Raw genomic sequence first — 72,089 nt, 5'->3', positions numbered from 1 at the left:
ATCTATCAGCCGCACTTGTGACACTGTCACTCGCACGTTTCATCCTATTCAACACTTTTATGATGCGTTGATGCAAATGCTATGATGATGTATGCTGATTGATTTATATATCTAACTGTTCTGTAAATGTTTTAGTTTCTGTTTAGATATCATCAGATGGCAGAACAACAAGTAAACGTTCTAGTTGATAACATTGAAGGATAGGGGGAGCAATAAGTTAATCCACAAGCGAATCCTCAAGTGAATCCAGTCATCCCACCTGCTCAGCAAGAGATTCCTCTAGAGATAGGTGAACTGAACAATCAAGTCGCTCTCTATGACACTACTTTAGAGAGAGGTTCTCACTTTAAGGAGATTATCGAATTTCTTAAGAGATCAAGGATACACACTGCTATTTCTACTGAATGCACTGCATACTACAATCATCAGAGAGAGTTCTGGAGAAATGCTGTGTTGGATGTTGATGAAGATAAGCTTGTTAGTAAGATTCAAGGTCATGATATTATTGTTTCTAAGAATGTGATTAGAAGGATTTTGGGTTTCAATGACGAGAACTGCTCCCATATGACTATCAGTAGAGAACGAATCCATGGTTGTTTCAGAAGATGTGCTTATTCTGGTTACCTTGTTGGCAAATCTGAGCTAGTGAAGACATGTTTGCCACCGCAATTTAGATATCTTGCTCATGTAATCATGCATTGTTTGAGTGGACGCAAATCTGGTTTTAACAAGCTGAACGAAAAAGTGCAGAGTATGTTTGTAGCACTTGTTCTTAAGGCTCCATATGATTTTTCGGGTTTTGTTTTCTACTATTTTAAGGCAAATCACTTCAGTTCTTCCCAGAGATACCTGCTCTATGCCCGTTTTCTTCAATTAATCATTAATGATGCTGCACCTGATTTACCTAAGCTTGAAGAGGATATTATCCACCTGAAGCCGATGAATCCGATTACTTTCCGCAGAATGGAAGAGACAAGGATTGCTGAGTTAAAGCCTGACTTTAATAGAAAGCTCATTTGTCATCTTATCAAGGAGAACTATCGATGTCCAGCAGGTAATGCTTGGAGGAATGAGGATTCAGACTCTAACTATGAAGTTACATATGAGGAAGGTGAGGGTGATAATCAGAAAGCTGCTGGTAATGTTCAAGGAGGAGGTAATGTTGATGATGAGATTATCGAGGGTGATGATGAAGCGATAGAGGAGGATGCCAGCTTAATTCAGAGAAAAAGGAAAGGAAAGGATCCTATGACCGCAGAGCAACTAAAAAAGAAGGAGAAAAGAACAAAGTACTCTTATGAGTCACCTCAGAGATCATCACAGGGAGGTTCAAGGAAACAAGCTCAGAGAAAGCCATCCGGTTTCATGAAGGATGCAAGGGCTGCTGTTACCTCACCAAAACCTGCCACAACAACACCTCAAGTCACGTCAGATGAATATAAGACTCAGCAAAATCTGTTGATGTCTTTGGTCACGAAAATAACCTATTTGGAGAATCAAGCTACTGAGGAGAAGAAGATCAGTAATGCTAAGATTGAATCATTGGTTGAAGAGAACAAGAGGTTATCTGAAAGGTTGGACCGTCAGAAAGAAAGAACAGATAAGTTGAAGAAGAAGTTTTTGGCGATTAAAAGTGCGAACAGGGAGAAGATGAAGAAGTTAAATGAAAAGATTGAACAGCTTACCTCTGGTAAAACCAAGTTGATTAAGGAGAGAGAAGAAGAGTATTCTTCTGATTTGGGAGAAGGTGATGAAAAAGATGATGAAGAAGATGCTGGAACTAGAGGACCCTCTTTTGATATACCGTTAGTGATACCTATTCGAAGCTTTAATGAATATGGTGAGGTCTTTACTACTGAATATTATATGAATTATTCAAATGTTTTTAATGATGCAGAAAAGGGGGATGTTCCACTAAGTGAATTTCCGATGGAACAGCTTGCTGCTCTAGCATATGACAGCGAAAATGATACGGAGAATGCAGAGACAGCTGAAGCTGAAAACAAGGCTCCACAAGAAGAGTCATTGTCAAGTATCCCTCCCGAATCAATCCAAAATATCAACTTAAGTGATTTTGATCTGTTCGAGGATGAGAAGAGTGAAGATTCTATTGGTAAATAGAGTTTGAAAGAGGATGTGATTATTGAGTCCGAAGACGAATTTGTAACAGAATCTGATGAAGAAGAAGAAGAAGAAGAAGAAGAAGAAGAAGAAGAAGAAGAAGAAGAAGAAGAAGAAGAAGAAGAAGAAGAAGAAGAAGAAGAAGAAGAAGAAGAAGAAGAAGAAGAAGAAGAAGAAGAAGAAGAAGAAGAAGAAGAAGAAGAAGAAGAAGAAGAAGAAGAAGAAGAAGAAGAAGAAGAAGAAGAAGAAGAAGAAGAAGAAGAAGAAGAAGAAGAAGAAGAAGAAGAAGAAGAAGAAGAAGAAGAAGAAGAAGAAGAAGTTGAGATTGTTATGCCTTCGCTTGAGCCATATTCGCATTCGTCACTCAACACCTTAAGTGACTTCTTCAATCTGAGTTGTGAGGAGAAAAGGAAGAACTTAATTGAGCTAGAAAAGGCGAGGAAGGTATACAAACAACAAGTGAAAGAAGTGGATGTTATGCTAGAAAGGAACAAGAAGATCCGACATGAGAAACTGCTCGTTGAGAAAGAAATAAAAGAAACTGAATTGAAGGATAAGAAACTCCGAGCCGAACAAGCTAAAGCCGAGACATGGAATGAGATTAATGAATGGTTCAAACGTGATAGGGTTAAAGTGAATAGAAACGTTAAGGAAGATGAAGATCGTCAAAGTTAGTGGAGACAGAACATTGTTAACCCTGATCAAGTAGATAAGCCAGTGCTCGAGCCGAAGTTTGTCAGTTTCTATGAGAAAGGTAAAAGAACCAAGAAGTACTCCAAGGGTAAAATTTTAAGTTGGGGCTATTTCAAGGAGATCAATTGTTTTGCGATCAAGAGGGAAGGATGAGTTGTTTATATGGCACGTCCAAGTCACTTCAAAACTCTACCGTACTTCGAGATCATGCAGCTTGCGAAGCTGAAGATGTTGAACGCTGAAGATTGTGACCTTTCTAGATTGTTTCATAGAAAACTCAGATATGAGTACAACATAGGGAAATGGGACATCTTTAAGTCAACGGCCGCTAGGTTTTCAATACACCCGATAAAGAAAAATTCTAAGGGAGGACCTATCCGTGTTGTTAAGTTCCGTCCATCTAAGTATATGAAACAATCTCCCTTTATGCCATTACCCAAGGATATCTGTAAGAACTTCAGATGGTGGTTCTATGATGAGTTATCGGAAGAAGCAGTGATCTTGACTGCAATTGAGAAGGATGATGGAAGCATACATTTCGACAATGTGAGGATTCTAGATCCTATGTGGCTGAGGAACTTGTCGAGATTTGATGTGGAGACTCTTCACTGCCATTACATTACATTCAGATACGATCGAAAGGAGGAAGCTATGAGATATCAACGTGTGATTGATGTCCTCTATGCATACCTCAACAGAGAAAGTTATGCTCAAAGCTCGAACCAAGTTCAATCCAGCTGATGTGTGTCGGATACTGTGATGCTAGTTTGTAATTTTTGTTTGTTTTTGTTTTTGATGATGTTGTATTTTGGAGAGAGAGAGAATCTGGAAATGTAATTAGACTGATGCTACTTTTGGACTTATATGTATTTCATGGACGTTTACTTTATTGTAATCTATGGTCTAGGTCCTAGGGGGAGTTGTTGATGCATTTTATGTAAAGTCCCTAGACATCTAACCTACGTCCATTGCAGGTACTTCAGTTTATGGGATACCAAGATCGCTCATTATTATCCTATCTGTGTTTGTATGTGGTTACAGGTACTGCAGGAACGCGATATGGATGTTTGACTTTGATAGACTTAGTCAGACGTACGAGTGAAGTATCACTCGTACGGCTGACAGGCTCATACGCACGGTTGATGCTGAGCTAAGTCATAATTATAACCTGAATGAGAAGACACGAGTGAGTGATCACCCGTACAGCTGATGAAGCCAACTCGTACGTGTGATGTATGACTCGTACGGGTGAGTCAACAGCAGGGGTATATAAAGTCTTATGTTCTTCATTTTAGGTTAAGCCTCTCTCACACACAATCACTCAGATCTGGTTCACCTGATCCGATTCTCTCTCAACCCAAATCACTCATGGTAGTGAATAATAGCTCTAGTCATTAATCTAATCACAATCCTTGTTGTGGTTTGACTAATTTAATCCCAAAAAGCTACCCATATTCACTTTGATTGGTTTGATTCACTAATTCCGCCTTTGTGTGAATTAAACCTGTTGATCTCGAAGTTCCTAGTCATGTTTCATCACGCCTCAACATCTCATTATGTACCTCGAGCATAATCATCGTTCTACGAATCGTTCTACATCATTTATCTTCGTTCGACATGACGATTATGTAATCTTCAATGTTTTAGAGATTATATATATTCTTGTTCTAACGGTAAAGCAAATGAGATTAATATCATATTAACTCATTAAATCCATGATTACATCTGAAGAAAATATATATGTATATATGTTTTCATAAAGATTGTAATTAAAAATTCTTTTGTACAAACTGTTAATGGTGAAAATATTTTAACGGGTAGGTAATACCCGAGGAATATTTAGATTTCACATTAATAAGTTACACTGTACATTCTTTCAATCTGATTCAACATTCATTTACTATCCTACTTACATCTACAGAGATACGAATCCGTTCACCGCAGAATAACTATTTTCATTCAATTTCATATTTGGATTTTGACCTATCAGAATTCAACAAGTGGCAAAATGAAGAAAACATGGGACAAAATAAAATTTATTAGAAACAAACAAATCAACTATGAAAAATTTTGTTAAGAATCCACGCTAACTGTTTCCAGCTAACTGTTCCTAGCTAACTGATTACATTTATTTATCGCAATTTATTTATCGCAATTTATTTATCGCAATTTAATTATCGCAATTTTAATTCTCGCAATTTTATTTATCGTCATTTAATTTCTGTAATTATTTTACGCACTTTAAATATCGGGACACGTATACAAGGTTTTGACATATCATATCGACACACCTATATATATTTTTTGGAATCACCATAGACACTCTATATGCAGTAATGGTCGAGTTCTCTATACAGGGTTGAGGTTGATTCTCAAATAATATATATACTTTGAGTTGTGATCGAGTATGAGACATGTACACGGGTCACGACACGTATTAATTAATTCAAATATTATATATTGCTAACTGTGGACTATCAACTGAGGACTACCAACATTGGACAATTAAAATGAATTAAAATATTGATTATAACATATGAAACTAAACAATTCTTCAAGTTTGTCACTTGATTTCATCCTAAATTTCATTTGTATCTCGAGGATTACAATCTACGTTCAAACTTTTCATGATTCTTGAAAACACCTCAAATGAGAGGATGAACCAATAGCACTTCATCTACGGAAGAAAAGATTGATGCATACAGTTATGCACCTGAAAAACTCTCGAAAACTGAGTAAACGTTTAACACATATCTGTGCTAGCTCCTTTGGCGTTGTTATTACCGAAAATAACTTTGCAATTCCTTTTCAAATTAACCAATTTTGTCACAGCTCCAGTAAGTCAACTTCGACTTTTCGTTCGAAACAACCTTATTATAACCTTGATATATATGCGTGCTCTTTTATTGTTACCGGGGAACCTTTTATATTCCATCGTATTACCAGCAGATGTACCAGCAACCTCGTTGCTCCTTGGCTGAAATCTCTACGACAAATCAATATATTTATCTATTGAAGTCTTATCATGAACTCATCGGTATCTTGTAACGATAATTATCATACCAAGTACCGGAAGGCATCAATCGATAATCTCTAAATTCTCAGCGATTCTACGACAACAATTTATATATATATATATATATATATATATATATATATATATATATATATATATATACTTCTATCTCCTGGATTTACGAATTTCAATTCTGAATTTTTGAAAAGCGCTTTAGCTTATGAATCAGTTTCCTGAGTTTTGAAAAAGCTGATGAAGTAGTGAAAACTGAAGACTGCCTTAACAGTCAAAAGTTTGATAATAAAGAATGGAGTGTTGGAAAAGCTCAAAGATTTTGATACAGAAAAATGAATTGAGCAAATCATGAAAGAGACTCTGAACAAGGACTAAACTTGTACATAAAAGAATCCTGATGATTCTGTTTCTGATGAAATCTTTAACGAATACCTTGCTCCTTAATCGCTCTAAATCATCATGAATGAATTTCTTCACCACAATTTGATTCAGAAATTCCAAGATATCATCGTATCTTTCATTATAAATATCCTCCATATTTCTGAAGATATTTTCATAACTATTCTTATCTGAAATCATTAATCTCTTCGTGCTATCAGTGTTACATCATATAGAAACTGTTAGTTTCTGTATTCTGTAAACTTTCGAGCTTAAAATATGAATGTTATTGAAGTAATGTTGGGAACTGATGCATGAGTTAGTATAATATAATGACACTTGATCAACGTGATTATATTACAGTAAGTCATGCTGAGTTTCTAATGAAATGTGATGATTCACAGACCATAACATCATCATGTGTCATGTTACACGACTGTTGTATTCTATTTAACCTCAAAAATATCAAGAAAATATTTTCTTGATGATTCGGTCTTTTCCGTATATTCTGGTAATTTGACAAATTAAATCGTGCTACTACCTTTCCTTTCTACCTTGTATAATATGATAATTCGAAACTCCATATCTACAAATTCTGGACTATTACTTGCCAAAAGAAAACAAAAGCATGAAGCTCCGAAATAGAAAGGGGGTATAAATCACAGCAAATAAGAGAGAGCATTAACTGTGAATGACAATGATTATAGAAGACGGAAGCAGAGACTTCGAAATATAAGGGAGAATATAAAGCCTGATAAAAACACATAAATTACAAACCGTGTATATCAATGTTTATTGCAACCTAAAGACACGGGAGAATTAAAAACACTATAACCCCAAGGGCGAAGTAGAAGAAAACAGATTCCTCCGGTGGAAGTTGGAAGAGGAAAATGATTATTGCGATAGTAAGGATAAGGACAAGGATCAGAACTAGATTAAGCATTTTCACAATCTTTTGGATGTATAAACTAAGAAAGAAAGTATAAGAATGGTGTGAATAATGGAACGGAAGAGTTTACTTTATAATGGAAATATCACACAGAGTAATCGAGGCAGATCACCGTATTTAATTATAGAAATCTTAATTTCCTTACTCGCAAACAAATCAAATCTTATAGATTTCAAAGATTTTCTTTAAATCCCTTGAATTTCAAAATTCAATCAAAACAACATCAAAAGCTAAGACGCACCTTATTTTCTAATTCAACAGTGACTACATCAAAAGTTAAGACAAATCTTTAATTTTCTCATTTCACTATTTTGTGATAGCTTCATTCGTGCTCTTCGAATAATCGAATTGTTTTATCCATATTACTCAATGATGATAAAACTTTATTTATCAACTCATATTCGTCATGAAAACATTTTTATTATTAGCCATGACCACCTCACTCAAATTTCGGGACGAAATTTCTTTAACGGGTAGGTAATGTGACGACCCGGGAATTTCCGACTAAATTTAAACTTAATCTTTATATGATTTTGACAAGATGAGCAAAGTTTGTAATGTTGAGTAACAAAGTTTGTAAACTATATTCATAATTTCATTTGACCTTCGACTGGTTCCAACGATTCATGAACCATTAGATCATAAATAGAAATCTATATATAAATAACTATACATGTAAACAATTATATACTATAAATTAAATATACTAATGAACTATCATATGATTTAATGATTATGAAAGAAAACTTAAACTTGTTAAACTGTTTATTTAAAAATAGAGAGAAGATTAAACATACATGATTTGTCAATGTTAACAAAATATTTAATGTTATACTCGGAGGTTAGTTATGTCAAAATATATAATTAATACATTTATTTACTTGATATTTAAAACATAATTAAATATGTAGTAGTTGATGTATTTAGATATATATATATATATATATATATATATATATATATATATATATATATATATATATATATATATATATATATATATATATATATATATATACATGATTGAGATACGTAATTATTGATTGTATGTATATTGATATATATATATATAAATATTAAATATTCGATGTATGTTATTACATAATTAATAAATTATAATATTAATATATGTAACTACAAATTAAAATATAGATATCTTCATTATCAATACTGATATAAATATTATTAATATTATGAAATTCAATATATATATATATATATATATATATATATATATATATATGTAAGATTTGATAAGCATAAATTGTTATATCAATACTATTAGTATTACTATCATTATTATCATTAATGTTAATATTAATATATTTATTTGTATTATTAATATTATTATGATATATAATATATATATATATATATATAGTTATAAAAATTAAAACAGGTAACATGTTAGTACTAGTATTATTATAAGGTATTATCATTAAGAATCATTATTATTATTATTATTATTATTATTATTATTATTATTATTATTATTATTATTATTATTATTATTATTATTATTATTATTATTATTATTTTTATTTTTATTATATATAAAAAATGATTTATTAATATTATCACTAATAATATTATTATAAACATTAATATAACTATTAGGATTAGTATTCTAAATATTCTTATAAATAACAGCATTATTATTTTATAATTATTGATAATAATTCTGCATTATTATGTATTTATTATTTAATAGTAATTAATATTATATATAAAACTAAATGAATTCTATATAAAAACCTGCTTCCTTTATCCTTTCACTATCTGTATTATTTATTCGATCCAGTACCATTCAGTTGTACATCTCTATCATCTGTATTAGATTGGTACCTTCCTTCTCCAATTTATTTCACATCTTTATCACTAGTACCAATCATATAACAAGAATATTTGGTTTTTAGTCATTTTATTTATCTGCTTTCTGGTGTCTGATTGAGTAATACTCATATTCTTAAATATAATCGACCAACTCTAGATATATAGCAGGTATCCCAAATTCCTTTTCGTTACCATTATCAATTATAAATGTTTTAGCTTTTAAACTGATGAATTAAAACAGAAATTGGGAAGAACGAACCATATATCCCTGTTCGTGTAATTTTTTTATCAAGAACTCATTTTCGAAAACAATTTTTAAAACTATAAATTCAGTCTTCTTAGGAAACCTTCACTTAAACTATATATAAAATCTTGACTCCCAATTCGTTTTATAGAGTATGAATTTTGAAGTCAAAGATTAAAAGTAAAATGTCAACCTATTGTGTTCTTGAAGAAATTCGAGGTTATGTTTATGTTTCTGATTCAATTAACGTTTGAGGAAGTTTTTATGAGTGAATTGAAACAGATTTTGTGTTATAACCTCTAGCTAAAACGTTCTCTAAATCAAAGTTTAATTTTTGTTTTTTTTTTAAAAAAGTAACAGCGACAGCAGCAAACTTGATTATTGTGACAACCCGTAAATTTCTAACCAAATTTAAACTTTAATCTTTATATGTTTCCGACACGATAAGCAATATTTGTTAAGTTAAATTTCAAGAATTTTAAACTATGTTCATACATCCATTCAACCTCGACCAAGTTCCAACGATTCACGAACCATTAAACGAATATGATTATATATGTATATGTGTATATATATTATAACTTGAAACGTAAACAAAATATTAGATTAAATACTTTATATGATTGTATCTGTTTCAAAATGTTTATCAATGGAATTAGAAGATAAAATCAAATGATTGAATTATTAGATATATTGAATTATGATTACAAGTCTCTGTTGAAAGGCCCACGTTGATTTGAGAAATCTTTCCATTTTAACAATATTCGAAAAATGGTAAAGTGATTTATAAATAAGAATAAATTGTCAATCATTGAGAACTAGACAAAGGATAGTGGAAGATTGAATCTCTTAAAGACTCGATTGATCTATTTAGTTTCAAACGTACAAAAACGTTTTCAGTTTAAAAAAGAACTTTATTATTAAAACGTATATAACTTTTATAAATATCTAGAACCACTTTTGACAACTCATTACTTAACTAGTATGATAAAGATAACGCTATTTATATTTTATTTTATTAAATATATATAACGATTTAAATTAATATTATATATATTTATACGCGTATTATATGTACATAGTTTTATACTTTTACTATACTTAAACTTTACCTTTACTTTATTTCTACTTTACTTTAACTTTAATAATTCACTTTAATAATTCATACATTAATAATTCACTTTAATAATTCATACTTTAATAATTCACTTTAATATTTCATACTTTAATAATTCACTTTAATAATTCATACTTTAATAATTTACTTTAATAATTCAAAAATCTATTATAAATAGAATTCAGTAGGTTTCGTTATTTCATAGAAACTTGAAAATATTTTTCTCTAAACTCTCTCAATCGATTTACATATATATATTTACTCCATATTATTTCAAGATATTATTAGTATACATAAAATATTACGACGGAGTGCTGTCCGAGTGATTTCGAAATTATTTTTCAAGTGGGATAGGATTAAGGAAATTATGGGTTATAGCTATGGAGGTGATTGAGTATGGTTCATGGGTATGCTCGTGAGATCAATATAGTGTTTATCATTTCCGTTGCATCTACGTACCTTTTCTGCAATATTGAATCTCAATATTGATATGTGAGTACTCATAATTTAACTTTTACATACTAATAGTGTATCCCTGACTAGTGCTCGAGTATTTAGGATTATGCATGGTTGTGCTTTTGATATTGCCCTTAGACAGGTTAGGTTGAATCTTGAATTAGTTACACTTGCGGTTGAGATAACGTATAAGATATGCATGTCCTTGGAAAGCTAGCGAAAAATTAAGAACTTTTCCTTTAGATATCGAATGGTTTCGATGAACGGATTAGAAGTTATAATCAATTGAATTTTCGATATTTTTATTAAAAATGATTATTATTGTCGTCATTTTTATCGTCGTTCTAGTTTTATCTTATTATTATCATTATTATTATCTTTATCAATAAAAGGGATTTATCATTAAAAATGTTATTTTTTTTATTATTACTATCGTTATTATCGTTAAAGTTATAATTATTATTATTATTATTACTATCCAATTATTATTATTATTATTATTAATATTATTATTATTATTATTATTATTATTGTTATTGGTATTATTATTATTATTATTATCATTATTAATATATATATCATTATTTAAAAATGGTTATTGTTATTGTTATTATTATTATTACTATATTATCATTAGGATAATTATTAGTATTATCGTTAATAATGTTATAGTAACTATCATTATTAATATTAGTGTAATTAAAACAAATATTTGTAACACCTAATTATTTTGATTACTATTATTATCATTATTACGAACACGATATAAAATACGATTAAAAGCTATTAAACGAAATGATTACGAAAAAATAGGTAAGAGTATCATGATGAAATTAAAATATTATAAGATATTGATTTAGATAAAATTATCGTTCTTATTATTTTTATCATTACTATTATTATTAAAAGTATCGTTAGTATTAAAACTATCATTTTAACAAAAATTATCATTTTAATAGAAATGTCATTGTTACTATAAAATATCATTATTATTATTATTTTAAATAGAATTATTATTTTAAAGATAATATTAAAAATTATCGTAAATATTAAAGTTATCATAATTAGAATTATCGTTTTATCATAATGTCATCTTAGTAATTATAAATATTGATATTTTTATAATAATAATTATTATTACAAAATAATACAACTTTTACTTACTATCATTATAGATATTATTTTATCAAATAAATATGTGATACAAACATATTTTACTACGTGTAATAACTTACTTTAATAATACCTATCATATTATCTTTATGATATTAAATGAACCCTATAAATTTTATTACTTATTATATATATAAGTATATTTTATTATATAAATTTAATATAAAATTTTATTTATTAATAAATAAATTATATTATTTACTCTAATAAATCTTTTAAAAATATTTAAAAATATAAAACGACGATATTTAAACTATATATTAATCATGTATAGATTTTTGGAAATTATTTTGAGTCAAATTTACTTTTGTTGACTTTTACATATTAGTCTCGAGCATTAGGATTGTGGTACACTATGACTTGACCTAATTTGTTAGACAAATATTGACCAACACATAAATATATATAATTAATTTAGGTTCGTGAATCCGAGGACAACCTTGCACTTGTTCAATGACGTTATATGTATTTTTACTACGAAATACAGTATGGTGAGTTTCATTTGCCTTTTTACCCTTTATATTTTTGGGACTGAGAATACATGCGCTTTTATAAATGTTTGACGAAATAGACACAAGTAATTGAAACTACATTCTATGGTTGAATTATCGAAATCGAATATGCCCCTTTTTATTAAAGTCTGGTAATCTAAGAATTAGGGAACAGACACCCTAATTGACGCGAATCCTAAAGATAGATCTATTGGGCCTAACAAACCCCATCCAAAGTACCGGATGCTTTAGTACTTCGAAATTTATATCATGTCCGAAGGAGGATCCCGGAATGATAGGGGATATTCTTATATGTATCTAGTTAATGTTGGTTACCAGGTGTTTGAAAGGGCCCGTTCATATACATTATAAACGATTCACAATAGTTGATTACATCGCGAGGTATTTAACCTCTATATGATACATATTACAAACATTGCATTCGTTTTTAAAACACAAACTTTCTTTACATCGAAAATTGACAGGCATGCATACCATTTCATAATATCCACTATCCAATTATAAATTAACTTAATAGTAATCTTTGATGAACTCAATGACTCGAATGCAACGTTCTTCGATATATGCCATGAAATACTCCAAGTAATATCTTTAAAACAAGCAAATGCACAGCGGAAGATTTCTTTTATACCTGAGAATAAACATGCTTTAAAGTGTCAACCAAAAGGTTGGTGAGTTCATTAGTTTATTATAATCATTCATTTCCATCATTTTAATAGACCACAAGAATTTCATTTCTAGTTCTCATAAATATACGTCCCATGCATAGAGACAAAAATAATCATTCATATGGATTGAACACCTGGTAACCGACATTAACAATATGCATATAAGAATATCCCCGTCATTCCGGGATCCTCCTTCGGACATGATATAAATTTCGAAGTACTAAAGCATCCGGTACTTTGGATGGGGTTTGTTAGGCCCAATAGATCTATCTTTAGGATTCGCGTCAATTAGGGTGTCTGTTCCCTAATTCTTAGATTACCAGACTTAATAAAAAGGGGCATATTCGATTTCGATAATTCAACCATAGAATGTAGTTTCACGTACTTGTGTCTATTTTGTAAATCATTTATAAAAATTGCGCATGTATTCTCAGCCCAAAAATATAAAGGGTAAAAAAGCAAATGAAACTCACCATACTGTATTTCGTAGTAAAAATACATATAACGTCATTGAACAAGTGCAAGGTTGGCCTCGGATTCACGAACCTAAATTAATTATGTATATATATGTGCTGGTCAATATTTGTCTAACAAATTAGGTCAAGTCATAGTATACCACAATCCTAATGCTCGAGACTAATATGCAAAGATCAACAAAAGTTAATTTGACTCAAAATGATTTCCAAAATTTATACATGATTATTATATAGTTTAAATATCGTCGTTTTATATTTTTAAATATTTTTAAAAGATTTAATAGAGTAAATAATATAATTCATTTATTAATAAATAAAATTTTATATAAAAATATACTTTTATATATCTTAAGTAATAAAATTTATAAAGTTAATTTAAAAAAAATATTATGATAGGTTTTATTAAGGTAATTATATTATTTGTATTACATATTTATTTGATAAAATAACATTGATAATAATAATAAGTAAAAGTTGTATTATTTTGCAATAATAATTATTATTATTCTTTTAAAAATATCAATATTTATATTTACTAATAATGATATTATAATAAAACTATAATTCTAATTATGATAACTTTAATATTTATGATACTTTATAATATTAACTTTAAAATAATAATTCTATTTAAAATGATAATAATAATGATATTTTATAATAACAATGACATTTCTATTAAAATGATATTTTTTGTTAAAATGATAGTTTTAATACTAACGATACTTTTAATAATAATAGTAATGATAAAAATAATAAGAATGATAATTTTGTCTAGATCAATATCTTATAATATTTTAATTTCATCATGATACTCATACTCATTATTTCCTAACCGTTTCGTTTAATAGCTTTTAATCGTCTTTTATATTGTGTTTATAATACTAATAATAATAATACTAAAAAGAATTAGGTGTTACTAATATTAGTTTTAATTACAATAATACTAATAATGATAATTACTATGATATTATTAATAATACTAATAACTATTTTAATGATAATAATAATAATAATAACAATAACAATAACCATTTTTAAATAGTGATATATATATTAATAATGATAATAATAATAATAATAATAATAATAATAATAATAATAATAATAATAATAATAATAATAATAATAATAATAATAAGATAATAATAATAATAATAATAATAATAATAATAATAATAATAATAATAATAATAATAATAATAATAATAATAATAATACTAGTTATAACTTTAACGATGATAACAATAGTAATAATAATAAAAATAACAATTTTTAATGATAATTCCTTTTATTAATAATGATAATAATAAGATAAAACTAGAATGACGATAATAACGACGATAATAATAATCATTTTTATAAAAATTTAATTGACTATAACTTCTAATCCGTTCATCGAACCCATTCAATATCTAAATGAAAAGTTCTCAATTTTTCGCTAGCCTTCCAAGGACATGCATATCTTATACCTTATCTCAACCGCAAGTGTAACTAATTCAGGATTCAACATAACCTATCTAAGGGCAATATCAAAAGTACAAGCATGCATAATCCTATATTCTCGAGCACTAGTCAGGGATACACTATTAATATGTAAAAATAATTTACGAGTACTCACGTATCAATATTGAGATTCAATATTGCAGGAAAGGTACGTAGACGCAACGGAGACGATAAACACTAGATTGACCTCACAAGCATACCCATGAACCATACTCATCACCTCCATAGCTATAACCCATGTTTTCCTTAGCTCTATCCCGCTCGAAAAATCCATTTTGAAATAATACGCTCATGACCTCGTCGTAGTATTTTATGTATACTAATAATATCTTGAAATAATACTGAGTAAATATATATATGTAAGTCGATTGAGAGAGTTTAGAGAAATATATTTCAAGTTTCTATGAAATAATGAAACCTATTGAATTCTATTTATAATAGATTTTTGAATTATTAAAGTGAATTATTAAAGTATGAATTATTAAAGTGAATTATTAAAGTATGAATTATTAAAGTGAATTATTAAAGTATGAATTATTAAAGTGAATTATTAAAGTATGAATTATTAAAGTGAATTATTAAAGTATGAATTATTTAAGTATGAATTATTTAAGTATATTATTAAAGTTAAAGTAAAGTAAAAGTAAAGTAAAGGTAAAGTTAAAGTATAGTAAAAGTATAAAACTATGTACGTATAATACGCGTATAAATATATATAAAATTAATTTAAATCATTATTTATATTTAATAAAATAAAATATAAATATCGTTATCTTTATCATACTGGTTAAGTAATGAGTTGTCAAAAGTGGTTCTAGATATTTATAAAAGTTATATACGTTTTAATAATAAAGTTTTTTTTAAACTAAAAACGTTTTTGTACGTTTGAAAATAAATCAAATAAATATGATAATTTTGTTTTCCAAAACTAAATATATTTAAGAATCATTTTGTTAAAAGGTTAAAATAATGGAAATCGTTATATCATAAAACGTTTTAGAAAAGTAGAATCATATATATTCATAATAGGTTTCAAGTTTTTAAATTACGGTCTGTTGGTGAAGCATGGGATAAAGTCCAAAGGTTAAATAAACGTATGAAAAATGTCGAGTTACTTAACTTGTCGATATCCAACATCTAAGTTATTTACACTCCACGTTCTTACTTATAAATCACTTTACCATTTTCCGAATGTTGTCAAAAAGAATAGATTTCTTAAATCACAGTGGACCTCATAACATAGACCCGTAATCATATCACAATGTATCTGATAAATCAATCATTTGATATTATCTTCTAATTCCATCGATAAACATATTGAAACAAATGCGTTCGTGTAAAGTAATATACGTTTAATACTTTATTAATATTCTCAAGTTATAATATATATATATATATATATATATATATATACACACATATATATACATATCTATTTATATATAACGGTTCATGAATCGTCGGAATTTGGTCGAGGTTATAATGAATGTATGAACACAGTTTAAAATTCTTGAGATTTAACTTAACAAACTTTGATTATCGTGTCGGAATAATATAAAGATAAAGTTTAAATTTGATTGGAAATTTCCGGGTTGTCACAGTACCTACCCGTTAAAGAAATTTCGTCCTGAAATTTGAATGGAATGGTCATGGCTGAAAAAAAGTATGTTTTCATGACGTATACGAGTTGAAAATTAGAGTTTTATTATCATCAAGTAATATAGATAAAGCAATTTGATTTTTGTGAAGGGTACGAGTGAAGTTATCACAAAAGAATGAAATGAGTAAATGCACGTTCTTTTTAACCAATGACATAGTCACGGTTGATTTTCGAAATTCAAGGAATTTAGAGAAAATCTTCGTAATAAGATTTGGTTCTTCGAAAATTAAGGAAGTTAAGATCAGCTTTGATTAAATGCGATAATATGTTTTGATTGCTCTGTCGGATATTTTACTATATATCCACCCCCTTCGTTTCCTTATTTCCACAACTCACACCTTTTATTCACTAATATGCTCCATCCAGTTCTGATTCTTGATATACTCCTAACTTTCATGTCTGTCATTCTTTTCTTTCATCTGCCACCGGAAGAATCTATTTACTTTTACTATACTCTTAGTTTTATAGTGTTTTTAGTTCTCCCATGTCTTTATATTGCTATATGCATCGATATATATGGTTTATAATTTCTGGGTCGTCGTTGGGCTTTATATCCTCCTTTATATTTCGAAGTCCCTGCTTCTGTCTTCTATAATTATTGTCATCCACAGTTAATGCTCCCTTCTATTTGTTGCGATTTATACTCCTATTTCTATTTCGGAGCTTCATTCTTTCGTTTCCTCTTCTTGAGATTAAGCACCGTATGTAATGGTCCAGAATTCGTAGATATGAATTTCTGAATGAACATAGTTAATGTTCTAAGAAGGAAATTGTAATGGCACGATCTTGATTTGTTAAATTACCAGAATACTCTAGAAAAGACCGAATCATCAAGAAATATTTTCTTGATATTTTAGAGATTAAATAGAATATAGGAGTCGTGTAACATGGCACATGATGACGTTATGATCTGTGAATCATCACGTTCCATTTAGAAACTCAGCATGAATTACTGTAATATAATCACGTTGATCAAGTGTCATTATATTATACTAACTCATGCTTCAGCTCCCAACACTACTTCAAAAAAAAATATTCCTATTTTAAACTCGAATGTTTCAGAATTTAGAAACTAAAATAGTTTCTTTTATGATGTAATACAGATAGCGCGAAGAGGTAAATGATTTCGGATAAGAATAATTAAGAAAATATCTTCAGAAATATGGAGGATATTTATAATGAAAGATATGATGATATCTTAGAATTTCTAATATCAGAGGATGATGAAGAATATTGTCCGCAGGGGTTTAGAGTCAAGAGCAAGGTATTCCTTTAATGACTTCAGCAGGTACTGAATCATTTAGATTCTTTGAAGGCACGTTTCGCCCTTGTGATTTGTCCACAGCCTCTTTCATACTTTGCTCAATCCGTTTTCCAGTTCCAAAACTTCTCTTTTTCTGAGCTTTGCCAATACACTATTCTTTATCATCAAACTTTTTACTGTTAAGATCGTTTACAGTTGTTGCTGCTTCGTCAGCATTTCAAGAACTAGTTCACAGTTCAAGGTGTTTTTCAGAAACTTCACATTCAAAGTATGTAAGTCCAGGAGATAGACGTTGTACGTACACATATAACTGTTGGCGTAGACATGCTGCGAGATTTCAAATTAATGATTGCTAATTCCCGATGATTCGTATGGCAATTCTTGTTACAAGATGCGAATGAGTAAATGGTGGGGTTTCAATGAATAACTATAATGACTTTTTGGAGAGGTTAAAGTCAAAGGGTAATGAAGTTGTTGGTACATCTGCTAATAATGTGGTGGGATGTAAAAGGTTCCCTGGTAACGATGGTGTATATCTCAAGGTTATAATAAGGTTAGTCTGACTGAAAAGTCGAAGTTGACTTGCTGGAGCTGTGACAAAATTGGCTACTTTGAAAAGGAATTGCAAAGTTATTTTTGCTAATAAATGCCAAAGAATCTGACACAGATATGTGTGGAATTATGACTTTGGTTTTGAGTGCTTTTTAAGTACCTAACTGTGGGTAATATGTGGTTGGATCATCATCTCGATTGCTCATTATTTGAAGTGTCTTCAGATATTTTCGAAGGGTTTGAACACAGATTGTAATCGTTAATATACATTTGATGTTCTAACACAGTTTTGAAGTCAAAGTATAGCTTTGAAAGATGTAGGAATCTAAAAGTGATGATATCGGTTATATCTCGAATTGAATTCTGAGGTTTCAAAATCAAAATTTGTAATTGGGTTTGAATGAGTATGGTTGTTTTGATCTCTATGAAAGAATGTATATTATTGTGAAAGTAGGAAATATAGTTGATAATTTGCTTGATCAGATTCGAAGAATGTAACATATTAATTGTGAATATATATATCTCTCGGGTATTACCTACCTGTTAAAAAATTTCACAATTAATATTTTGTACATAAGAATTTTATTACAGTCTTTGTGAAAATATATATGTATATATTCTCCTCAGACATAACATAAATTTTAATGAGTTAATACTAAATTAAACTCATTCGATTTACGGTTGAAACTAGAATTGAATAATCCCTTGAAGGCTTTAGAGATTACATAAGTATTTCTTCAATAATATTGAAATTACGAATCAATACTTCGTTATTTGTTGAGGCGTGATGTTGATTTTTGTTAAATTCTTGTGAACTTCACAAAGTACGAGTGATGGTATCTGAGAAGTTTCGGTTACATCGATGATGAAAGTGTAAAATCAAATATATACTTGATTTATTATGAATTGGAATTTGTTGAATTGAGACAGAGATTGTAGTTAACGATGGTTAAGTTGCGGGTGAAGGACGAACATTATTGCATATTTGTAAGATGAATTAACCGAGTAGTTAAGATTCACACACAATAGCTTAGCACGGAAAGATTTATTTTTATTTCAAAATATGTATATATAAAATATACATATAATTTCTTCAGAGGGAATGAGTTAACTCTTCATAACTCCTTGATACAATATACACGTTATTGATTCGTAATGATGTCCACAGTGATTCTTGAACTGACGGAGTATGTGATGTTATAGGTGTTGTTGATTCTGATGTTGACTGTACTGACGATGCTGGTGACGCTGACGGTACTGTTGATGCTGTTGGTAAAACAAGTTTAGCTTGTTAATCACATACCATTTTTGTCAGGGTTTCTACTCTTCCTTCTATCATTTTGGTTCGCTTAACTGATTTATGGTTAGGGCTAGATTAGATAATCTCTAAGACTTTAGAGATTACATAATCTCAGTGGAATGTTTCTCCAATGAAGTTATGAATTAATACATCGTCAGTTATTGTTGCTGGTATTCCTTGATATCTATGGTGCGTATGACGTTGATGCTCGTGGGACAGATTGTGAAGTTGAGGTTTACGACGCGGTTGTGGTTGGAGGTGGTAATGGTACTGTTGGCGTTGATGATGGTGGTACTGGTTATGCTGCTGGTGTTGCTGCTGGTGCTGCTACTGGTGTTTGTAATTTTTGCACCATATTCTCCAAAGCCACTACCCGAGCGCGAAGCTCGTTGACTTCTTCTATTACACCGGGGTGATTGTCGGTTCGGACGAGCGGATAAATAAAATCTAGAATTTGATGGAGTATATAATCGTGACGAGATACTCTGGAAATGAGAGAGAAAATGGTGTTTCGGACAGGTTCGCCGGTAAGTGCTTCAGGTTCTTCGTCAAGAGGGAAATGTGGTGGATGGAAAGGATCGCCTTCTTCTTGTCTCCAATGATTGAGGAGACTACGAACCCATCCCCAATTCATCCAGAATAGATGATGACTGATTGGTTGATCCATTCCGGTCACACTGCTTTCGGAGCTTGAGTGAGATTCCATTTCAGAATCCGAGTGACTTAAACTGATGACAACTTCCATTTCGTACGATTGGATAAAGGATTTTTCGATATAAAATGATATTCCGGCTATCGGGTGGTATTCTATTTACATAGGATATTCATATATGTATATAGATCAAAAGATTTCGTAGATTACGGAGGAATTTACGGAATATGTCAGGCAAAGTTTACAGTAATAGATACGATAAGATATGATTTAGCAGATACGCTAAGATATGAATTTTGTCTATACACTACTCATGCAATTAATGTAGCAAGACGTGTCTAGACTAATAATGATAAGTAGGTAATTTCCTAAGGATGATAAGCAGATGATTTCCGACTAGAAATGATAAGCAAAACTTTTGACATGCAGACACGGTCGAAGTCCAGACTCACTAATGCATCCTAACGACTTATCAGTTAGACACACTAATGCAGACCTGGTTCGCTAAGACCACCGCTCTGATACCAACTGAAAGGACCCGTTCATATACATTATAAACGATTCACAATAGTTGATTACATCGCGAGGTATTTAACCTCTATATGATACATATTACAAACATTGCATTCGTTTTTAAAACACAAACTTTCTTTACATCGAAAATTTACAGGCATGCATACCATTTCATAATATCCACTATCCAATTATAAATTAACTTAATAGTAATCTTTGATGAACTCAATGACTCGAATGCAACGTTCTTCAAAATATGCCATGAAATACTCCAAGTAATATCTTTAAAACAAGCAAATGCACAGCGGAAGATTTCTTTTATACCTGAGAATAAACATGCTTTAAAGTGTCAACCAAAAGGTTGGTGAGTTCATTAGTTTATTATAATCATTCATTTCCATCATTTTAATAGACCACAAGAATTTCATTTCCAGTTCTCATAAATATACGTCCCATGCATAGAGACAAAAATAATCATTCATATGGATTGAACACCTGGTAACCGACATTAACAATATGCATATAAGAATATCCCCGTCATTCCGGGATCCTCCTTCGGACATGATATAAATTTCGAAGTACTAAAGCATCCGGTACTTTGGATGGGGTTTGTTAGGCCCAATAGATCTATCTTTAGGATTCGCGTCAATTAGGGTGTCTGTTCCCTAATTCTTAGATTACCAGACTTAATAAAAAGGGGCATATTCGATTTCGATAATTCAACCATAGAATGTAGTTTCACGTACTTGTGTCTATTTTGTAAATCATTTATAAAAATTGCGCATGTATTCTCAGCCCAAAAATATAAAGGGTAAAAAGGCAAATGAAACTCACCATACTGTATTTCATAGTAAAAATACATATAACGTCATTGAACAAGTGCAAGGTTGGCCTCGGATTCACGAACCTAAATTAATTATGTATATATATGTGCTGGTCAATATTTGTCTAACAAATTAGGTCAAGTCATAGTGTACCACAATCCTAATGCTCGAGACTAATATGCAAAGATCAACAAAAGTTAATTTGACTCAAAATGATTTCCAAAATTTATACATGATTATTATATAGTTTAAATATCGTCGTTTTATATTTTTAAATATTTTTAAAAGATTAATAGAGTAAATAATATAATTCATTTATTAATAAATAAAATTTTATATAAAAATATACTTTTATATATCTTAAGTAATAAAATTTATAAAGTTAATTTAAAAAAAATATTATGATAGGTTTTATTAAGGTAATTATATTATTTGTATTACATATTTATTTGATAAAATTACATTGATAATAATAATAAGTAAAAGTTGTATTATTTTGCAATAATAATTATTATTATTCTTTTAAAAATATCAATATTTATATTTACTAATAATGATATTATAATAAAACGATAATTCTAATTATGATAACTTTAATATTTATGATACTTTTTAATATTAACTTTAAAATAATAATTCTATTTAAAATGATAATAATAATGATATTTTATAATAACAATGACATTTCTATTAAAATGATATTTTTTGTTAAAATGATAGTTTTAATACTAACGATACTTTTAATAATAATAGTAATGATAAAAATAATAAGAATGATAATTTTGTCTAGATCAATATCTTATAATATTTTAATTTCATCATGATACTCATACTCATTATTTCCTAACCGTTTCGTTTAATAGCTTTTAATCGTCTTTTATATTGTGTTTATAATACTAATAATAATAATACTAAAAAGAATTAGGTGTTACTAATATTAGTTTTAATTACAATAATACTAATAATGATAATTACTATGATATTATTAATAATACTAATAACTATTTTAATGATAATAATAATAATAATAACAATAACAATAACCATTTTTAAATAGTGATATATATATTAATAATGATAATAATAATAATAATAATAATAATAATAATAATAATAATAATAATAATAATAATAATAATAATAATAATAATAATAATAATAATAATATGATAATAATAATAATAATAATAATAATAATAATAATAATAATAATAATAATAATAATAATAATAATAATAATAATAATAATAATAATAATACTAGTTATAACTTTAACGATGATAACAATAGTAATAATAATAAAAATAACAATTTTTAATGATAATTCCTTTTATTAATAATGATAATAATAAGATAAAACTAGAATGACGATAATAACGACGATAATAATAATCATTTTTATAAAAATTTAATTGACTATAACTTCTAATCCGTTCATCGAACCCATTCAATATCTAAATGAAAAGTTCTCAATTTTTCGCTAGCCTTCCAAGGACACGCATATCTTATACCTTATCTCAACCGCAAGTGTAACTAATTCAGGATTTAACATAACCTATCTAAGGGCAATATCAAAAGTACAAGCATGCATAATCCTATATTCTCGAGCACTAGTCAGGGATACACTATTAATATGTAAAAATAATTTACGAGTACTCACGTATCAATATTGAGATTCAATATTGCAGGAAAGGTACGTAGACGCAACGGAGACGATAAACACTAGATTGACCTCACAAGCATACCCATGAACCATACTCATCACCTCCATAGCTATAACCCATGTTTTCCTTAGCTCTATCCCGCTCGAAAAATCCATTTTGAAATAATACGCTCATGACCTCGTCGTAGTATTTTATGTATACTAATAATATCTTGAAATAATACTGAGTAAATATATATATGTAAGTCGATTGAGAGAGTTTAGAGAAATATATTTCAAGTTTCTATGAAATAATGAAACCTATTGAATTCTATTTATAATAGATTTTTGAATTATTAAAGTGAATTATTAAAGTATAAATTATTAAAGTGAATTATTAAAGTATGAATTATTAAAGTGAATTATTAAAGTATGAATTATTAAAGTGAATTATTAAAGTATGAATTATTAAAGTGAATTATTAAAGTATGAATTATTTAAGTATGAATTATTTAAGTAAATTATTATAGTTAAAGTAAAGTAAAAGTAAATGTAAAGGTAAAGTTAAAGTATAGTAAAAGTATAAAACTATGTACGTATAATACGCGTATAAATATATATAAAATTAATTTAAATCATTATTTATATTTAATAAAATAAAATATAAATATCGTTATCTTTATCATACTGGTTAAGTAATGAGTTGTCAAAAGTGGTTCTAGATATTTATAAAAGTTATATACGTTTTAATAATAAAGTTCTTTTTAAACTAAAAACGTTTTTGTACGTTTGAAAATAAATCAAATAAATATGATAATTTTGTTTTCCAAAACTAAATATATTTAAGAATCATTTTGTTAAAAGGTTAAAATAATGGAAATCGTTATATCATAAAACGTTTTAGAAAAGTAGAATCATATATATTCATAATAGGTTTCAAGTTTTTAAATTACGGTCTGTTGGTGAAGCATGGGATAAAGTCCAAAGGTTAAATAAACGTATGAAAAATGTCGAGTTACTTAACTTGTCGATATCCAACATCTAAGTTATTTACACTCCACGTTCTTACTTATAAATCACTTTACCATTTTCCGAATGTTGTCAAAAAGAATAGATTTCTTAAATCACAGTGGACCTCATAACATAGACCCGTAATCATATCACAATGTATCTGATAAATCAATCATTTGATATTATCTTCTAATTCCATCGATAAACATATTGAAACAAATGCGTTCGTGTAAAGTAATATACGTTTAATACTTTATTAATATTCTCAAGTTATAATATATATATATATATATATATATATATATATATATATATATATATATATATATATATATATATATATATATATATATATATACATATATATACATATATATACATATCTATTTATATATAACGGTTCATGAATCGTCGGAATTTGGTCGAGGTTATAATGAATGTATGAACACAGTTTAAAATTCTTGAGATTTAACTTAACAAACTTTGATTATCGTGTCGGAATAATATAAAGATAAAGTTTAAATTTGATTGGAAATTTCTGGGTTGTCACAGTGTTCACCATATGAATGATTATTTTTGTCTCTATGCATGGGACGTATATTTATGAGAACTGGAAATGAAATTCTTGTGGTCTATTAAAATGATGTAAATAAATGATTATGATAAACTAATGAACTCACCAACCTTTTGGTTGACACTTTAAAGCATGTTTATTCTCAGGTGTTAAAGAAATCTTCCGCTGTGCATTTGCTCATTTTAAAGATATTACTTGGAGTCTTTCATAGCATATTTCGAAGAACGTTGCATTCGAGTCATTGAGTTCATCAAAGATTATTATTAAATTAATTTATAGTTGGATAGTGGATATTATGAAATGGTATGCATGCCTGTCAATTTTCGATGTAAAGAAAGATTGTCTTTTAAAAACGAATGCAATGTTTGTAAAATGTATCATATAGAGGTCAAATACCTCGCAATGTAATCAACTATTGTGAATCGTTTATAATGAATATGAACGGGTCCTTTCAGTTGGTATCAGAGCGGTGGTCTTAGCGAACCAGGTCTGCATTAGTGTGTCTAACTGATAAGTCGATAGGATGCATTAGTGAGTCTGGACTTCGACCGTGTCTGCATGTCAAAAGTTTTGCTTATCATTTTGTGTCGAAAATTTACTACTTATCATCCTCAGGAAATTACCTGCTTATCATTTTTAGTCTAAGACACGTCTTGCTGCATTGATTGCATGAATAGTGTATAGACAAAAATTCATATCTTAGCATATCTGCTAAATCATATCTTATCGTATCTGTTACTTTAAACTTTGCCTGACATATCCCGCAAAGTCCTCCGTAATCTACGAAATCTTTTGATCTATATATATATATATATATATATATATATATATATATATATATATATATATATATATATATATATATATATATATATATATATATATATATATATATATATATATATATATATATATATATTCTATGTAATTAGAATACCATCCGTTAGCCAAAATCATTTCATATCGAAAAAAAATCCTTTATCCAATCGTACGAAATGGAATTCATCATCAGTTCAAGTCACTCAGATTCTGAAATGGAATCCCATTCAAGCTCCGAAATCAGTGTGACCGGAATAGATCAACCAATCAGTCATCACCTATTCTGGATGAATTGGGGATGGGTTCGTAGCCTCCTCAATCATTGGAGACAAGAAGAAGGTGATCCCTTCCATCCACCACATTGCCCTCTTGACGAAGAACCTGAAGCACTTACCGGCGAACCTGTCCGAAACACCATGTTCTCGCTCATTTCCAGAGTATCTCGTCACGATTATATATTACATCAAATTTTAGATTTTATTTATCCGCTCGTCTGAACCGAAAATCACCCCAGTGTAATAGAAGAAGTCAACGAGCTTCGCGCTCGGGTAGTGGCTTTGGAGAATATGGTGCAGAGATTACAAACACCAGCAGCAGCATCAGCAGCATAACCACTACCACCTCCAACCACAACCGCGTCGTAAACCTCAACTTCACAATCTGTCCCACGAGCATCAACGTCATACGCACCATAGATACCAAGGAGTACCAACAACAATAACTGACGAAGTATTAATTCATAACTTCATTAGAGAAACATTCCGCGGCGATTATGTAATCTCTAAAGTCTTAGAGATTATCTAATCTAGCCCTAACCATAAATCAGTTAAGCAAACCAAAATGATAGAAGGAAGAGTAGAAACCCTGACAAAAATGGTGTGTGATTAACAAGCTAAACTTGCTTTACCAACAGCATCAACAGTACCGTTAGCGTTACCAGCATCATCAGTACAGTCAACATCCGAATCAACAACACCGATAACATCACAAACTCTGTCAGTTCAAGAATCACTGTGGACATCATTACGAATCAATAACGTGTATATTGTATCAACGAGTTATGAAGAATTAACTCAATCCCTCTGAAGAAATTATATGTATATTTTATATATATATATATATATATATATATATATATATATATATATATATATATATATATTGAAATAAATCTTTCCGTGCTAAGCTATTGTGTGTGAATCTTAACTACTCGGTTAATTCATATTACAAATATGCAATAATGTACGTCCTTCGGCCGCAACTTAACCAGCATTAACTACAATCTCTGTCGCAATTCAACAAATTCCAATTCATAATAAATCAAGTATATATTTGATTTTACACTTTCATCATCGATGTACCCGAAACTTTCAGATAACATCATTCGTACTTTGCGAAATCCACAAGAATTTCACGAACCGAACATCATACATCAACAAATAACGAAGTATTGATTCATAATTTCAATGTCATTGAAGAAATACTGCGTAAAAGTTATGTACTTTTTAAAGCCTTTAGGGATTATTCAATTCTAGTTTCAACCGTAAATCAAATGAGTTTAATTTAACATTAACTCATTAAATCTATGTTACTGATAGTGTTCCAAATGAACATATATTTAGTAGCAATATCGTTCCAATATGTAAAGTTTTTAAATGTAATTTCCTTATTTTTAGTTGTAATAGTTAAATAAATAAGTGCGAAGACGAAAGACGCAAATCGCTCGAAAATGAAGATTTAAAGACAAAAACGAAGATTTGAAAGACCAAAACGTCCAAAAAGCTCAAAAGTACAAGATACAGTCAAAAAGGTTCAAATTATTGATGAAGAACGTCTAAAAATGACAAGAGTACAAGTTACAAAACGCAAAGTACAAGATATTAAATTATACGAAAGGACGTTCGAAAATCCGGAACCAGGACATGAACCAACTCTCAACGCTCGACGCAACGGTGTAAAAATTACGAGTCAACTATGCACAAGAATAAAATATAATATTTAAATAAATCATAATAAGAATAATATTAAATAATAAAAAGTTGTTAATTGAGCATAGTTCAGGGGTCGTAAATGAAAATTTGAATTCTAATTTGCCTATAAAAGAACGATACGTTCGATGATGTAAAGGAAGAATTTTTTTATCCGATCTTTTTTTTTCTTCCATCAAAAAAAAAAAAAAAAAAAAAAAGAAAATTCTTTCCGATCTTTTTTTTCTTCTATCAATTATCAATATCAATTATCAATATCTATATTCTATATCTCTATCATAATGTTAATGTAATAAGATATAACAATAATCTTAATTTTAAGTTTAAATTATGATAATAATAAGATTTATGATAGAGATCATTTGAGTGTGTAAGTCGAAATTCTGTCCGTGTAACGCTACGCTATTTTTAATCATTGTAAGTTATGTTCAACCTTTTTACATTAATGTCTCGTAGCTAAGTTATTATTATGCTTATTTGAGCCGAAGTAATCGTGATGTTGGGCTAAAATATTAAGACGGGGTAATTGGGCTTTGTACCATAATTGGGGTTTGAACAAAAGAACGACACTTGTGGAAATTGAACTATGGGCTATTAATAGATGGGGGGTATTGTCTAATTGAGTGACAACTCATTGGAGTCTGTCGAACCTATCTTCAAATTAATTAACCTAATAATTAATAATGATTATGGTTGTCCTATTTAGTGATGTTCATATGGAATCTGTTATAATCATTTAATTAATCAATTGGGTTGGGTAATTGATTATTCATTCTGATCAAGTGGATGAATTAATATTCATAAACTAATTAAAACAGGGGTGGATTACATACAGTGATAACTGGTGTAATTGTTGACAGAAGTGATAACTGCGTCACAGTTTAAATCCTTAATCAGTTGGAATATTTGACTTCGGGTATAAGGGTAATTTGACGAGGATACTCGCACTTTATATTTATGACCGATGGACTATTATGGACAAAAACCAGATAGACGTATCAAATAAACCAGGACAAAGGACAATTAACCCATGGTAATAAATTAAAATCAACACGTCAAACATCATGATTACGGAAGTTTAAATAAGCATAATTCTTTTATTATATTTCTCATCGTATCTTTATTTACTGTCATTTTATTACTCGCAATTTTATTTACTGTCATTTTATTTATTGTCATTATTTTACGCACTTTAATTATCGTCATTTATCTTTACGCTTAAAATATAGAATCGACAAACCGGTCATTAAACGGTAAAACCCCCCTTTTATAATAATATTACTACTTATATAATTATATATATTTTGTATAAATATAGTTAAAAATATAGTAAGTTTCACCAGCTCCCTGTGGAACGAACCGGACTTACTAAAAACTACACTACTTTACGATTAGGTACACTGCCTATAGTGTTGTAGCAAGGTTTAGGTATATCCCATCCGTAAATTAATAAAACTTGTGTCATATTTTGTAGTATTTCCTAGTAAAAATAATACTATTTCGTACCCTCACGCTACATCATCAAGTTTTTGGCGCCGCTGCCGGGGAGCGCTAAAACGCTATATTTTTAATTATAATAATATTGAAATAGAATATAATAATATAATAATATTGAAATAGAATATAATAATATAAAAATATTTAAGAATCTTTACGTAAATTTTTAAAAAAAAAAGTCGTATTTATTAAATACTTCAGGGGTATATTATGTAACTTATAATTAATAATTGCTATCATGTCGCTTTCATGTGAATAGTAAATTAATTAATTAATTTTCATTTACTATTCATGAATAGTAAATGAATTAAAAAAAAAAAAAAGTTTTTAAAAAAAATTATAATTATAAAAAATTATTAATTTGTAAAAAAAAATCGTTTTTTTTAAAAAAAAAAAAAAAAAAAAAAAAAATTCGTTTTAAAAAAAAAAAAAAAAAAAAAAAAAAAAAAAAAAAAAAATTTGTGTAAAAAAAAAAAAAATTCGTTTTTTTTTAAAAGAAAAAAAAATCGTTTTAAAAAAAAAAAAAAATTTGTAAAAAAAAAAAATCGTTTTTTTTTTAAAAATTTTAAAAAAAAAAAAAAAAAAAAAAAAAAAAAAAAAAAATTTGTGTAAAAAAAAAAAAAAAAATCGTTTTTTTTTAAAAAGAAAAAAAAAAATCGTTTTAAAAAAAAAAAAAAAAAAAAAAAATCGTTTTTTAAAAAAAAAAAAAAAAAAAAAAAAAAAAAAAAAAACGTAAAAAAAAAAAAAAAAAACGTAAAAAAAAAAAAAAAAAAAAAAAAAAATTTAAAAAAAAAAAAAAAATATATATATATTTTTAAAATTTTGTCTATAAAAAAAAAAAATGTTTTTTTTTAGTTTTATTACCTTTAGATTTTTAGACTATAGTCGCAACTTTTAGTATTAAGTTTAGTTTTGCCATAGTTATTTTTACTTCTAGAATTTTTAGGCTTTGCCGTAAAATCCCTTAAGTGCTTATTCCTTAGACTAAGTTTTAGGTGCTTTAGAATTTTACGACGCCGTATTTCGCACTACTTTCTTATTTTTATTTTTCGACGCCTATTTTTCGACCTTTTATTTTTCGACATTTTTCGACGCGCAATCTATTTCTTTCTTATTTCTCGCCATTCTAGTTTTTAGGACTTAGAATTTTTTTCTACTTCTTCTCTAAATTTCTTAAAATTACGAAAATTTATTTTAAGTGGTTAAATTGATAGACATCAAAATTTTCTGGTTCGTAGTAATAGTTGGATTTGTACGTGGACCGGGTTATTGGAGCCAAACAGTACTCAATTATATTGAGACCAAACGAATCCTGCCCCTCTGCTGCATCTTTTGGCTATTCGAAACGTGGGCAAAATCAGAAAAGTCTATTAATTGGATAACTTATTATAATTTTTCTTTCCTTTTTAAAAACTAATAGGATATTCAGTGAATGCACCGAGCAAAACGTTCACCACCTTTCATACGTTCACCACATGTAACTCGATCAAGACATCTAGCAAATATTGTCGCCGTTGATTTTTCTTTAGAATCGTCATCTAGTCGAACAAGAACTCCAACTCAAATTTCCGATAATCCATCTTTTGAACCCGACTTCACAATTAAGAACCCGGAGCATATTCAAGGACAATTCCAAGATCCTGAACCACTAATTATTCCTCCTGAACCACAAACCGTTAAATCAGAATCCTCTAGTGATTCGTATTCAACAAATTCAATTATGGAAGTAACGGAACCTCTAAGTATGGAAGATCGAATGAGAGCCACACGCACGGGCCAAGGTCACGCCATTATTAAGCCAGAAGTTAATGCGTCAGATTATGAAATCAAAGGACAAATTCTACACATGGTAACTAACCAATGCCAATTCAGTGGTGCACCGAGTGAAGATCCTAACGAACACCTTCGTACGTTTAAAAGAATTTGTACACTATTCAAAATCCGAGAAGTGGAAGATGAGCAGATCTATCTCATGTTGTTTCCCTGGACTTTAAAGGGAGAAGCCAAAGATTGGTTAGAATCGTTACCTGAAGGGGCGATTGACACATGGGATGTTTTAGTTGAAAAATTTCTTAAACGATTCTTTCCGGCATCCAAAGCCGTGAGACTTCAAGGAGAAATTGTTACGTTCGCGCAAAATCCAAATGAAACATTATATGAGGCGTGGACAAGATTCGGAAGGATGTTGAGAGGATGTCCTCAACACGGATTAGATACTTTTCAAATAGTACAAATCTTCTATAAAGGCGTAGACATCGCCACACGAAAAGACATCGACATAACCGCTGGTGGATCCATTATGAAGAAAACCGCAACTGAAGCTTACAAAATTATTGATAACACAGCCTCCCACTCGCATGAGTGGCACCAAGAAAAAGATATCTTTCGATCATCTAAAGCGGCTAGAGCCGATTCTAGCCCTGACTTTGATTCCGTTTCCGCAAAAATAGATGCTTTCGAAAGACGAATGGAAAAGATGAATAAAGATATTCACGCAATACGAATCAGTTGTGAGCAATGCGGTGGACCACACTTATTGAAAGATTGTCACATTGAACCAACGATGGAACAACGAGACAATGTTTCCTATATGAACCAAAGGCCAGGAAATAATTATCAAAATAATTATCAACCGCCAAGGCTAAACTTAAATCGAAATCAAAACATTCTTTACAATCCAAAAGGACCCGAAAATAACTGGTATAACCAACAAGGTCCGAATAACCAACCAACTCAAAACAACACTTTCAATCAACAAAGACCTAGCTTGTATAAACCACCACAACAACCCGAAGAGAAAAAGCCAAATCTAGAAGAAATGATGGCAAAGCTGATTGAATCTCAAACACAATTCATTACATCTCAAACCCAAACGAACGAGAAGTTTGATCAGTCATTAAGAACTCAACAAGCTTCCATTTTGAATCTTGAAAAACACGTAGGTACTCTTGCTAGCATGATGAGTGAGAGGGAACAAGGAAAGCTACCGAGTAATACTGAAGTAAATCCTCGGAATGAGAATGTTAATATGGTTTCAACGAATTCTGAAAAACCAGCATCAGAAGATGGGAAGGTTTTAGATGAGAGTAACAATGAAGAAGTTACACCACCACCACCCGAGTATGTAAAGCCAGTGGTGGCACCATACAAACCACCCATCCCGTTTCCAAGAAAAGGAGTTGAGTATGAGCAAGTGATAGGTAATAAAGATTGTGATACCTCTGGAAAGAAGAAGAAGAAAAAGAATAAGAAAGTGCAAGAAACAAAAGCCGTAAATATAAACCCGGTGAATACAGTTCCACCAAAACCTCCACCTAGGGTAGGTGATCCGGGTGAATTTATTGTTCCTTGTCTACTTAGTGATTGTGTCATGTATGATGCACTAGCAGATTTAGGTGCAAGTGTGAGTGTTATGTCTCTTTCATTATATAAGAGATTAGGGGTAGGTGAGTTAAGTCCAACGGATATGAGTGTTCGACTCTTTGATCAAACCATTAAGCACCCAGTTGGAATTGCTGACAACCTACCCATTCAAGTAGGTAATTTAACCTTTCTAGTCGAATTCATTGTCATTGACATAGAAGAGGACTCAAACATTCCTCTAATTTTAGGACGACCATTCTTAGCGTCCACCGGGGCGTTATTTGATGTAGGAAATGGAAGAATGACACTTAGTAGTAGTGACAAATCGATCACCTTTATGATTCGAAAGTCTAAATCTCCACCAGCCAAAACCGTTGAACCAGTAAAAACAATTGGTAAGAACCATGTGGTTTTACCAACTCCAACGGTAATACTTAGCAATAATGAAACGCCTAAGTGTGGGGAAAATGAAGTAACACCTAATGATGACATGATAACAAAGAACCCCGTTGTTGATACGAAATTAAATGATCCCGTTATTAATAGTTCAATGAAGAAACTTATTAAACGGATTCGCGATGCTAAAACCAAGGGGAACTTTAAGTTATGTAACCGGTTAGTATCCAATCTATCACCTAAAGAAAAGGAGAAACTAGTTGAAATTGTGGATATTACACAGGAATCCGACCAATGGCTTAAAGAAAAAGTCACGGATATGCAAGTTGATTATGGACCAAGAGAAATTGACGATGAAGTTAATCACAATTTTGACACCACAGCTACCTAAGTGTGGGGAGATTCAAGTGTTCTAAAAAGAAAATGCTATCTAGAGTTAGTTGTTCTGTTCTCATGTAGTTCTGAGAATGGAATCCGAGTGGTCTTTTCCACTAGCAGACACTAAAGAACTAGTTTTCTCCCTCCATTCTGAATTTTTATTTTTTTTAGGTTTTATTTGAAATTAATATGCATTTTAATTTATGTTTTATTGTGATTTAAAAAAAAAAAAACAAAATTTACTTTAATTCATTAAGTTGAAAAAAAATGATTTCTAAAATTCGTCGTGAGTTGAAGACTAGGTCATTAAGCCGAAATTGCTTTACCCGAGGGTGGGACGGCAAATTTTGTTATCATTATTTTTAATTTTATTGATCTAAAGTATGCCAAAAAGATATTAGACTTTATAAATTTTTGAACGTGGGGTAATATACCCAACTTCAAAAATATGTATATATATGTTTGTATTTTATATTATGTACAAAACAGGGTAGAACAAAGCACTTTCAAAGACTAACATTAAGTTCAGCAATAGCTACTGATTTTGACGACAAGAAGCAAAATATCAAATGTGAAATAACAATATGTTTGCAAACTCGGTATTTTTAATCACTTTTCTACACTAATCACCCTCATGAATTTATAATTATAGTCTGATTTCATGCAAATGAGGGCATTGCATGATCTCAAGTGTGGGGAAGGGTTATAAATTCTCTCGGGTTTGCACTTAGTTTATTTGCCAAATTTTGTGAAAATTTGAAAAATTTTCAACTAAATGAATTTAAAATCATGTTTATACATATTTATGAACGGTGAAAACTAGGTGATAATACCGAAATTATCGTTACCTCGGAAAGGACATAAATTGAGAAACACCCTAAAATGCTTGAATTCATTTAAAATGAAATAAAAGAAAATAAAAAGGCAAAGAAAGAAACTAAGTGTGGGAAGAATGTACCAAGTTATTCAATTTAAAACAAATATCACATATTTTTGTACAAGATTATTGCAGGTACTTTTGCTTTGGACGATACTAATCAGTTTTACCCGGTTTACTGTAATACATTTGAAAGAAAGATGGATCTACACGATGAATCAATTCCATCATTTGAAGGAAGTAAAGTCTTCCGAAAAAGACACGCGCTTCTTGATTTAAGTCATGAAGTTGTCGTCCAGACCAGCTGTAGGTTGACGAAAAATCTAGAAAAGTCATCTCTAAAATCAGCAGGAAATCCACGGACCTCAGCATCAAACAGGGTTGCCAAGTGGTCAGATTTATCCTAACCATGAGAAGGATTTATCTCGTATAATGGGGGGGCACCGTGCAAATTAGCTTGATAAGACTAATGAATCAGATCCCCAGAAAGGATAATCTCCTTAAAGATTAAAAATCAGCTTTTAAGACTGATATTACTCAATCCTAGAGATTGACCTTAAAGATTGAGAATTCAAACTCATGGAATTCAATGATATCTAAACTCGAGCTTGAACGAGAAAATATTTTGATCAAAATTGCAAACCGATTTGTTTTCTGAAAATCCATTTTCAATGCGTTCATTACCATTGAACGTAAAATCCTAGGAATTCACCTGGAATTCATTAGGTCACCTGAACCAAATCGGGTGTCAACCGTAAGAACGGTGGTTGCATAGCATGGTCAGAGACAGGACCTTGTGCCAGACCGAAAAATCATAGGATGATCTTTACTATCGCTCCTACCAAGGATAGTTCTAGCATCCGACACGTTAAAAGACCATAATCATCTGCATGTCACGGGACATTGCCTTAACAGTTTCTTGTTCATCGCTTTCCTTTACAACCGGACGGTAGTTTGCCGAAAGGTAATATACGGAACAAGTAAACTGGATGTGTGCTTTCCGATACCGGGATAGCAGTGGATTACACGAACCTAAATGTTTTTAGCCAAAATATTGATCCACAAATATATTTTGCAACACCAATGGTGGATCAAATCAGAAAACTTGTCTAGGGTAAAATCTAGCTTGAATTTTCAAAAGATCAAATGTTTTCATAAAGATCCAATTTCCTTAAAGGATCTAAATTTTTATAGTCATGTGGGACTGTAAACCGCCTTTCAAATGTGCACTTTGCTTTGGAAACCGAAAGTAAATCGGCTATTTGATTGCAAGTGTCGTTGACCTAAACCCGAGGCAACTGTGGATGACACACCCACCTTTAACCATCATTACTGTCATTGTTTATACCGCTATATCAAAATCACTGATGTACAAAATGTGATGAATAAAAAAGTGATTCATGTATGTTTTTATTTCAAGTTCTGTATTGCTTGAGGACAAGCAACGCTCAAGTGTGGGGATATTTGATAGTGTTCCAAATGAACATATATTTAGTAGCAATATCGTTCCAATATGTAAAGTTTTTAAATGTAATTTCCTTATTTTTAGTTGTAATAGTTAAATAAATAAGTGCGAAGACGAAAGACGCAAATCGCTCGAAAATGAAGATTTAAAGACAAAAACGAAGATTTGAAAGACCAAAACGTCCAAAAAGCTCAAAAGTACAAGATACAGTCAAAAAGGTTCAAATTATTGATGAAGAACGTCTAAAAATGACAAGAGTACAAGTTACAAAACGCAAAGTACAAGATATTAAATTATACGAAAGGACGTTCGAAAATCCGGAACCAGGACATGAACCAACTCTCAACGCTCGACGCAACGGTGTAAAAATTACGAGTCAACTATGCACAAGAATAAAATATAATATTTAAATAAATCATAATAAGAATAATATTAAATAATAAAAAGTTGTTAATTGAGCATAGTTCAGGGGTCGTAAATGAAAATTTGAATTCTAATTTGCCTATAAAAGAACGATACGTTCGATGATGTAAAGGAAGAATTTTTTTATCCGATCTTTTTTTTTCTTCCATCAAAAAAAAAAAAAAAAAAAAAAAAGAAAATTCTTTCCGATCTTTTTTTTCTTCTATCAATTATCAATATCAATTATCAATATCTATATTCTATATCTCTATCATAATGTTAATGTAATAAGATATAACAATAATCTTAATTTTAAGTTTAAATTATGATAATAATAAGATTTATGATAGAGATCATTTGAGTGTGTAAGTCGAAATTCTGTCCGTGTAACGCTACGCTATTTTTAATCATTGTAAGTTATGTTCAACCTTTTTACATTAATGTCTCGTAGCTAAGTTATTATTATGCTTATTTGAGCCGAAGTAATCGTGATGTTGGGCTAAAATATTAAGACGGGGTAATTGGGCTTTGTACCATAATTGGGGTTTGAACAAAAGAACGACACTTGTGGAAATTGAACTATGGGCTATTAATAGATGGGGGGTATTGTCTAATTGAGTGACAACTCATTGGAGTCTGTCGAACCTATCTTCAAATTAATTAACCTAATAATTAATAATGATTATGGTTGTCCTATTTAGTGATGTTCATATGGAATCTGTTATAATCATTTAATTAATCAATTGGGTTGGGTAATTGATTATTCATTCTGATCAAGTGGATGAATTAATATTCATAAACTAATTAAAACAGGGGTGGATTACATACAGTGATAACTGGTGTAATTGTTGACAGAAGTGATAACTGCGTCACAGTTTAAATCCTTAATCAGTTGGAATATTTGACTTCGGGTATAAGGGTAATTTGACGAGGATACTCGCACTTTATATTTATGACCGATGGACTATTATGGACAAAAACCAGATAGACGTATCAAATAAACCAGGACAAAGGACAATTAACCCATGGTAATAAATTAAAATCAACACGTCAAACATCATGATTACGGAAGTTTAAATAAGCATAATTCTTTTATTATATTTCTCATCGTATCTTTATTTACTGTCATTTTATTACTCGCAATTTTATTTACTGTCATTTTATTTATTGTCATTATTTTACGCACTTTAATTATCGTCATTTATCTTTACGCTTAAAATATAGAATCGACAAACCGGTCATTAAACGGTAAAACCCCCCTTTTATAATAATATTACTACTTATATAATTATATATATTTTGTATAAATATAGTTAAAAATATAGTAAGTTTCACCAGCTCCCTGTGGAACGAACCGGACTTACTAAAAACTACACTACTTTACGATTAGGTACACTGCCTATAGTGTTGTAGCAAGGTTTAGGTATATCCCATCCGTAAATTAATAAAACTTGTGTCATATTTTGTAGTATTTCCTAGTAAAAATAATACTATTTCGTACCCTCACGCTACATCATCAGTTACATCTGAAGAAAATATACATATATATATTTTCATAAAGACTGTAATAAAATTCTTTTGTACAAAATATTAATTGTGAAATTTTTTTTTAACGGGTAGGTAATACCCGAGAGATATATAAATTCACAAATAATATGTTACATTCTTCGAATCTGATTCAGCAAATCATCCATTATACTCCCTACTTTCACAACAATATACATTCTTTTATAGAAATCAAAACAACCATACTCATTCAAAATTTAATTACATATTTTGATTTTGAAATCTCAAAATTCAACTCGAGATATGACCAAAATCATCACTCTTAGATCCTTACATCTTTCACAAGCTATATTTTGACTTCAAAACTGTGTTAGAACATCAAATGTATGTTAATGATTACAATCTGTGTTCAAACCCTTCGAAAATTTCTGAAGACACTTCGAATGATGAGCAATCGAGATGATGATCCAACCACATGTTACCCACAGTTATGTACCCGAAAAACTCTTGAAACCAAAGCAAAAGTTTAAACAACGTATCCGCGTCAGATTCTTTGGCATTTATTAGCAAAAATAACTTTGCGACTCCTATTCAAAGTAGCCAGTTTTGTCACAGCTCCAGCAAGTCAACTTCGACTTTTCAGTTAGACTAACCTTATTATAACCTTGAGATATACACCATCGTTACCAGGTAACCTTTTACATTCCACCACATTATTAGCAGATGTACCAACAACTTCATTACCCTTTGACTTTAGCCTCTCCAAAAAGTCATTATAATTATTTATTGAAACCCCATCATTTACTCATTCGCATCTTGTAATGAGAATTGCCATACGAATCATTGGGAATTAGCAATCAGTATTTTGAAATCTCGCAGCATGTCTACGCCAACAGTTATATGTGTATATATAACGTCTATCTCCTGGACTTAATTTGAATGTGAAGTTTCTGAAAAAACTCCAAACTACGAATTGGTTCTCCGAAAATGGAAAAAATGCTAATGAAGCAGCAAAAACTATAAACGACTTTAAACGGTAAAAGCTGGATGATAATGATGAAGTGTGCTGGTAAAGCGCAGAAAAAGAGAAGTTTTGTAACTGGAAAACGGATTGAGCAAAGTAGGAAGGAGGCTGTGGACAAATTACAAAGACTGAACCTGACTTCAAAGGATCCAAATGATTCAGTACCTGCTGAAGTCATTAACGAATACCTTGCTCCTGACTCTAAACCCTTGCGGACAATATTCTTCATCATTCTCTGATATTAGAAATTCTAAAATATCATCATATCTTTCATTATAAATATCCTCCATATTTCTGAAGATATTTTCTTAATTTTTCTTATTTGAAATCATTTACCTCTTCGCGCTATCTGTATTACATCATAAAAGAAACTATTTTAGTTTCTAAATTCTGAAACATTCAAGTTTCAAATAGGAATATTTTGAGAACTGAAGCATGAATTAGTATAATATAATGACACTTGATCAACGTGATTATATTACAGTAAGTCATGCTTAGTTTCTAAATGGAACGTGATGATTCACAGATCATAACATCATCATGTGCCATGTTATACGACTCTTGTATTATATTTAACCTCTAAAATATCAAGAAAATATTTCTTGATGATTCGGCCTTTTCCAAGGTATTCTAGTAATTTGACAAGTCAAGATCGTGCCATCACAATTTCCTTCCTAGAACATTAACAATGTTCATTCCGAAATTCATATCTGTGAATTCTGGACCATTACAAGCGGTGCTTAATCGCAAGAAGAAGAAACAAAAGGACAAAACTCCGAAATAGAAATTGGGGTATAAATTGCAGCAAATAAAAGAGAGCATTAACTGTGAATGATAATGATTATAGAAGACAGAAGCAGAGACTTTGAAATATAAGGGAACATATAAAGCCCAACGATAAACCAGAAATTATAAACCATATATATCGATGCATATAGCAATATAAAGACACGGGAGAACTAGAAACACTATAAACCCAAGAGTATAGTAGAAGTAAATAGATTCTTCTGGCGGTAGATGAAAAAGAAGAATGACCGATATGAAAGTTAGAAGTATATCGAGAATCAGAACTGGATGGAGCATATTGATGAATACTTTAAAATATGAGTTTAGGGGGGAAAATAGAAGGTGATGAAACATGACTAGGAACTTAGAAATCAACAGATTTAACTCACACAATGGCGTAATAAGTGAATCAAACCCTCTAGTGAATAGGTTAAGTTTTTTTTTATTAATTTAGTCAAACCACAATTAAATCAAGTGTGATTAGATCAACACCTAGAGCTATTATTCACCACCTGGGTGATTTGGACTGAGAGAGAATCGAAGGAGCTCACTAGATCTGAGTGTGTGTAACAAATGAGAGGCTTAACCTAAAATGAAGAACATAAGACTTTATATACCCCTGCTGTTGACTCACCCATACGATTCATTCATCACACGTACGAGTTGGCTTCATCAGCCGTACGGGTGATCACTCACTCGTGTCTTCTCATTTAGGTTGTAATTGTGACTTAGCTCAACATCAACCGTGCGTATAAGCCTATCAGCCGTACTAGTGAGGATTCACTCATACGTCTGACTAAGTCTAACATAGTCAAACATCTAAATCTCGTTCCTGCAGTTCCTGTAACCACATACAAACACGGATAGGATAATAACGAGCAATCATGGTGGCCTGTAAACTGTTTTACCTGCAATGGATATGGGTAGATGTCTAGGAACTTGCATAAAATGCATCAACAGAAGGTGTGAGTTGTAAGGAAACGAAGGAGGTGAATTTATAAGAAAATCTCCGACAGAACAATTAAAATGGACGATCGCATTTAAAGCGGATCCTAATTCCCTTGATTACTGGAGAGGCAAATCTTATTAAGAAGATTTTCTTCAAATCCCTTAAAATATGGGAATCAATCATATATGCGTCAAATGATAAGATGAATCTACACTTACTCATTTCACTCTTCTATGTTAGCTTCATTCGTACTCTTCATATAAATTGATTGTTTATCCAAATTATTCGCTGATGATAAAACTCTAATTTTCAGCCCGTATGCATCATGAAAACATACTTATTATCATTCATGACCTTTCCACTCAAATTTCGGGACGAAGTTTCTTTAACGGGTAGGTACTGTGACAACCCGGAAATTTCCAACCAAATTTAAACTTTAATCTTTATATGTTTCTGACACGATAAGCAATATTTGTTAAGTTAAATTTCAAGAATTTTAAACTATGTTCATACATCCATTCAACCTCGACCAAGTTCCAACGATTCACGAACCATTAAACGAATATGATTATATATGTATATGTGTATATATATTATAACTTGAAACGTAAACAAAATATTAGATTAAATACTTTATATGATTGTATCTGTTTCAAAATGTTTATCAATGGAATTAGAAGATAAAATCAAATGATTGAATTATCAGATATATTAAATTATGATTACAAGTCTCTGTTGAAAGGCCCACGTTGATTTGAGAAATCTTTCCATTTTAACAATATTCGAAAAATGGTAAAGTGATTTATAAATAAGAACAAATTGTCAATCATTGAGAACTAGACAAAGGATAGTGGAAGATTGAATCTCTTAAAGACTCGATTGATCTATTTAGTTTTAAACGTACAAAAACGTTTTCAGTTTAAAAAAGAACTTTATTATTAAAACGTATATAACTTTTATAAATATCTAGAACCACTTTTGACAACTCATTACTTAACTAGTATGATAAAGATAACGCTATTTATATTTTATTTTATTAAATATATATAACGATTTAAATTAATATTATATATATTTATACGCGTATTATACGTACATAGTTTTATACTTTTACTATACTTAAACTTTACCTTTACTTTATTTCTACTTTACTTTAACTTTAATAATTCACTTTAATAATTCATACTTTAATAATTCACTTTAATAATTCATACTTTAATAATTCACTTTAATAATTCATACTTTAATAATTCACTTTAATAATTCATACTTTAATAATTTACTTTAATAATTCAAAAATCTATTATAAATAGAATTCAATAGGTTTCATTATTTCATAGAAACTTGAAAATATTTTTCTCTAAACTCTCTCAATCGATTTACATATATATATTTACTCCATATTATTTCAAGATATTATTAGTATACATAAAATATTACGACGGAGTGCTGTCCGAGTGATTTCGAAATTGTTTTTCAAGTGGGATAGGATTAAAGAAATTATGGGTTATAGCTATGGAGGTGATTGAGTATGGTTCATGGGTATGCTCGTGAGGTCAATATAGTGTTTATCATTTCCGTTGCATCTACGTACCTTTCCTGCAATATTGAATCTCAATATTGATACGTGAGTACTCATAATTTAACTTTTACATACTAATAGTGTATCCCTGACTAGTGCTCGAGTATTTAGGATTATGCATGGTTGTACTTTTGATATTGCCCTTAGACAGGTCAGGTTGAATCTTGAATTAGTTACACTTGCGGTTGAGATAAGGTATAAGATATGCATGTCCTTGGAAAGCTAGCAAAAAATTAAGAACTTTTCCTTTAGATATCGAATGGTTTCGATGAACGGATTAGAAGTTATAATCAATTAAATTTTTGATATTTTTATTAAAAATGATTATTATTGTCGTCATTTTTATCGTCGTTCTAGTTTTATCTTATTATTATCATTATTATTATCTTTATCAATAAAAGGGATTTATCATTAAAAATGTTATTTTTTTATTATTACTATCGTTATTATCATTAAAGTTATAATTATTATTATTATTATTATTATTATTATTATTATTATCCAATAATTATTATTATTATTATTATTATTATTATTATTATTATTATTATTGGTATTATTATTATAATTATTATCATTATTAATATATATATCATTATTTAAAAATGGTTATTGTTATTGTTATTATTATTATTACTATATTATCATTAGGATAATTATTAGTATTATCGTTAATAATGTTATAGTAACTATCATTATTAATATTAGTGTAATTAAAACAAATATTTGTAACACCTAATTATTTTGATTACTATTATTATCATTATTACGAACACGATATAAAAGACGATTAAAAGCTATTAAACGAAACGATTAGGAAATAATGGGTAAGAGTATCATGATGAAATTAAAATATTATAAGATATTGATTTAGATAAAATTATCGTTCTTATTATTTTTATCATTACTATTATTATTAAAAGTATCGTTAGTATTAAAACTATCATTTTAACAAAAATTATCATTTTAATAGAAATGTCATTGTTACTATAAAATATCATTATTATTATTATTTTAAATAGAATTATTATTTTAAAGATAATATTAAAAATTATCGTAAATATTAAAGTTATCATAATTAAAATTATCGTTTTATCATAATGTCATCTTAGTAATTATAAATATTGATATTTTTATAATAATAATTATTATTACAAAATAATACAACTTTTACTTACTATCATTATAGATATTATTTTATCAAATAAATATGTGATACAAACATATTTTACTACGTGTAATAACTTACTTTAATAATACCTATCATATTATCTTTATGATATTAAATGAACCCTATAAATTTTATTACTTAATATATATATAAGTATATTTTATTATATAAATTTAATATAAAATTTTATTTATTAATAAATAAATTATATTATTTACTCTAATAAATCTTTTAAAAATATTTAAAAATATAAAACGACGATATTTAAACTATATATTAATCATGTATAGATTTTTGGAAATTATTTTGAGTCAAATTTACTTTTGTTGACTTTTGCATATTAGTCTCGAGCATTAGGATTGTGGTACACTATGACTTGACCTAATTTGTTAGACAAATATTGACCAACACATAAATATATATAATTAATTTAGGTTCGTGAATCCGAGGACAACCTTGCACTTGTTCAATGACGTTATATGTATTTTTACTACCAAATACAGTATGGTGAGTTTCATTTGCCTTTTTACCCTTTATATTTTTGGGACTGATAATACATGCGCTTTTATAAATGTTTGACGAAATAGACACAAGTAATTGAAACTACATTCTATGGTTGAATTATCGAAATCGAATATGCCCCTTTTTATTAAAGTCTGGTAATCTAAGAATTAGTGAACAGACACCCTAATTGACGCGAATCCTAAAGATAGATCTATTGGGCCTAACAAACCCCATCCAAAGTACCGGATGCTTTAGTAATTCGAAATTTATATCATGTCCGAAGGAAGATCCCGGAATGATAGGGGATATTCTTATATGTATCTAGTTAATGTCGGTTACCAGGTGTTCACCATATGAATGATTATTTTTGTCTCTATGAATGGGACGTATATTTATGAGAACTGGAAATGAAATTCTTGTGGTCTATTAAAATGATGGAAATAAATGATTATGATAAACTAATGAACTCACCAACCTTTTGGTTGACACTTTAAAGCATGTTTATTCTCAGGTGTTAAAGAAATCTTCCGCTGTGCATTTGCTCATTTTAAAGATATTACTTGGAGTCTTTCATAGCATATTTCGAAGAACGTTGCATTCGAGTCATTGAGTTCATCAAAGATTATTATTAAATTAATTTATAGTTGGATAGTGGATATTATGAAATGGTATGCATGCCTGTCAATTTTCGATGTAAAGAAAGATTGTCTTTTAAAAACGAATGCAATGTTTGTAAAATGTATCATATAGAGGTCAAATACCTCGCAATGTAATCAACTATTGTGAATCGTTTATAATGAATATGAACGGGTCCTTTCAATTATTTTTTTTCTTTATATTTTTTTTTTTTTTTTGCTTTTCATATACAAACAACCATAATTGGTTACTGATTTCAAATTACGAATTAAATTAAACCAGGAATTAGATAATATGATTGTTAATTGATATTTGGGTCGACTAGTTCAGCATAGAAGAAGAAGGGATATAAACAGAAAAAGGAAACGGGTTAAGTTTATAAGGTGTGATACAATTTCAGAAAAACAGGAGTGGATGAATGGTAGAGGGTCTTGGGATTAACCGAAAGTTCTCGGGTTCGAGACCTAACTGAGACATTTCTTTTTATTCCAAAATTTTGGAGGTAGTTTTCAATTTTTAAATTGATTATTATTACTATTATTATTATTATTATTATTATTATTATTATTATTATTATTATTATTATTATTATTATTATTATTATTATTATTATTATTATTATTATTATTATTATTATATTATTTGTATTTTTATTATGATTATTATTCTTATTGTTATTATTACACTTATCATTATGGATATTATTATTATTATCATTAAGTATTAGAATCATTATTATTATTAAGTATTATGAAAAATTAATCATTAATATTATAATTACTAATATAAGTATGATGATACAAATTTTCATTTATTAAGATTATAAATACAAGTACGAATATTATTATTATTATCACTAATAGTCGTATTATTATTATTATTATGATTAGGATTATTATTATTATTATTATTATTATTATTATTATTATTATTATTATTATTATTATTATTATTATTATTATTATTATTATTATTATTATGAAAATAATACGAATTATCATCATTTTCATTAATATTAGTATTAATATCACTTTTGTAATTATTAGTATTATTATTATTATTAAACAAAAGTATCATTTTTAACAATATCATTATTATTGTTAACTCTATCATTTCTAATAAAGTTATTATTATCAGTAAATCATTATTAACAAAACCATCATTTTTGTTACAGATAAATATTTTGTACTTAAAATATACTTAATACATATATTATAATTATATTAATAGTTTATATACCATATATTAAACATATTAACATCATTTATATAAAATACTTATATGTAACAAACTATGATTTTTTTTTAAACATATATAAATAAATACATTAAGATAACTAAATATATATAGATATTAATCATTTTAAATACATATACAACACAAATATATATATAACATATAATTTGAGATATATTATAAGTATTTAATGGAATTTTGTATGAACTCTACATAACTAAAAACATATAAATAATAAAGGAATTTATGTGATTCTATTATATGTTTTAATAAATATACAATTGAATAATAGGTTCGTGAATCCAAGGCCAACCTTGCATTGTTCAATGTCTTCTGATGTATTTTTACTACAAAATACAGTACTGTGAGTTTCATTTGCCTTTTTACCCTTTATATTTTTGGGCTGAGAATACATGCACAACTTTTATAAATGTTTTACGAAATAGACACAAGTAATCGAAACTACATTATATGGTTGAATGATCGAAGCCGAATATGCCCCTTTTTGCTTGGTAGCCTAAGAATTAGTAAACTGATCTATTAATTGACGCGAATCCTAAAGATAGATATATTGGGCCTAACGAACCTCATCCAAAGTACCGGATGCTTTAGTACTTCGATGTTTTTTTTATCATGTCCGAAGGATTTCCTGGAATGATAGGGGATATTCTTATATGCATCTTGTTAATGTCGGTTACCAGGTGTTCAATCCATATGAATGATATTTTTGTCTCTATGCATGGGACGTATATTTATGAGAACTGAAAATGAAAATCTTGTGGTCTATTAAAATGATGAAAATGAATGATTATGATAAACTAATGAACTCACCAACCTTTTGGTTGACACTTTAAAGCATGTTTATTCTCAGGTATTAAGGAAATCTTCTGCTGTGCATTAGCTCATTTTAGAGATACTGCTTGGAGTCATTCATGACATATTTCAAAAGACGTTGCATTCGAGTCGTTGGGTTCATCAAGATTATTATTAAGTCAATTATAATTGGATATATTATGAAATGGTATGCATGCTGTCAACTTTTGATGTAATGAAAGTTGTCTTTCAAAAACGAATGTAATGTTTGTAAAATTGTATCATATAGAGGTCAAGTACCTCGCGATGTAACCAACTATTGTGAATCGTTTGTAATCGATATGGACTTCGTCCGGATGGATTAGGACGGGTCGCTTCAACCAAATACTTATGCAATCGTTCTAGCATGCTTTTATACTTGTATCTTGCATGAAACTTGACAATTTGACTCACATGCTATATTAATCGAGTCGTAACGAGCCATAGGACTAATTGAACAACTTTGACCGACCGTGTTTACCGTTATTGATACAACCTATTTGTTTAGGTCAAGACTAGCATTCGTTCTTGCACACGTTACTTTGTGAAGTACTTTTACTTTCGTGCAATCAAGGTGAGATCATAGTCCCACCTTTTCAACAACTTTTACTCTTTAAACTATGGGATGAGAAACATATACGTATTATACTTTTATGCTTTGAACACAAGTACGAAAACAAACATTCCACGTGCGAGTTAGAACAAAAAGGCCTCAATTCAATTATCATTAGTTACACTTGCAGGGTTGAAACGTGAACTTATGTTATGTGATCACATGGGCTTGACAAGCCCTCATTCGGATGGTTCGCTACCGCTAGCGGATGAAATATATTTTCGAGTATATAGTGTAGGTTCTAACACTATGATGACGGGGTATGTGAACAGTTAAGTCTTGATAATTGGGTGCTCCACAAACGAATAACAACTTTGGAACGTAAACGATTTAGATAATCAACGTTATGAAAATACAAAATCTTGTGGTTCAAAAACAACGTTTACAAATACACCTATGATTTCACCAACGTTTTTCGTTGACAGTTTTCTATATGTTTTCTCAGGTCCTTGAACACTAAGTGATACATGCTTCCGCACACTATTTTGATACTTGCTTGGATGTCGAGTATACATGCATACTTGGAGCATCTTTTGACTTTACTTAAATCGTGTTGCATAGGTTTCATTTGTACTTAAACTGTTGTGACTTATTTAGTCGGTGAACTACTTTGTAAACTTTGAAACATCCTTACATTTGAAATGAATGCGACATATTTTTGGTCAAACGTTATTTTAAAGACTTATGACCACGTAACGGGACCTAAGTAGACGGCGCCGTCAATGACGATTTTGTCGGGTCGCTACAAGTTTCATGTACTTAAAGCCCAAGAAAAAGCTAAAAAGGAAACGAAATCAAAAAGATTGCAGATCATTGAAGCCGCCGGCTTGGCACTGAAGCCGTCGGCTTTGCTTAAGGCAGATACGCGTTATTGAACTTGCTAATTACGTTAAACTTGCAGAAGGAGTAACCGACCAAGTGAAGCCGCCAGCTTGGACCACCGTTTTTGAAAACTATAAATAGAGACTTTCAGTTTTAGATGTACTTTCGTTTTTCTCTTAGGGTTTTCACCAAAAAACGAAAACTCTTAGATTAGGGTTTCAATTTCAAGTTTTAACTAAGCTATCAAGTTATCAATGAAAGTTATATTTTCATTTACCTTTTAAAGGTACATGACTTTATCTATTTACTTTATTTATCACATTTTATTTACTGTTTTTATTAACTGTTCGTCTACCACTATGAACTAAACGTTCATAGTGGTTACATGGGAGAAAACTACTTTGTCTGGGAATCAGATGAAGTCGTCGGCTTCACCTGTCTAAGCCGCCGGCTTGACTGAAATAAAGCCCTCGGCTTTGTGCGTATATCCGTACAGTTTCTAGTTTTTTCCAGATCTGTATAAACTGAGTTTCTGTGATGATTGTTAAACTGTTTTGAATCTGCTTTGTTTTAATATACGTGTTTGCCATGCTTACTGATTAGATAACTTTATTTTAGGACTAATTAGCACTTAATCCACTGATCTATTATTCGATTCATGCTACTTGTTTAGATCTAGTCAATCAAACTTGTTAAATTGGATTGCATGCAACTAAGTTAAACAACATTATTAGTGATAAATATGTTGAATTTGAGTTACGCTTATATAATAGAGTTTAATATTGTTAGGCTTAGTCGAAGATCCTCAGTTTGGATGTGTTTGCTTAATGATTGCATGAGAATCAAGTAATAATTAACTTTCAGCTAGTAACTTGAGTTGATCTACTTGCCATTTAATAGCTTATATAATTTGTCAGTCTATCTGCATCTTAATCCTCATTATAAGATTGATATGTATCATGTAATTGAATTGAATACTAAGAATTAAGATGTTAGCCATGAACATCACGTGTCTAGCATATACTTTAAGTCCTGCCTATTGAATGATATGCAACACTTGTTTTAACCTGTTTAGGGATAATAGTTGGTCTATGATTATTATCTTGATTGGTGTTAATATAAGTCATGAAACTTGCCTAATATGATTCCCGTATAAGTTATTTGTTCATGTAACTGCTTTTATTTATAATTGTTTATTTTAGTTCTTTATTTCTAGCTTTATATCTTGTTATTTAATTCATTAAGAACGTACTTTGAGTTGTCTCTTTCCTAAGAGATAATATTCAAAACCTAAACAACAACCAAAAACCTAAAAATCATACTTCTAGTTCTTTAATAAGAGTTAGACTACATAATAAACCAACTTCAAAACGCATCTACGATCCCTTGGAACGATAACCTAAAATACTACATCTGATCGGGTCGTGTTGCTCGTTAGGGTCTTAAAAGTAAAATAAAGGTTTTATAAATTTAAAAATTGAAAGACAAATTAAGCACTACTACACACACTTTTGACACATCATCTAGTAATTGTGTAATAGAGCTATTGTCTGCTGATTAAAATGATGCTTTTACTTTGGCAGAAAACACTGTAAGAAAGCACGTGGCTATCTTTTGTTTATAAGCTATATCTTGAAATGCCTAATTTAGGCGGACATACTATTTGAATAAACAAATAGAATGTTGAGTTCCCAAGGCGTTAACATTAGGTATAACCATGAACTGCACATGGGTTATACCTCTGCATTTCACGTTGTCTTGTAAGGTCACTTGTCAACCAATGACTTGTTTCCTTGTCTCTTCAACTTAGTCTTCGATGTTAGTTTCATAGCACATTTGTGATGTAGACGATACTGGAAACATCCATGCTTCTGAACATCATAAATTTACTAAGTGTTTTGTGTTGCTTTTGCATCTTCTGCTGGTTCTTCTTCGGTCTTCTGCTAGGTCAGCATTCATCCCTCATGCTAGTTATGAAGAACCATTATACTTAACTATCTTTAGCTGATAGTTAAGGAAACAAACTTTAAACACTCAGGAAAAGCTTCCATCTTTGCTGGTGATGTGGTAAAACTGCACCAAAAATATTTATACTAAACTAAACAGTTTTAACACACTAATCAGACAACTATCCCGATCAATGCATTAGCAAATATAGATTCGTTCCTCAAAGAGAAGTTGTTTAAGATTTAAATTTCTAATGATTGTTCTAAAGTAAAAATTGTAAAAGTGGGGGTTTTGAATTAACTAAAATACGAAAGAAAGTAAACGATTAACAGATAAGCAATGTTCACTCAGATGATTCACTAATGACGTGGATTGTTCTTTCAATTAAAACTGGTTAAATTGTCTGATAAATTATAACCTAATCATTCAAACTTGACTAACTCACATTAATCACATTCAAGCAATCAAACCAAATAAGATTAAAATATTGTGGTTCAATCTAGGTTAAATTCACATAAAGCCTTAATTACAACGATCAATCGAAGTAACTACACGATTGTGTTATCAAGTTACCAATTAATCACCATTCAAACTCACATGTAAATGTCTAGATCCCACAAGAGTTGAAGCATAATTTGTTTATCACTAATGACCTCACGTAAACTAGTCAACAAATTATGTAATTAAAGTAAAGTAACTGATTCACAGAATAATGGATCTTTTGATTGAAAACAATAATCATAAACTAACAAGATTAAGTTATTAAGATTCGAACCGAATTAAAATCACTTAAAATCCCAACTACAAAGATCACTTAATGCAATTACACGATTATGACGCAATACTACCATTCAATTACCGATTAAACATTAAATTCAATCACTTGAATTCAAACCCTAATATTCTTGATCACTCACGTGAAGTACATTTTATCTATCACTATTTATCTCACAATAACTAGTTAATAACATGTATAATCAAATTAAAGTAGAAATCATGCATAACAATGGAGCTTTGACCAAACTCAATAAAACAAAACCAATCAATCATTAAATCCATAAATTAAGAACAATCCATAATCAAAAGCTAGTACATCTACGTAAACACTAAATGTTATTTAGCCAAACATGATCATGAAATCAAACAAACAATGGATACAATAAGAATTCATAGTTTTATCACTAAAAGGGATGATATCTAGAGTACCTGTGATGATTTGATCCAATCTTCACTCTTGTTGTTAACCTCTTTTGATTTGATGAAGAATGGGTTTGGAATCACCAAAATTTCCTGAGTATACACCAAAAACGGCCTAAGTTCGTTAAACCCTAAATCTTGCTCGTTACCGGCTTTTAAAGCTAACAGCCCTGTCCTTACCCATCTCGCGATCGCGACCAAATGAAGCCTACAGGGCTCGCGATCGCGAGATCTGCTAAATATGGTGTTCGCGATCGATTTGCTGATTCTCGGATCGCGTACATAGCTTCGACTTGCACTTCGCGAAAGGGAGTAAAACCTCGCGATAGCGAGACCTGAAACTTTATTTTACCCTAGAAAATCCCTTTATCTTCGTGATTGATCTCTAGCTCGAAACGAGACTAACTTTGATGATACTTTTACTCCGAAACACACGAAAACCACCATAAATTAACAACTATCAACCCGAACACCACATTGACATAAAAGACGTAATCTTCTACTAAAATCATCCGAATGTATTCATTATTAAATCAAAAATAACACGAATGGAAACCGATATTGCGAAGAATAATATGTATAAATCGAGCAATATCAGTTGGTTACACACAAATAACCTATGATGGTTGTTAACAACTTAGTGCTGGCGGTGGTTTTGACATAGTTAAATCTTTATTTCTGTAGGGGACTCAACAATATATGGTTAGGTCCTCGGTTGAATTTCTTTTTTACAATTTGGGACTCGATACAGAACAGAACCCAAACTAGTTTGGTCCAGTTATGTACTATGCACAAGGCTAAACAATGGTAACTCAGTGGTACTAGGTAATTGGATCAAATTACTAAAATGGATAGAATTGTGGTTAGTGGCTATATCAGGTTAGTATTAGAAAAGTGTTGAGTCTCGAATCGGTGACCTTTAGCATATCATAAAATACCCTAACCACTCGAGTCACTTGTACTAATCTGAATTGTGTACCCTTTTTAATCCTTATAACTCTATGTCATTCCTTATCAGAACCCTAATTTTAAAAAACCTGAAACTATCGAACAGACTTTATGCGTGTATGATTTGCATTGACATGCATCTAGATTGTGTATGAGACGACAAACGTGTGTGTGTTTTTCAAACGTGTGTAAGGCTGAAATAAAAGTGTGTATGTCCTGATTACGAATTGGCATTGACAAACGTTTTTATGTGACAGTTGAGTGTGTCTTGACGCCTGCGTGAGGATCTTTACGCGTGTGAGACACGAATAACAATGATTGCAATAATTTAATGTGAATCAAGAAGAACAACAATGAACAAGATGAATGTTAAACTCTAAAATATATCACTTATTTGTATTAATAAAACCTAAATCAATATAAACACTCAGCTGAATATATTGAGATGGTTTAGGTCCTAATTTAACAACATTAATAAAATAATCTGGAATTATAAAAAATGACGAACAATTAACGACCTTCATTCCTTGTTTTTCAATTTTCTCCAAATCAATTACTCCATATTATTCTAACAAAATTTGAATGCTAAACTGATTCTATAACCTTAAATGTGGCTAATAAAATCAAATTCAACCTCAAAACACGACTAATTTGCAATATCGTATGATTTTTGAACTTTATCCAAATATTCAAAGTAATCTAAACATGAAATCAACCGAATCAATTGCTTCAAATAGCTTTACTAATCAGTCCTAAGCAATCTACAACTTTTAATTTGAACATTTAACTTACAGATTGCTCTATCGACCTATTTATGTTGACTTTTTAGGTTGACAATAAAGAACTCGGCATGTGATGCGATTGTTGAAATTAATAACACGAATTGATGAGCACAGGTCAATGTTGACTAGCTACTTACGCTCGGATACCAATTGTAATTCATAAATCTATTTGAATTCGTGTTTTTTTTTCTTGTTTGTTGAAATCACATGAAGTATGTATGTTAATGTATATATATGTATCTAGATGATGGTGATGATATGAATCTGATATGATGAACACTTTAGTACCAAGATTCAATAAGTGTAAGTTTGTTACAATGTGCGCTTGATTAGCAAGATTCAATAAGTATGTTAATGTATATATATATGTATCTAGATGATGGTCATCACACCTCATGTATATGTGATTTTTGATCAAATGCATACAAACTCTATTAGAAAGAAATCTATTTATACCTCCTAATACAACCACATCACACCTAATATTATACTTAACACGTGCACTTTGAACAAAATTCAACAGATGCAATAATATATCGCCGTAAACATAATAAATCATAAATCATACTTAAATCATAAGGTTCAAGAGCTACTCGTCCTTGGCATAGATAGATGAAATAATAGATTACTGTAATGTCGATAAAGATTAATGAATAATAGTTAAATTTCATAGCATTTCAAACAAAACAAACTAGATGATCCATGGATCCTCTAGTTTAAATAGGTCTATGCGAGAACCACCTCTTAACCAATTCAAAGCATTCCTCTGGTCTGAATTCTGGAGCTGTGTGACCAGCACCCTGTAGAAGCCAATAAGAGTAAAAAGTTTAAGAAATGATCAAGCTTGCATGTGTTTAAAAAACTATTTAAGAAATTTAAAAAAATAAAATAATGATAGTTTGGTGTTGTACCTTTACGGTTGCAAAGACTAAAGAATAGTTATGATTAACATAGGTGGTTTGGTAGCCTGCATCCTGACCATTGGTATACCATGCCACCCAATTACTATCTGAATCGATCGTCAAATTAAGAGTATTTATCCAGTTACGTGTGCCCACATGTGGAACCATCATGTCATGATCTCCACTGCATGTACGTACAATGTTAACAATACATAATTATCAACTAGTTTTGACGTAAAATCTTAAATCTGACAACAGTTGACAAAATTAACGCCACAAATGGGGCGTCAGAACTGACGTTGTAACAACGTCAGTTAAATTTATGAAGGATACATTTTGGGCGTTTGGTTTTATTCCAACCAATTATATATATATATATATATATATATATATATATATATATATATATATATATATATTTCATCAAACTTCAATCATATTTTACCACATCATCTCATACTTTCACTTAAATATAATGCACACCATTATCTACCTTCAAACATTGACATTGTTACGTTATGGTCAAAAATTCATTTTTTTTTCTCTAAAAATGACAAAATATGACTTCACATCACCGTCACATTTGCGGGTGGTCTTAACGTACGTACAGAATAAAACAAATGCATGTATATGTATATATATATATATATATATATATATATATATATATATGTGTGTATATATATATATATATATGTGTGTGTGTATATATATATGTGTGTGTGTATATATATATATATATATATATATGATTGAAGCTAGATAGTGTACGTATACTTTATGTACATACCTGAAAATCAAAGCTCGGCAATTTCTTTTACTCAGCTTTTGGTGATAGATAACGCTACTAGGAATATTGAATTCATAGGATGGCATTGAAGGTTTACCATAGTTGTACTTCATATCCAAGTTACATAGCAACCATTCTTTCACAGTACCCTGCAGATTGATCAATTTTATATATAAACATATAAACTCATAACCAACAACTACCTAGCTACTCGATGGATCATATTTAATAGTAATATTTTTCTATTGCCGTTAAAAAAATATTAAATTTATTTACATACCTCTCGTACGTGAAGTGCTTTCATGACATTTTTATCATTAGCCCAAAGGGTTGCATAGTCATAGTAATCACCCTGTTATGTACGAAATCATTCAAAGAAGAAAACATTAATTAATTATTGTAATGCGATCTGGGTAGCACAGGAAGCAAGCTAAACTAAATAATGAAATTATCAAACTAATGAAGGTAGTTAAGGAGTCTGTTACTTACTCGACAAAAGGTATCTTTAAGCAATGAAGTCCGCATTCTAATTGGATTGGCCCCTCTAAGAGATTTTCGATTTTTCCTTGTAATCGGATTTCCACTTCTAACCAAATTGGTTGCTGGATCACAATCAGGATCCAATATTTGTTGAATGTTAATGTCTTCAACACGCTGATCATGATCCAATATTATTTGCATGAAGCATTATAATTTAAATAGACGTTAGACGAGGACAAGTACTTAGACTAATTTCTACGTGATCAACACAAAAATCCACCATAAGTGTCAGTCCTTAGTATTATGATACTCGGGGCAAAAAAAATTATTTTGCCCCCACTAAATTTATAAACGAATTACAAACTATATTAATTTATAACTTAAAGAGTCCTGCTATTACTATATGATATATATATTTCTAATAATTTTTTATTATTATTCAATGTCTAAAAAAGCTTAGATTTATTGTTCTATTCCATTTTATATTTTAATAACAATTTAATAGTTTTGCAAGTTTTTTTATGTGACTATGAAAGATTATATGTAAAGAAGATAAATGTCATGAAATTCTTAACTCTGGCCACCATCATGCCTTTAGCCAGCGTCATGGCCGGGACTTTTTTGGGTATGATCGACTACATAACCCTTTCATCACTCATTTCCCACTATTTCCTTTTTTCCCATCAAATTTTTCACGTAAAGACATCCATAGAAGGTAGAAAAACCACATCCGAAATTTTTCACAAACATCATTAAAATTAAAAATCGTCTTATAGCATATCGAGTTTACGTATTAGACATGAGACAATCGATAATGTAAAAATTGCAATGGCTACGTACTTATATATACCTTGTTGACTTCATTGATATTCTGCATGCATAACGAATTTCCATTATCAGCTTCGGCATATTCTCCATTGCAATCATTTTTTGTTGACTTTTAATTATATGCGTGAGAAAAGTAGGAAACATTTAATTAATTTTTGATTATAGAATAATTAAGAAAGCATACATAACATAACTACGACGAAGATTGAATAGAAATTGATTGACAACGAACCACTAGCTACCTAATTAAGTACGTACCTCGTATAATTCGGGAGATATAAGTGCCATGCGATAAGCATATTCGAGTCTAGAGTTTATATCACCAGTTTTGTCTGTCAGTGGGTTTCCCGCCATGTATCCCTATATAGTTAACGGTTAATTCGAATTTAGAAGTTTAGTTATTAATAAAATATTTATTAAATATTTAGATTTAAATAATTAGTATGATTTGTTACTGAAATTTTAGAAGAACAATAAATTAATTAGTACTCCATATAATTTAGTTATTAGTAGTTTTCTAGTTGGTTATACAAGTGTTTCTCCTGAAATGAATAAACAAGATTGTTTCGTTCTACTTTTAATATATACTCCACCATTTCAAATTTATTGTCTCTTGAGAATAAACACTTAATTAAAAAATAAAAAATAACTTTCACATATACTTTTTAGATCCTCAACAAACGTATACTCACTTGAATGTTTACTCTTGGTTTCAGTCCTTCATCGTTTCCTGTAATACAAGAGAAATTAACTAGACATCTAAAACTGTTTTTCTTTATATATATTAAGAGTAAATATAATACCTTTATATAATTCCTCGGTAATTATCGGAATAACAATCCCGGAATAAGAAATCCCGGTAACGTACATAGGGTTGTTTAGAAACCTTGGATGTTGTCCCACAAACTACGTACATGCATCAATTAATCATTAGTGTCGATATTAATAACTAATATATGTTGAGCCACGTAACTACAAATTAATTAAAAAAAAATCGACCAAGCAATTAATTAACCTTTCTTAGAAATTCAGCCGTTTGTGATGCCGACAATGTATCACTGGAATGGACAGCGTCAGGAGTTGTTGTATAAGAATATCCAGTGAGTGTAGGTGCGTCTAGATATATAACATTCGCCACCTAATTTCAACACACACGTACGTACCCAAATTAAAATACAGATTAATACATAAGACTAACTAATTAAGGGAGCACTAATTACTTTATACTACGTATATATATCACAGTATTATATTTCTTTTTGGCTTTACGAATTTTCGTACGTACCTTTGTCCAAGAATTTGGATCCAATTGTAATGCGGGCACATTATCCATATATTTCCTGTACTGAATTTGCATGGGTCCTATAATGTGTATTGTATACGTATATATAATTCAATACCATATAAACGGAGTTGATGAATTGATTTGACAAAAAGACATCCAATCCAATAATATATATATATATATATATATACACACACACACATAACAAACGTATCGCCAGAATTGATTTAATATTTACTGTTGCGTACATTTTTATTTTGAGAAAGAAAAGAAAGTGTATCTCGTTGTTGCAGACAAGCTTGGTGTGCTTTGATGGCCTTTTTGTTTGATTTTTCGTGTTATGTGATTAGATTTGCTGTTTGTCTTGTTGTTTGATTTCCTTTTGGACATTTAGTGTTAGTATCGTGCAATTTGTAGTTGGTTTGTTCGTTGTGTAGTTGGAGTGGTTTATTTGATTTGTTTGTGTGTAGGGTTCTCTTGTTTGAATCTTTGTTGATGTCTTTAGACGACTCAGTTTTAAATAGTTATAGTTTTCTAGTTGCGAGACATGCCGAGGTCGGTTTGTAGGTTATTATTGTATTTTGATGGGTACTCTCATTTTTGATGAAATTCCTTGATAATATATAGTTTGTTTTTTGAAAAGAAAAAAAAAAAAAGAAAGAAAGAAAGATTCATTTTTAAAAATTACCATTTCATCATTGCTAAAATGCGTCACTATCTTACATAAATCTTGAAAATAATCAAACTTTGCTCATAAAAAAAATACTTCGGGTTGTTTATTTATGTTTTAATAAAACCATTAACGAAATTGCAAGCTTCCATCTAGTGGATTATCATATATTTGGTTTACAATGTCAAGATCGTTGTCGTTGGTCAAATGACCATCTCCATATCTAGGTTTAAATGACGCTGGTATACGCCATTTCGGTTGCTAGATTTGGCCGGATATCACTCCCAAGCGGGTTAACCGTTGCCAGTATCAGATTAAAAGCAGTTGATAAAGTGATGAATACGACTTTTCATTATCAAAATCTCTTAACGTTGATTTTTGTCGATTTGATTGTCTATGGGTTTGGATTCTGGGATTTTCATAGAATAACTCTTAACCTTTTTAGATCAAACGTAGTTGGAAGCGTCATTTTTCTATCAAATAATATGTGGTAGGGAGGAAAAGGTGGGCAAGTGGGTCAAGTGGATCCGACATTGTTTGAAAATTATTTAGTCTCAATTGAATATGTATGTGTTTTCTTTTTGATCGAGTTGTCTTGAGTTGATCATAATCCATCTCCGTAAAACAATAAGAATAATAAATTAAATTCTTTTATAACTTAGTTTAAAGTTCATGAATGTAAAATAAATAAATAACTACGAGTAATATTTTTTCAATTATGTATTTTTTCAATAACTATTAAAATGAGAATGATAGAATAATTTATTTGAACTAAAAGACAGTAACCATAATCTTATTGTTAAATAATGATAATATAAGTTTGTAATAAGTCCTGTCTTTTTTCTTTTTGATGAATTACGTTAATATTAATACTCCTTTCGTCTTAATGTAATATGCTTGTTTTTTTTTTTTTAAATGTCCCAACTTAATAGTTTACTTTCAAAATAGATGAAAATAATAAGACAAAATTTTTTATATCTTTTCTATATGTCTATAAAAGAAAAAAAGTAGATAAATAATTGATGATACATTTCTTAAACTTTTTTTTTCCGTAAATTATTAAATTGGAATGGATGGAGCAGTATTTTTATTTTTTATTTTTTTGAGAAATGTTGTTTGATGTGATGCTAAGGTGTAGTCTTCTTTTATCTTTATGTTTCTAATGCTACCTAATTGATAAAAGATCAGATTAGTTTTTTTTAGGCCAAATTCTATCTATTTTTATTGGAGGATGATTCTCACACACACTTTTTTGATCCTCACACACCAATTGAGCATTATTAGAAGTAATTCTTACATGTAAATAGAGCAAAAGGTTAAAATAGGTGTGTGAGGATCAAAAAAGTGCGTGTGAGAATCATCCCCTTTTTATTGAAGTAATTCTTACATGTAAATGTATTGATTCCAAGGCAACTCATCCTCATGATCCTCCCAACAAAATTGACATAAATTCGATCCGAATAAATAAAATCCTATAAGTGGTCTCATGTGGCAAGTCAAGACATGACAAATGATCCACCAATAAAGTACTCAATACTAGAATTAAATGATATTTTATGCTCCATATTATGTATATTGATATTGATATGATATATGATATATTGATATTGATACGTATACTATACGTAAATGTAAATAATAATGTAAAATTGTGCGGTTAAGATGAAGATAGGGTGGGGTAGGGGGGTACATACCAATTTCAAAAAAGAAAGCACGAAGAGTGGAACAACCAGGTCCACCGGCGAGCCAAACAATGAGGGGATCTTCATCTGGGTTGCCTTCCGACTCCACAAAATAATAAAACAATTGAACTTGTTCATTTTCACCTACTCCTATGTACCCTGTTTCTAGTTTAAATGGTAGATCTTCAGGGTACCCAGGTAACTTCTTCACCAAACACCTGCTTTCAGACTCAGATGACGCATCCAACACCATAATCATCATCATCATCATTATCATCACAATAATATTGCTGCTTTTCAGCTGCATCTTTAATTAATTTACGTACACAGGGAAATTAAATTATTTATGAGTAGCTTAGTTGCTTTTTAAATTTACTATCGTTCTCAATCTTTTATATATATATATATATATATATATATATATATATATATATATATATATATATATATATATATATAGCTAAAAAGCAGCCGGTCGGATACACAATGAAAACGTGACATATATATTCATGTGGCTTACATATTTTGTCAATTTTTTTATTAGTTTATTTATAGAAAAAATTACGCGATTTTTTCATCACAACACCTAAACTCCTATTTTTGCGTCGTTGGTACCTGTGATTTCATTAAGTTACCTGTTTCATACCTCAACCTAACGGCCGTCTATTTTTAATGGTTAACCCCTCACATGTGCCACGCATGTGAGAGTAATTTCGTCCATTAATTTATTCTCTTCATATAAAAACACAATCAATAGCAGAGTCCTTATACAAACCTAAAAAAGTTACCTTTTGCAGTTTATAAACACAAATTTAACATTGTATTAATAGTAACGAATTAAGTCTAGATAGTTAAAGCTTTAATGCCAAATTCTTCAAAGCAAAAACCACTAACAAATTGTCTAATAGCTATTGCATTTCAAATCCAACATACTGTAATACCCTAACCTAAAGCTACATACTACAAAACTTCATCAGCGACGTCAAAAGGTGAAGAATTAATACCGAAATATACTTAATTTTTTTGCTAGGCGGTTGTTGTTCCTCATCAGGGACGTTAATATCACCATCTCCATTATTATCTCCACCACCATTTTGACTTTGATTTTGAAGAGGAGTGCATATATACAACAAAATATGAGATCCGTTATCATGACTACCGTTGGAAGAAGATTTACCATTACTAATGACATTAGATTGATGATTACTTCCGGAACCGGTGGTTGCGGCGGAGGTGTTCGGCGGCGTGACGTGGATCCACTTTTTTCCATTTCCTTACCGGACCTATAAACACGACCGCTGGTCGTACCGAGTTGACGATCGACCCAGGCGTGCACCAACTCCTTCCATTTTTTAATCAACGGAATTGAACTGGTAATCACTTGTGGTGATCGGATCGGAAAGGAAAGATCCGGTGATGGTTGTTTTTTTTTTTATTGTGTTTACATATGAAGTAAAATAAATTAAGGGACGAAATTACCCTCACATGTGTGACACATGTGAGGGGTTAACCATTAAAAATAAACGGCCGTTAGGCTGGGTATTAAACAGGTGACTTAATGAAACCACAAGTACCAACGACGCAAAAATTGAAGTTTGGGTGTTGTGATGAAAATGCTAAAGAACCACAGGTACCAACGGCGTAATTTTTTCTTATTTATAATCGCACGATCCATACCTACTCCCCTCGGTGTTTTCAATTGTTCAGGATAATTTATTTATTTGTTTTCAAAAACTGTACCTACCTAATAAAGCAAGGCATGTCAGGTCAATTATTTATAATTTTCTTTTGCTTCACGTACGTTGTCTTCTAATTCAATTTGAATAGCTAGTTGGGTGGTCCAAGTTTATTTATTTTAGTATTTCATATATAATATAACATGTTTGACTTTTTAACGTAACGTATGACCTTGAATGTTCATTTGGAACGATATGCACATTACAAGTTATTCATTTGGAAAAAGTTATGACTAGACAAAGACATCTATTGTGAGAAGAGTTCAAATCCTTTTTCATCCATTAATTTGCTTGAAATCTAATAGACCGATGACAGCGCGACATGTGACGCGAAAATCACATGTGATTGGAAAAAAAAATTCAAAAAAAAAAAAAATTTCAATTTTTTTTTTCACAATCACATGTGATTATGCATGTCAAATTCAATCACATATGATTGTACAATTCAATAACATGTGATTGTGCAGGTAAATCACATGTGATTGTAAAAAAAAAGTTTGAAAAAAAAAATTTCGAAAAAAAATTTTGAAAAAAAAAAATTCGAAAAAATGTTTTTAAATTTTTTTCAAATCACATGTGATTTTCGTGACACATGTCCCGCTCTCATTGATCCCTTGAATCTCAACTTAATTTATGGATTCAAATGAATATTCCTCATTGTGAGAAACCTTTAGTTTTTTAGTTTGGGCTAAAACTTTAGTCTTTTTGGGGACCGAAACCTTTTAAATTCATCAATACCTGGTTCAAGATAATCGGTTTTTGTGAAAAGTTCAAAATGCTACGGCAGTCATTCGAAGTTGATGGATGGGGGCATTCATCTTACAACGTAAATTGATCCAATTGAAAGAAGCACTTAGAAGTTGGCACATTATCGAAAAAGATTTCGTCTTGTGCCACTTTGACAATAGTTTTGGATTCCAATTGAACAGTTTCAATCATAGTCTTAATTGGGCCATGGTATGCTTAGGAAAGTTAACAAATGCACAGGCTGTTGAATTAGAGCTAGATTTTGATGAAGAAGAAATCAAAGGTGTGGTATTCGATTTCGATGGTAGTAAGTCTCCGGGCCAAGATGAATTTTCAATCAAGTTCTTTATGAAGTGTTGGGACCTTTTAAAAAGTGATATATATTCTTAATCTTTCTTCAATCCCATGACAATGCGTCATTTCCAAAAGAGTTTAACTCCTCCTTCATTGTTCTCATTCCAAAAAATAAAGCGTCTTTATCTATTGAGGAAATGAAGCCTATAAGTTTTATTAATAGATTATAGCAAAGACGTTAGCAAACCGACTGAAAAAGCGTATCTCTTACATTGTAAGCGAAAATCAAAACGGATTCGTTCCAATTAATAGACTATTATTGGACGGGGTAATGGTATTAAACGAGATAAAGTATTTGGTAAAGCAAAAGAAGACTCCAATTTTATTTTTTAAAATTGATTTTTCTAAAGCTTATGATAGCGTTTCTCTCTCATTTTTGCTTCAAGTTCTATATGAAATGGGGTTCGAGACAAAATTCATAAAGTGGATCAAAGCGTAACGTTAATTTTTCGGTTCTTATAAATCGTTCCCCAACAAAAGAGAAGGTTATGAAAAGGTGTTTACGACAAAGCGATCCTTTAATCTCGTTTTTGTTCATAATTGTTTCCGAAGTTCTAAGCAAACTCCTTTCACACGAGCTTGAAAATGGGGATTTAGAAGGATTCAAAAATTTCCTACTAAAAGAATTAATCACTCTAAATACACGGATGACACAATAATATTCGCACAATTGTCTATTATAGAAATTCTTCATATAAAGTGAATTCTTAAGATATTTTTCCAACAATCCGGGTTAACCATATATCTCTCAAAGTCAACACTTACGGATTAAATTGGTGACGAACACAATTGGAACAATTTTCGGGCATCATGGGATGTCCTATCGGGAGTTTTCCTTTCTCATACCTCGGTATCCCCATAGGAGTTAAAAGAAGACAATGTTCCTTTTGGGATCCGGGGAAACAACCCAACCCGTAACCAACACGACAAAATTTTTTTAATAAACCATCAACGCCCAAATTAAACGATTACATACAACCCATTTAAACAACATCACAAGTTTAATGTTTACAAACGGCACGAAGGCCCATAAGCAAATGTAATACAAGTTCGACCCATTAAAATGATAGTTTTAATCCAAACGACACTTGAGCATGGTTTGGGGCTAAACTACCCAAAACTCTAGGTCGACTTCCAAAAAAAGCTTCACTAATCATCCAACAAGGGAAACTAGTGCCCAACTACCCCTTTTCCTTTCTCCGCACCTGCATCTAAAAAGATAAACAACGAGAGGGGTAAGCTAATGCTTAGTGAGTGCAACAATTATACGATTACATATACAACCTACTTACTTGCAATCACTTACGCATTTACCGCATACATGCTAGCAATATAAATAATCATACTATCACAAGTATAATGCCAAACCTTCGACCACACAAGCTAGCATAACAAAAGCATATACTCGAACAATATAATATGCTACATTACCACACACAATCATGGTTAACCAATAATACAAGGGATGGTACTCGCATTTCCCATCATTGTTCATAACAACCGTTAGAGTACTTAACACGTCGTACACTAACCACACGGGTGGCATCTTAACACGTCGATACTTCACCACGGGCGGTGTCTTAACACGTCGACACTTCACCCATTACAACTCTTGGAGTGGCATCTTAACACATCGATGCTTCACCCTCGAGTGGTGTCTTAACACGTCGACACTTCACTCGCCACGTGAGATGTGGTGTCTTAGCACGTCGACACTTCACAACTCATGCTACACAATAAATACATTATATATATACGCATATAATTATTCCACTCACCTTATCGCCTTTGGTGAACTAGGAATCAAGCTCGCAACCTTCAATGTAATGCACCTATTACGTGACGCCCCGTACAAAACCATCGTGTACGGATTGTCAACAACAGGATCATCACAAGGTCAAACACTATATGCTGTTTGAAAACCGATTTTCATTCATTAAAAAGATAACGTTTTACAAAGATAACATGTCATAAGACTTATTACAAACCATTGTTCCAAAATAACATAAGTTTACGAATGCAAAACATAAGTTTCATAATTTGAGACATCTCTAGTAATGCAGCGGATAACTAGTACAGTAGGTCCATAATAGCAATTCAATAACAGCATGACAGCAAGTGTAAAAGCGGAAGCAATAAACCTCTAGGCACCTGAGAAATACACGCTTAAAAAGTCAACACGAATGTTGGTGAGCTATAGTTTAAGTTGTAATAGTAACGTAAGATATGCCACGAGATTTCAGTGCTGCAAACAGCGTATCAAATAGTATGAAAAGTATATGTATAACCGTGGGCACCCGGTAACTAGACTTAACGTTTATAACCCCCTGAAAGTACACTTGGCGAGTGCGTATGTTCAAGAAGTATTAAACACCCGTTAAATGCTAGCGCGACTAGCCCGAGTGGGGATGTCAAACCCTATGGATCCATATCTAAGATTCGCATTCACCGGTTCAAAGACCAATGACTAAACGTTACCGTGCTAAGGGGAATGTTTATGCCGTTGTATAACCCACACACATATAAAGTTTAAGTACTCGTGCCTAGTATGTAAAACGTAAAAAGCGCATGTATTCTCAGTCCCAAAATAGTTAAAGTAAAAAGGGATGCTATAACTCACAGTGATAAAAGCGGTAAAGTCGGTAATGAAAGTACGCAAGTAGTAAGTCGGTCCGAAAGGTCGTTGAAATGTCCCGTTCTTATTGATTAAAAACGTTCCATATTAATTGATTTCGTTGCGAGGTTTTGACCTCTATATGAGACGTTTTTCAAAGACTGCATTCATTTTTAAAACAAACCATGACCTTTATTTCATAAATAAAGGTTTAAAAAGCTTTACGTAGATTATCAAATAATGATAATCTAAAATATCCTGTTTACACACGACCATTACATAATGGTTTACAATACAAATATGTTACATCGAAATCAGTTTCTTGAATGCAGTTTTTACACAATATCATACAAACATGGACTCCAAATCTTGTCCTTATTTTAGTATGCAACAGCGGAAGCTCTTAATATTCACCTGAGAATAAACATGCTTTAAACGTCAACAAAAAAAGTTGGTGAGTTATAGGTTTAACCTATATATATCAAATCGTAACAATAGACCACAAGATTTCATATTTCAATACACATCCCATACATAGAGATAAAAATCATTCATATGGTGAACACCTGGTAACCGACATTAACAAGATGCATATATAAGAATATCCCCATCATTCCGGGACACCCTTCGGATATGATATAAATTTCGAAGTACTAAAGCATCCGGTACTTTGGATGGGGTTTGTTAAGCCCAATAGATCTATCTTTATGATTCGCGTCAATTAGGGTGTCTGTTCCCTAATTCTTAGATTACCAGACTTAATAAAAAGGGGCATATTCGATTTCGATAATTCAACCATAGAATGTAGTTTCACGTACTTGTGTCTATTTTGTAAATCATTTATAAAACCTGCATGTATTCTCATCCCAAAAATATTAGATTTTAAAAGTGGGACTATAACTCACTTTCACAGATTTTTACTTCGTCGAGAAGTAAGACTTGGCCACTGTTGATTCACGAACCTATAACAATATATACATGTATATTAAAGTATGTTCAAAATATATTTACAACACTTTTAATATATTTTGATGTTTTAAGTTTATTAAGTCAGCTGTCCTCGTTAGTAACCTACAACTAGTTGTCCACAGTTAGATGTACAGAAATAAATCGATAAATATTATCTTGAATCAATCCACGACCCAGTGTATACGTATCTCAGTATTGATCACAACTCAAACTATATATATTATTTTGGAATCAACCTCAACCCTGTATAGCTAACTCCCACATTACTGCATATAGAGTGTCTATGGTTGTTCCAAAATATATTATATAGATGGGTCGACATGATAGGTCGAAACATTGTATACGTGTCTATGGTATCTCAAGATTACATAATATACAATACAAGTTGATTAAGTTATGGTTGGAATAGATTTGTTATCAACTTTCACGTAGCTAAAATGAGAAAAATTATCCAATCTTGTTTTACCCATAACTTCTTCATTTTAAATCCGTTTTGAGTGAATCAAATTGCTATGATTTCATATTGAACTCTATTTTATGAATCTAAACAGAAAAAGTATAGGTTTATAGTCAGAAAAATAAGTTACAAGTCGTTTTTGTAAAGGTAGTCATTTCAGTCGAAAGAACGACGTCTAGATGACCATTTTAGAAAACATACTTCCACTTTGAGTTTAACCATAATTTTTGGATATAGTTTCATGTTCATAATAAAAATCATTTTCTCAGAATAACAACTTTTAAATCAAAGTTTATCATAGTTTTTAATTAACTAACCCAAAACAGCCCGCGGTGTTACTACGACGGCGTAAATCCGGTTTTACGGTGTTTTTCGTGTTTCTAGGTTTTAAATCATTAAGTTAGCATATCATATAGATATAGAACATGTGTTTAGTTAATTTTAAAAGTCAAGTTAGAAGGATTAACTTTTGTTTGCGAACAAGTTTAGAATTAACTAAACTATGTTCTAGTGATTATGAGTTTAAACCTTCGAATAAGATAGTTTTATATATATGAATCGAATGATGTTATGAACATCATTACTACCTCAAGTTTAGTAGGTAAACCTACTGGAAGTGACAAGAAATGATCTAGCTTCAAAGGATCTTGGATGGCTTGAAAGTTCTTGAAGTAGGATCATGACACAAAAACAAGTTCAAGTAAGATTTTTACTCGAATTAAGATAGTTTATAGTTATAGAAATTGAATCAAAGTTTGAATATGAATATTACCTTGAATAAGAAAGATAACCTACTGTATATAACAAAGGTTTCTTGATCTTAGATGATTACTTGGAATGGATTAGAAAGCTTGGAAGTAAATTAGTAAACTTGAAGGGATTTTTGAAGTATTCTTGAAGTGTTCTTCCTATGATGATTATAGCTTGATTCTTGAAGTGATTTTTGATGAAGATGATGATTAACTACTGGAAAAATACGTTCATAATAGTGTGGGTGTGTTGAGAGAGAATTAGAAAGAGATTTGGAAGTGAAATGGAGTGAATGATGAGTGTTAATTGGTGAGTGGTGAGTGGGGTTAAAAGGAGTTCTAGTTAGTTGACTAGCTCATGGTAGAAGTTAAAATTGATTAGTCATACATGACATAATCAAGAGTGGAATCCCATGCTAGTTCCTATTGGTATATACCCATAGTAAGTACGTTTTGAAGCTGTGTATAATACGGGTAAGAATACGACTAGAATTCTTGATGAAAGAAAAGAATGGGAAAGTAACTGTAACCATTTTCGTTAAGTATGAGTGTTTTGATATATGTCTTGAAGTCTTCCAAAAGTATTTTAATACATCTAAATACACTACATGTATATACATTTTAACGGAGTCGTTAAGTCATCGTTAGTCGTTACATGTAAGTGTTGTTTTGAAACCTTTAAGTTAACGATCTCAATTAATGTTGTTAACCCATTGTTTATTATATCTAATGAGATGTTAAATTATCATATTATCATGATATTATGATATATTAATATATCTTAATATGATATATATACATTTAAATGTCGTTACAACGATAATCGTTACATATATGTCTCGTTTCGAAATCCTTAAGTTAGTAGTCTTGTTTATATGTATATAACTCATTGTTATTATACTTATGGAGATACTTACTTATCATAATCTCATGTTAACCATATGTATATCCATATATATATCGTCAAGTCGTTTTTACAAGTTTTAACGTTCGTGAATCGCCGGTCAACTTGGGTGGTCAATTGTCTATATGAAACATATTTCAATTAATCAAGTCTTAACAAGTTTGATTGCTTAACATGTTGGAAACATTTAATCATGTAAATATCAATCTCAATTAATATATATAAACATGGAAAAGTTCGGGTCACTACAGTACCTACCCGTTAACTAAATTTCGTCCCGAAATTTTAAGCTGTTGAAGGTGTTGACGAATCTTCTGGAAATAGATGCGGGTATTTCTTCTTCATCTGATCTTCACGCTCCCAGGTGAACTCGGGTCCTCTACGAGCATTCCATCGAACCTTAACAATTGGTATCTTGTTTTGCTTAAGTCTTTTAACCTCACGATCCATTATTTCGACGGGTTCTTCGATGAATTGGAGTTTTTCATTGATTTGGATTTCATCTAACGGAATAGTGAGATCTTCTTTAGCAAAACATTTCTTCAAATTCGAGACGTGGAAAGTGTTATGTACAGCCGCGAGTTGTTGAGGTAACTCAAGTCGGTAAGCTACTGGTCCGACACGATCAATAATCTTGAATGGTCCAATATACCTTGGATTTAATTTCCCTCGTTTACCAAATCGAACAACGCCTTTCCAAGGTGCAACTTTAAGCATGACCATCTCTCCAATTTCAAATTCTATATCTTTTCTTTTAATGTCAGCGTAGCTCTTTTGTCGACTTTGGGCGGTTTTCAACCGTTGTTGAATTTGGATGATCTTCTCGGTAGTTTCTTGTATAATCTCCGGACCCGTAATCTGTCTATCCCCCACTTCACTCCAACAAATCGGAGACCTACACTTTCTACCATAAAGTGCTTCAAACGGCGCCATCTCAATGCTTGAATGGTAGCTGTTGTTGTAGGAAAATTCTGCTAACGGTAGATGTCGATCCCAACTGTTTCCGAAATCAATAACACATGCTCGTAGCATGTCTTCAAGCGTTTGTATCGTCCTTTCACTCTGCCCATCAGTTTGTGGATGATAGGCAGTACTCATGTCTAGACGAGTTCCTAATGCTTGCTGTAATGTCTGCCAGAATCTTGAAATAAATCTGCCATCCCTATCAGAGATAATAGAGATTGGTATTCCATGTCTGGAGATGACTTCCTTCAAATACAGTCGTGCTAACTTCTCCATCTTGTCATCTTCTCTTATTGGTAGGAAGTGTGCTGATTTGGTGAGACGATCAACTATTACCCAAATAGTATCAAAACCACTTGCAGTCCTTGGCAATTTAGTGATGAAATCCATGGTAATGTTTTCCCATTTCCATTCCGGGATTTCGGGTTGTTGAAGTAGACCTGATGGTTTCTGATGCTCAGCTTTGACCTTAGAACACGTCAAACATTCTCCTACATATTTAGCAACATCGGCTTTCATACCCGGCCACCAAAAATGTTTCTTGAGATCCTTGTACATCTTCCCCGTTCCAGGATGTATTGAGTATCTGGTTTTATGAGCTTCTCTAAGTACCATTTCTCTCATATCTCCAAATCTTGGTACCCAAATCCTTTCAGCCCTATACCGGGTTCCGTCTTCCCGAATATTAAGATGCTTCTCCGATCCTTTGGGTATTTCATCCTTTAAATTTCCTTCTTTTAAAACTCCTTGTTGCGCCTCCTTTATTTGAGTAGTAAGGTTATTATGAATCATTATATTCATAGATTTTACTCGAATGGGTTCTCTGTCCTTCCTGCTCAAGGCATCGGCTACCACATTTGCTTTTCCCGGGTGGTAACGAATCTCAAAGTCGTAATCATTCAATAATTCAATCCACCTACGCTGCCTCATATTCAGTTGTTTCTGATTAAATATGTGTTGAAGACTTTTGTGGTCGGTATATATAATACTTTTGACCCCATATAAGTAGTGCCTCCAAGTCTTTAATGCAAAAACAACCGCGCCTAATTCCAAATCATGCGTCGTATAATTTTGTTCGTGAATCTTCAATTGTCTAGACGCATAAGCAATCACCTTCGTTCGTTGCATTAATACACAACCGAGACCTTGCTTTGATGCGTCACAATAAATCACAAAATCATCATTCCCTTCAGGCAATGACAATATAGGTGCCGTAGTTAGCTTTTTCTTCAATAACTGAAACGCTTTCTCTTGTTCATCATTCCATTCAAATTTCTTCCCTTTATGCGTTAATGCAGTCAAGGGTTTTGCTATTCTGGAAAAGTCTTGGATGAACCTTCTGTAGTAACCAGCTAGTCCTAAAAACTGGCGTATGTGTTTCGGAGTTTTCGGGGTTTCCCACTTTTCAACAGTTTCTATCTTTGCCGGATCCACCTTAATACCTTCTTTGTTCACTATGTGACCGAGGAATTGAACTTCTTCCAACCAAAATGCACACTTTGAAAACTTAGCGTACAATTCTTCCTTCCTCAATACTTCTAACACCTTTCTCAAATGTTCACCGTGTTCTTGGTCATTCTTTGAGTAAATAAGTATGTCATCAATGAAAACAATGACAAACTTGTCAAGGTATGGTCCACACACTCGGTTCATAAGGTCCATGAACACAGCTGGTGCATTAGTTAAACCAAACGGCATGACCATAAACTCGTAATGACCGTAACGTGTTCTGAAAGCAGTCTTTGGAATATCATCTTCTTTCACCCGCATTTGATGATACCCGGAACGTAAGTCAATCTTTGAATAAACAGACGAGCCTTGTAGTTGATCAAATAAGTCGTCGATTCTCGGTAGTGGGTAGCGGTTCTTGATGGTAAGTTTGTTCAACTCTCGGTAGTCGATACACAACCTGAATGTACCATCTTTCTTCTTGACAAACAAAACAGGAGCTCCCCACGGTGATGTGCTTGGTCGAATGAAACCACGCTCTAAAAGTTCTTGTAATTGGCTTTGCAGTTCTTTCATCTCGCTGGGTGCGAGTCTGTAAGGAGCACGAGCTATTGGTGCAGCTCCTGGTACAAGATCTATTTGAAATTCCACGGATCGATGTGGGGGTAATCCCGGTAATTCTTTCGGAAATACATCGGGAAATTCTTTTGCAATGGGAACATCATTGATGCTCTTTTCTTCAGTTTGTACTTTCTCGACGTGTGCTAGAACAGCATAGCAACCTTTTCTTATTAGTTTTTGTGCCTTCAAATTACTAATAAGATGTAGCTTCGTGTTGCCCTTTTCTCCGTACACCATTAAGGGTTTTCCTTTTTCTCGTATAATGCGAATTGCATTTTTGTAACAAACGATCTCCGCTTTCACTTCTTTCAACCAGTCCATACCGATTATCACATCAAAACTCCCTAACTCTACTGGTATCAAATCAATCTTAAATGTTTCGCTAACCAGTTTAATTTCTCGATTCCGACATATATTATCTGCTGAAATTAATTTACCATTTGCTAATTCGAGTAAAAATTTACTATCCAAAGGCGTCAATGGACAACTTAATTTAGCACAAAAATCTCTACTCATATAGCTTCTATCCGCACCCGAATCAAATAAAACGTAAGCAGATTTATTGTCAATAAGAAACGTACCCGTAACAAGCTCCGGGTCTTCCTGTGCCTCTACCGCATTAATATTGAAAACTCTTCCACGGCCTTGTCCATTCGTGTTCTCCTGGTTCGGGCAATTTCTAATAATGTGGCCTGGTTTTCCACATTTATAACAAACTACATTGGCATAACTTGCTCCGACACTACTTGCTCCGCCATTACTCGTTCCGACACCATTTGTTCCTTTCGTTCTATTAACCCCTGGTCCGTAGACCTCACACTTCGCCGCGCTATGACCATTTCTTTTACACTTGTTGCAAAATTTGGTGCAGAACCCCGAGTGATTCTTTTCACACCTTTGGCATAGCTGCTTCTGATTGTTGTTGTTGTTGCGGTTATTATTGTTGTTGGGATGATTGTTGTAGTTGTTGTTGTTGTTGTTGTTGTTGTTGTTGTTGTTG

General features: G+C 30.8%; 1 protein-coding gene across 1 annotated transcript; it reads right to left on the bottom strand.

Annotated features, from left to right (window-relative positions):
• Positions 1-53,413: 53,413 nt before the first annotated feature.
• LOC139872475 (serine carboxypeptidase-like 18) lies at positions 53,414-59,906 on the bottom strand. The gene is made up of 12 exons (XM_071860359.1): positions 59,539-59,906; positions 57,175-57,251; positions 56,905-57,027; positions 56,693-56,795; positions 56,582-56,619; positions 56,148-56,249; positions 55,912-55,998; positions 55,071-55,235; positions 54,862-54,933; positions 54,582-54,730; positions 53,801-53,975; positions 53,414-53,689 (listed from the first exon to the last, which is right to left on the bottom strand). The coding sequence occupies exons 1-12, from the start codon at positions 59,831-59,833 to the stop codon at positions 53,606-53,608; spliced, it is 1,470 nt and encodes a 489-aa protein (XP_071716460.1). The 5' UTR covers positions 59,834-59,906; the 3' UTR covers positions 53,414-53,605.
• Positions 59,907-72,089: the final 12,183 nt, after the last annotated feature.

This window comes from Rutidosis leptorrhynchoides, chromosome 10 (genome assembly GCF_046630445.1).
Source record: "Rutidosis leptorrhynchoides isolate AG116_Rl617_1_P2 chromosome 10, CSIRO_AGI_Rlap_v1, whole genome shotgun sequence".
Taxonomy (NCBI): domain Eukaryota; kingdom Viridiplantae; phylum Streptophyta; class Magnoliopsida; order Asterales; family Asteraceae; genus Rutidosis; species Rutidosis leptorrhynchoides.
This window is presented reverse-complemented; position numbering and strand designations above follow the sequence as displayed.

Excerpts from the sequence above, each read along its gene's own strand:
- LOC139872475 (XM_071860359.1), bottom strand. The coding sequence starts at position 59,833 with ATGCAGCTGAAAAGCAGCAATATTATTGTGATGATAATGATGATGATG. Across the intron at positions 57,252-59,538 it reads TGCTTTCTTTTTTGAAATTG|GACCCATGCAAATTCAGTAC; the intron begins GTATGTACCCCC and ends TACACATTATAG. Across the intron at positions 55,236-55,911 it reads ATATCAATGAAGTCAACAAG|CGTGTTGAAGACATTAACAT; the intron begins GTATATATAAGT and ends GATCATGATCAG.